At 43.5% G+C, this 71,873-nt stretch overlaps 3 protein-coding genes and 2 long non-coding RNA genes across 7 annotated transcripts; 3 read left to right on the forward strand and 2 right to left on the reverse strand.

The window, feature by feature from the left end:
- Positions 1 to 15,027: 15,027 nt before the first annotated feature.
- Positions 15,028 to 20,218, forward strand: LOC139830684 (uncharacterized). 2 transcript variants are annotated; one of them, XR_011743787.1, is made up of 5 exons: positions 15,028 to 16,593; positions 16,822 to 16,898; positions 17,784 to 17,860; positions 18,025 to 18,136; positions 19,951 to 20,218. It is a non-coding gene; the product is annotated as an uncharacterized lncRNA (long non-coding RNA). The 2 variants fall into 2 exon arrangements; XR_011743788.1 differs by lacking the exon at positions 17,784 to 17,860 and having other exon boundaries at positions 15,032 to 16,593.
- Positions 20,219 to 24,212: 3,994 nt separating this feature from the next.
- On the forward strand, positions 24,213 to 28,375 carry LOC127296058 (uncharacterized). Its single transcript, XR_011743789.1, has 5 exons — positions 24,213 to 24,710; positions 24,939 to 25,015; positions 25,901 to 25,976; positions 26,141 to 26,252; positions 28,066 to 28,375. It is a non-coding gene; the product is annotated as an uncharacterized lncRNA (long non-coding RNA).
- Positions 28,376 to 28,748: 373 nt separating this feature from the next.
- Positions 28,749 to 30,078, reverse strand: LOC127296060 (transcription factor MYB2). The gene has a single exon (XM_051326088.2). It carries the CDS (start codon positions 29,968 to 29,970, stop codon positions 29,125 to 29,127), a length of 846 nt encoding a protein of 281 aa, XP_051182048.1. The 5' UTR covers positions 29,971 to 30,078; the 3' UTR covers positions 28,749 to 29,124.
- Positions 30,079 to 35,488: 5,410 nt separating this feature from the next.
- Positions 35,489 to 39,434, forward strand: LOC127296061 (uncharacterized). Of its 2 annotated transcripts, none has more exons than XM_051326091.2 (15): positions 35,489 to 35,665; positions 35,789 to 35,873; positions 35,979 to 36,001; positions 36,185 to 36,241; positions 36,325 to 36,378; positions 36,485 to 36,562; positions 36,682 to 36,750; positions 36,821 to 36,973; positions 37,073 to 37,241; positions 38,064 to 38,104; positions 38,214 to 38,303; positions 38,388 to 38,492; positions 38,592 to 38,762; positions 38,875 to 38,984; positions 39,071 to 39,434. In XM_051326091.2, the coding sequence occupies exons 1-15, from the start codon at positions 35,630 to 35,632 to the stop codon at positions 39,144 to 39,146; spliced, it is 1,317 nt and encodes a 438-aa protein (XP_051182051.1). In that variant the 5' UTR covers positions 35,489 to 35,629; the 3' UTR covers positions 39,147 to 39,434. The 2 variants fall into 2 exon arrangements, with proteins under 2 accessions (XP_051182051.1, XP_051182049.1); XM_051326089.2 differs by having other exon boundaries at positions 35,490 to 35,665; positions 36,167 to 36,241.
- A 2,363-nt stretch (positions 39,435 to 41,797) lies between these two features.
- On the reverse strand, positions 41,798 to 45,444 carry LOC127296062 (serine/threonine-protein phosphatase PP1). Its single transcript, XM_051326092.1, has 4 exons — positions 45,098 to 45,444; positions 43,341 to 43,900; positions 43,030 to 43,255; positions 41,798 to 42,228 (listed from the first exon to the last, which is right to left on the reverse strand). The coding sequence occupies exons 1-3, from the start codon at positions 45,327 to 45,329 to the stop codon at positions 43,067 to 43,069; spliced, it is 981 nt and encodes a 326-aa protein (XP_051182052.1). The 5' UTR covers positions 45,330 to 45,444; the 3' UTR covers positions 41,798 to 42,228; positions 43,030 to 43,066.
- Positions 45,445 to 71,873: the final 26,429 nt, after the last annotated feature.

The following is a 71,873-nucleotide window of genomic DNA, read 5'->3' on the forward strand; positions in this document are numbered from 1 at the left end:
TGTTGTTGAAATTATTATTTTTAATGAAGTTTACATCAACATGTTCTTCTTGTGCAACCAATGAAGCTAATGGAACATTATTAGGATCAATATTAGTCCTATCATTCACAAGCATAGACATAATAGCATCAATCTTATCACTCAAGGAAGAGGTTTCTTCGACAGAATTTACCTTCTTACCTTGTGGAGCTCTTTCCGTGTGCCATTCAGAGTAGTTGATCATCATATTATCAAGAAGCTTTGTTGCTTCACCAAGAGTGATGGACATAAAGGTACCTCCAGCAGCTGAATCCAATAAATTCCGTGAAGAAAAATTTAGTCCTGCATAGAAGGTTTGGATGATCATCCAAGTAGTCAGTCCATGGGTTGGGCAATTTTTAACCAAAGATTTCATTCTTTCCCAAGCTTGAGCAACATGTTCAGTATCTAATTGTTTAAAATTCATTATGCTACTCCTCAAAGATATAATTTTAGCAGGGGGATAATATCTACCAATAAAAGCATCCTTGCATTTAGTCCATGAATCAATACTATTCTTAGGCAGAGATAGCAACCAATCTTTAGCTCTTTCTCTTAATGAGAAAGGGAACAATTTTAGTTTAATAATATCACCATCTACATCTTTATATTTTTGCATTTCACATAGTTCAACAAAATTATTAAGATGGGCAGCAGCATCATCAGAACTAACACCAGAAAATTGCTCTCGCATAACAAGATTCGATAAAGCGAGGTTTAATTTCAAAGAATTCTGCTGTAGTAGCAGGTGGAGCAATAGGTGTGCATAAGAAATCATTATTATTTGTGGTTGTGAAGTCACACAACTTAGTATTTTCAGCGTTGGCCATTTTAGCAACAGTAAATAAAACAAACTAGATAAAGTAAATGAGAGTAAACTAAATTTTTTTTTGTGTTTTTGATATAGCAAACAAGATAGCAAATAAAGTAAAACTAGCAACTAATTTTTTTTTGTATTTTGATTTAGTGCAGCAAACAAAGTAGTAAATAAAACTAAGCAAGACAAAAACAAAGTAAAGAGATTGAGAAGTGGAGACTCCCCTTGCAGCGTGTCTTGATCTCCCGAGCAACGGCGCCGAGAAATTTAGCTTGATGACGCGTAAAGCACACGCTCGTTGGGAACCCCAAGTGGAAGGTGTGATGCGTACAGCAGCAAGTTTCCCTCAGTAAGAAACCAAGGTTTATCGAACCAGTAGGAGTCAAGAAGCACGTCGAAGGTTGATGGCGGCGGGATGTAGTGCGGCGCAACACCAGGGATTCCGGCGCCAACGTGGAACCTGCACAACACAACCAAAGTACTTTGCCCCAACGAAACAGTGAGGTTGTCAATCTCACCGGCTTGCTGTAACAAAGGATTAACCGTATTGTGTGGAAGATGATTGTTTGCAGAAAACAGTAGAACAAGTATTGCAGTAGATTGTATTTCAGTAAAGACAATTGGACCGGGGTCCACAGTTCACTAGAGGTGTCTCTCCCATAAGACAAACAGCATGTTGGGTGAACAAATTACAGTTGGGCAATTGACAAATAAAGAGAGCATGACCATGCACATACATATCATGATGAGTATAGTGAGATTTAATTGGGCATTACGACAAAGTACATAGACCGCCATCCAACTGCATCTATGCCTAAAAAGTCCACCTTCAGGTTATCATCCGAACCCCTTCCAGTATTAAGTTGCAAAGCAACAGACAATTGCATTAAGTATGGTGCGTAATGTAATCAACAACTACATCCTTAGACATAGCATCAATGTTTTATCCCTAGTGGCAACAGCACAACACAACCTTAGAACTTTTTGTCACTGTCCCAGGTGTCAATGCAGGCATGAACCCACTATCGAGCATAAGTACTCCCTCTTGGAGTTACAAGCATCTACTTGGCCAGAGCATCTACTAGTAACGGAAAGCATGCAAGATCATAAACAACACGTAGATATAACTTTGATAATCAACATAACAAGTATTCTCTATTCATCGGATCCCAACAAACGCAACATATAGAATTACAGATAGATGATCTTGATCATGTTAGGCAGCTCACAAGATCCAACAATGATAGCACAATGGGGAGAAGACAACCATCTAGCTACTGCTATGGACCCATAGTCCAGGGGTAGACTACTCACTCATCACACCGGAGGCGACCATGGCGGCGTAGAGTCCTCCGGGAGATGATTCCCCTCTCCGGCAGGGTGCTGGAGGCGATCTCCTGGATCCCCCGAGATGGGATCGGCGTTGGCGGCGTCTCTGGAAGGTTTTCCGTATCGTGGCTCTCGATGCGGGGGTTTCGTCACGGAGGCTTTAAGTAGGCGGAAGGGTAGGTCAAGAGGCGGCGCGAGGGGCCCAGACCATAGGCCGGCGCGGCCAGGGGTGGGGCCGCGCCGCCCTAGGGTTTGGCTGCCTCGTGGCCCCTCTTCGTTTCGTCTTCGGACTTCTGGAAGCTTCGTGGAAAAATAGGCCCCTGGGCTTTGATTTCGTCCAATTTCGAGAATATTTCCTTACTAGGATTTCTGAAACCAAAAACAGCGTAAAAACAAAGAATCGGCACTTCGGCATCTTGTTAATAGGTTAGTTCCAGAAAATGCACGAATATGACATAAAGTGTGCATAAAACATGTAGATAACATCAATAATGTGGCATGGAACATAAGAAATTATCGATACGTCGGAGACGTATCAATCGACAAGGGAACGTACCACTCCTGATTGGTATGATCCTTGTCTAAATGTCATGATTGTGGATAACAATGATGAGGACCCTGCGACGTATGAAGAAGCGATGATGAGCCCAGATTCCAACAAATGGCAAGAAGCCATGAAATCCGAAATGGGATCCATGTATGATAACAAAGTATGGACTTTGGTAGACTTACCTGATAGCCGAAAGGCTGTCGAGAATAAATGGATCTTCAAGAGAAAAACAGATGCTGATGGTAATATTACTGTCTATAAAGATCGACTTGTCGCAAAGGGTTTCCGACAAATTCAAGGAGTTGACTACGATGAGACTTTCTCACCTGTAGCGAAGCTAAAATCTGTGAGGATTTTGTTAGCAATAGATGCATTTTTCGATTATGAGATTTGGCAGATGGATGTCAAAACGGCGTTCCTTAATGGAGACATTGAGGAAGAGTTGTATATGGTACAACCCAAAGGTTTTGTCGATCCTAAAAATGCTGACAAAGTATGCAAACTTCAGCGTTCAATCTATGGACTGAAGCAAGCATCGAGAAGTTGGAACCGACGCTTTGATAAGGTGATCAAAGACTTCGGGTTTATATAGTGTCATGGAGAGGCCTGTATTTACAAGAAAGTGAGTGGGAGCTCTGTAGCATTCCTGATATTATATGTAGATGACATATTATTGATCGGGAATGATATAGAACTATTAAGCAGTGTTAAAGGTTATTTGAATAATAGTTTTTCAATGAAAGACCTTGGTGAAGCATCGTATATATTAGGCATCAAGATTTATAGAGATAGATCAAGACGCCTAATAGGGCTATCACAGAGTACATACCTGGACAAGATTCTAAAGAAGTTTAGAATGGACGAAAGTAAGAAAGGGTTCTTACCTATGTTACTGTGCAAGGTCTTGAGTATGACTCAAGGACCGGCTACGGCAGAAGAAAGAGAAAGGATGAGTAATATCCCCTATGCCTCGGCAAAGAGGATCTATCATGTATGCCATGCTATGTACTAGACCGGATATAGCACATGCTGTTAGTTTGACTAGCTTGAGATATCAAAGTGATCCAGGAATGGAACACTAGACAATGGTCAAGAATATCTGAAGTACTTGAAAAGAACTAAGGATATGTTTCTTTGTTATGGGGGTGACCAAGAGCTCGTTGTAAGTGGTTACACCGATGCAAGTTGGAACAACGATCTGATGACTCTAAGTCACGATGCGGGTACGTGTTTATATTGAATGGTGCCGCAGTAAGCTGGGCAAGCTCGAAGCGGTGCACGGTGGCGAAGTCTTCAACGTAATCGAGTACATAAGCGGCTTCAGAGGCTTCATCGAAGCGGTATGGATGAAGAGGTTCATTGTAGAGCTCGGTGTGGTTCCTAGTGCATTGGACCCATTAATCATTCTTGTGATAACATGGGTGCTATCGCCAATGCACAAGAGCCAAGGTCACACAAGAGGCTGAAGCATATCAAGCTGCGTTACCACTCGATTCGCGAGTACATCGAAGATGGAGAAGTAAAGATTTGCAAAGTACACACTGATCTGAATGTAGCAGATCCGTTGACTAAAGCTCTCCCTAGGGCAAAGCATGACCAACACCAGAATGCCATGGGTGTTAGGTATATTACAATGTAATCTAGATTATTGACTCTAGTGCAAGTGGGAGACTGAAGGAGATATGCCCTAGAGGCAATAATAAAGTGGTTATTATTTATATCTTTATGTTTATGATAAATGTTTATATATCATGCTATAATTGTATTAACTGAAACATTAGTACATGTGTGATATGTAGACAAACAAAGAAGTCCCTAGTATGCCTCTTAACTAGCTTGTTGATTAATGGATGATTAGTTTCATAATCATGAACATTGGATGTTATTAATAACAAGGTTATATCATTGTATGAATGATGTAATGGACACACCCAATTAAGCGTAGCATAAGATATCGTCATTAAGTTATTTGCTATAAGCTTTCGATACATAGTTACCTAGTCCTTATGACCACGAGATCATGTAAATCACTTATACCGGAAAGGTACTTTGTTACACCAAACGCCACTGCGTAAATGGGTGGTTATAAAGGTGGGATTAAGTATCAGGAAAGTATGAGTTGAGGCATATGGATCAACAGTGGGATTTGTCCATCCCGATGACGGATAGATATACTCTGGGCCCTCTCGGTGGAATGTCGTCTAATGTCTTGCAAGCATATGAATGAGTTCATAAGAGACCACATACCACGGTACGAGTAAAGAGTACTTGTCAGGAGACGAGGTTGAACAAGGTATAGAGTGATACCGAAGATCAAACCTCGGACAAGTAAAATATCGCCTGACAAAGGGAATTGGTATCGTATGTGAATGGTTCATTCGATCACTAAAGTCATCGTTGAATATGTGGGAGCCATTATGGATCTCCAGATCCCGCTATTGGTTATTGGTCGGAGTGAGTACTCAACCATGTCCGCATAGTTCACGAACCGTAGGGTGACACACTTAAAGTTGGATGTTGAAATGGTAGAACTTGAATATGGAATGGAGTTCGAATATTTGTTCGGAGTCCCGGATGAGATCCCGGACATCACGAGGAGTTCCGGAATGGTCCGGAGAATAAGATTCATATATAGGATGTCATTTTATGTGAATTAAAATGATGCGGAAGGTTCTATGGAAGGTTCTAGAAAAGTCTGGAAGAAACCACCAAGGAAGGTGGAGTCCCGGTGGGACTCCACCTCCATGGCCGGCCAACCCTAGTGGGGGAGGAGTCCCAAGTGGACTCCCCCTTAGGGGGCCGGCCACCCCCCATATGGAAGGGGGGAATCCCACCCCAAGTGGGATTCCCACCCTAGGTAGGTTTCCTTTTCATATGGAAGGTTTTGGTTTCGGGTCTTATTCGAAGACTTGGAGTCCAACACTTGGGGTTCCACCTATATAATGAGGGGCCAAGGGAGGGGGTCGGCCACCCCAAGACCACAAGCTGGCCGCCCCATTGAAGTGGCCGGCCACCCCCTCCCAAACCCTAGCCGCCCCCCTCTCCTCCATATCTCCCGCGTAGCTTTAGCGAAGCCCCGCCGGAGTTCTCCACCGCCACCGACACCACGCCGTCATGCTGTCGGATTCAAGAGGAGCTACTACTTCCGCTGCCCGCTGGAACGGGAGGTGGACATCGTCTTCATCAACAACCGAACGTGTGACCGAGTACGGAGGTGCTGCCCGTTCATGCCGCCGGAAGCGATCGTGATCAAGATCTTCTATGCGCTTTTGCAAGCGGCAAGTGAACGTCTACCGCAGCAACAAGAGCCTCATCTTGTAGGCTTTGGAATCTCTTCAAGGGTGAGACTCGATACCCCATCGTTGCTACCGTCTTCTAGATTGCATCTTGGCTTGGATTGCGTGTTCGTGGTAGGAAATTTTTTGTTTTCTATGCAACGTTATCCTACAGACAATACCTACATGTTTTATACATACTTTATGTCATATTTATGCATTTTCTGGCACTAACCTATTAACAAGATGCCGAAGAGTCAGTTGCTGTTTTCTGCTGTTTTTGGTTTCAGAAATCCTACTAAGGAAATATTCTCGGAATTGGATGAAATCAACGCCCAGGGGCTTATTTTTCCACGAAGCTTCCAGAACACACAACAGGGCGGCGCGGCCAAGGCTTGGGCCGCGCGGCCCTAGTGTGTGGGGCCCTCGTGGGGCCCCCTGACCTACCCTTCCGCCTACTTAAGCCTTCGTCGATAATAACTCCAGTACCGAGAGCCACGATACGGAAAACCTTCCAGAGATGCCGCCGCCGCCAATCCCATCTCGGGGGATTCAGGAGATCGCCTCCGGCACCCTGCCGGAGAGGGGAATCATCTCCTGGAGGACTCTACGCCGCCATGGTCGCCTCCGGAGTGATGAGTGAGTAGTCTACCCCTGGACTATGGGTCCATAGCAGTAGCTAGATGGTTGTCTTCTCCCCATTGTGCTTAATTGTCGGGTCTTGTGAGCTGCCGAACATGATCAAGATCATCTATCTGTAATTCTATATGTTGTCTTCACCGCCATGGTCGCCTTCGGAGTGATGTGTGAGTAGTTCACCCCTGGACTATGGGTCCATAGCAGTAGCTAGATGGTCGTCTTCTCCTAATTGTGCTATCATTGTTGGATCTTGTGAGCTGCCTAACATGATCAAGATCATCTATTTGTAATGCTACATGTTGCGTTTGTTGGGATCCGATGAATATTGAATGCTATGTTATGTTGATTATCAATCTATCATCTATGTGTTGTTTATGATCTTGCATGCTCTCCGTTATTAGTAGAGGCTCTGGCCAAGTCGTTACTTGTAACTCCAAGAGGGAGTATTTATGCTCGATAGTGGGTTCATGCCTCCATTAAATCTGGGACAGTGACAGAAAGTTCTAAGGTTGTGGATGTGCTGTTGCCACTAGGGATAAAACATCAATGCTATGTCTAAGGATGTATTTGTTGATTACATTACGCACCATACTTAATGCAATTGTCTGTTGTTTGCAACTTAATACTGGAAGGGGTTCGGATGATAACCTGAAGGTGGACTTTTTAGGCATAGATGCATGCTGGATAGCGGTCTATGTACTTTGTCGTAATGCCCAATTAAATCTCACACTACTCATCATAACATGTATGTGCATTGTCATGCCATCTTTATTTGTCAATTGCCCAACTGTAATTTGTACACCCAACATGCTATTTCTTATGGGAGAGACACCACTAGTGAACTGTGGACCCCGGTCCATTCTTTTACATCGAATACAATCTACTGCAATACTCGTTCTAATGTTCTCTGCAAACATCATCATCCACACTATACATCTAATCCTTTGTTACAGCAAGCCGGTGAGATTGACAACCTCACTGTTAAGTTGGGGCAAAGTATTTTGGTTGTGTTGTGCAGGTTCCACGTTGGCGCCGGAATCCCTGGTGTTGCGCCGCACTACACTCTGCCGCCATCAACCTTCAACGTGCTTCTTGACTCCTACTGGTTCGATAAACTTGGTTTCTTCTGAGGGAAAAACTTGCCGCTGTACGCATCATACCTTCCTCTTGGGGTTCCCAACGGACGTGTGCTTTACCGTCACAAGCAGCAAAGCTTTTTCTGGCGCCGTTGCTGGGGAGATCAAGACACGCTGCAAGGGGAGTCTCCACTTCCAATATCTTTACTTTGTTTTCTGTCTTGCTTTATTTTATTTACTTTTTTGTTTGCTGCACTATATCAAAATACAAAAAAATTAGTTGCTAGCTTTACTTTAATTGTTGTCTTGTTTGCGTTCTCCATATTAAAAAACACATAAAAATTAGTTACTTGCATTTACTTTATCTAGTTTGCTTTATTTACTATTGCTAAAATGGGTACTCCTGAAAATACTAAGTTGTGTGACTTCACAAACACAAATAATAATGATTTCTTATGCACACCTATTGCTCCACCTGCTACTACAGCAGAATTCTTTGAAATTAAACCTGCTTTACTAAATCTTGTTATGAGAGAGCAATTTTCTGGTATTAGGTCTGATGATGCAAAAGTATAAGGATGTAGATGGTGACATTATAAAATTAAAATTGTTTCCTTTCTTATTAAGAGGAAGAGCTAAAGATTGGTTGCTATCTTTGCCTAAGAATAGTATTGATTCATGGACTAAATGTAAGGATGCTTTCATTGGTAGATATTATCCTCCTGCTAAAATTATATCTTTGAGAAGTAGCATAATGAATTTTAAACAATTGGATAATGAGCATGTTTCCCAAGCATGGGAAAGAATGAAATCTTTGGTTAAAAATTGCCCAACCCATGGACTGACTACTTGGATGATCATCCAAACCTTTTATGCAGGACTGAATTTTTCTTCACGGAACCTATTGGATTCAGCTGCTGGAGGTACTTTTATGTCCATCACTCTAGGCGCCGCAACAAAGCTTCTTGATAATATGATGATTAATTACTCTGAATGGCACACGGAAAGAGCTCCACAAGGTAAGAAGGTAAATTCTGTTGAAGAAACCTCCTCCTTGAGTGATAAGATTGATGCTATTATGTCTGTGCTTATGAATGGTAGGACAAATGTTGATCCTAATAATGTTCCGTTAGCTTCATTGGTTGCCCAAGAAGAACATGTTGATGTGAACTACATTAAAAATAATAATTTCAACAACAATGCTTATCGGAACAATTCTAGTAACAACTATAGGCTATATCCTTATAATAATGGTAACGGGTATGGTAATTCTTATGGGAATTCTTACAACAATAATAGGAATACACCCCCTGGTCTTGAAGCCATGCTTAAATAATTTATTAGTACACAAACTGCTTTAAACAAATCTGTTGAAGAAAAGCTTGGTAAAATTGATATACTTGCTTCTAAAGTTGATAGTCTTGATGCTGATGTTGATCTTTTGAAATCGAAAGTTATGCCTAATGAAAATAAAGATATTAAGTCATTTGCTACAGCAAACGCCATCCAAGTTAGAATTAATGAAAATATAAGATTGATGGCCGAATTGCGTGCTAGGTGGGAAAAAGAAGAAAATGCTAAAGAGGATAATATAGCTAAAGTTTGGACTATTACCACCACTAGCAATGCTAATGCTTCGCATGTTGCTACACCTCCTACTATCAATGGTAAAATAATTGGTGTTGGCAATGTTTCTACTTCTAATGCAAAGCTTGCAAAACTGCCTGAACCTGCTAAAACTGCTGAAACTACTTGTGATAAAACTGCTGAAATTTTTTCCAATATTGGGGATAATGATCCCATTGATTTAGATCATAATGGTTTATATTTTGATGATTGTAACATCTCTGAAGTTATAAAGTTCTTACAAAAACTTGCTAAAAGTCCTAATGCTAGTGCTATAAATTTGGCCTTTACGAAACATATTACAAATGCTCTCATAAAAGCTAGAGAAGAGAAATTAAATAGCGAAACTTCTATTCCTAGGAAGTTAGAGGATGGTTGGGAGCCCATCATTAATATGAAGGTCAATGATTTTGATTGTAATGCTTTATGTGATCTTGGTGCAAGTATTTCCGTTATGCCTAGGAAAATCTATAATATGCTTTACTTGCCACCATTGAAAAATTCTTATTTGGATGTTAATCTTGCTGATAATTCTACAAAGAAACCTTTGGGAAGGATTGATAATGTTCGCATTACGGTTAACAATAACCTTGTCTCCGTTGATTTTGTTGTCTTGGATATCGAATGCAATGCATCTTGTCCCATTATATTGGGAAGACCTTTTCTTCGAACTGTTGGTGCTATTATTGATATGAAGGAAGGTAATATTAAATATCAATTTCCTCTCAAGAAAGGTATGGAACACTTCCCTAGAAAGAGAATGAAGTTACCTTTTGATTCTATCATTAGAACAAATTATGATGTTGATGCTTCATCTCTTGATGTTACTTGATACACACTTTCTGCGCCTAGCTGAAAGGCGTTAAAGAAAAGCGCTTATGGGAGACAACCCATGATTTTACTTCTGCACTTTTGTTTTATATTTGAGTCTTGAAAGTTGTTACTACTGTAGCAACCTCTCCTTATCTTAATTTTGTTGCATTGTTGTGCCAAGTAAAGTCTTTGATAGTAAGGTTCATACTAGATTTGGATTACTGTGCAGAAACAGATTTCTTGCTATCACGAATTTGAGTAGTAGTCTCTGTAGGTAACTCAGAAAAATCTGCCAATTTACGTGAGTAATCATCAGATATGTACGCAACTTTCATTGAATTTGAGAATTTTCATTTGAGCAAGTCTAGTTCACCTAAAAAATTCGTCTTTACGGACTGTTCTGTTTTGACAGATTCTGCCTTTTATTTCGCATTGCCTGTTTTGCTATGTTTGATGGATTTCTTTATTCCATTAACTTTCAGTAGGTTTGTGCAATGTCCAGAAGTGTTAAGAATGATTATTTCACCTCTGAACATGTGAACTTTGATTATGCACTAACCCTCTAATGAGTTGTTTTGAGTTCGGTGTGGAGGAAGTTTTCAAGGATCAAGAGAGGAGGATGATACAATATGATCAAGGAGAGTGAAAGCTCTAAGCTTGGGGATGCCCCGGTGGTTCATCCCTGCATATTTCAAGAAGACTCAAGCATCTAAGCTTGGGGATGCCCAAGGCATCCCCTTCTTCATCGACAACATTATCAGGTTCCTCTAGTGAAACTATATTTTCATTCCGTCACATCTTATGTGCTTTACTTGGAGCGTCTGTATGTTTTTATTTTTGTTTTGTTTGAATAAAGTTGGATCCTAGCATTCATTGTGTGGGAGAGAGACACGATCCGCTGTTGCATATGGACAGATATGTCCTTAGCTTTACTCATAATGTTCATGGCGAAGGTTGAAACTGCTTCATTAATTGTTATATGGTTGGAAACGGGAAATGCTACATGTAGTAATTGGTAGAATGTCTTGAATAATTTGATACTTGGCAATTGTTGTGATCATAAGGATCATGTTTAAGCTCTTGCATCATATACTTTGCACCTATTAGTGAAGAAATATATAGAGCTTGCTAAAATTTGGTTTGCATGATTGGTCTCTCTAAGGTCTAGATATCTTCTAGTAAGGGTTTGAACAACAAGGAAGACAGTGTAGAGTCTTATAATGCTTGCAATATGTTTTTATGTGAGTTTTGCTGTACCGGTTCATACTTGTGTTTGTTTCAAATAACCTTGCTAGCCTAAGCCTTGTATTGAGAGGGATTACTTCTCATGCATCCAAATCCTTGAGCCAAGAACTACGCCATTTGTGTCCACCATACCTACCTACTACATGGTATTTCTCTGCCATTCCAAAGTAAATTGCTTGAGTGCTACCTTTAAATTTCTATCCTTTGTCTTTGCAATATATAGCTCATGGGACAAATAGCCTAAATACTATTGTGGTATTGAATATGTACTTATGTATCTTATTTCTTATTAAGTTGCTTGTTGTGCGATAACCATGTTCCTGGGGATGCCATCAACTATCTTTGTTGAATATCATGTGAGTTGCTATGCATGTTCGTCTTGTCTGAAGTAAGGGTGATTTATCATGAGTTGAATGGTTTGAGCATGCATATTGTTAGAGAAGACCATTGGGCCGCTAACTAAAGCCATGATCCATGGTGGAAGTTTCAGTTTCGGACAACAATCCTCAATCTCTTATGAGAATATTATTTGTTGTTGAATGCTTATGCATTAAAGAGGAGTCCATTATTTGTTGTCTATGTTGTCCCGGTATGGATGTCTAAGTTGAGAATAATCAAAAGCGAGAAATCCAATGCGAGCTTTCTCCTTAGACCTTTGTACATGCGGCATAGAGGTGCCCCTTTGTGATACTTGGTTAAAACATATGTATTGCGATGATAATCCGTGTAAATCCAAGCTAATTAGGACAAGGTGCGGGCACTATTGGTATACTATGCATGAGGCTTGCAACTTGTAGGATATCTTATACATAATACATATGCTTTATTACTACCGTTGACAAAATTGTTTCTTGTTTTCAAAATGAAAGCTCTAGCACGAATATAGCAATCAATGCTTCCCTCTGCGAAGGGCCTTTCTTCTACTTTTATGTTGAGTCAGTTTACCTATTTCCTTCCATCTTAGAAGCAAACACTTGTGTTAACTGTGCATTGATTTTTACATACTTGCATATTTGCATTCATCATATTACTTTGCATTGACAACTATCCATGAGATATACATGTTACAAGTTGAAAGCAACCGCTGAAACTTATATCTTCATTTGTGTTGCTTCAATGCCTTTACTATGAATTTACTGCTTTATGAGTTAACTCTTATGCAAGACTTATTGATGCTTGTCTTGAAAGTACTATTCATGAAAAGTATTTGCTATATGATTTAATTGTTTAACCATTGTCTTTACCATTGCTTCGAATCGCTGCATTCATTACATGTGCTTACAATAGTATTGATCAAGATTATGATGGCATGTCACTTCAGAAATTATCTTTATTATCGTTTACCTACTCGGGACGAGTAGGAACTAAGCTTGGGGATGCTGATACGTCTCCAACGTATCGATTGTTTAACTAAGCTTATTTTATGACAATACCTACATGTTTTATACATACTTTATGTCATATTTATGCATTTTCCGGCACTAACCTATTAACAAGATGCCGAAGAGCCAGTTGTTGTTTTCTGCTGTTTTTGGTTTCAGAAATCCTAGTAAGGAAATATTCTCGAAATTGGACGAAATCAACGCCTAGGGGCTTATTTTTCCACGAAGCTTCCAGAACATCGAAAGGAAAACGAAGTGGGGCGACGAGGCGCCCACACAACAGGGCGGCGCGGCCAAGGCTTGGGCCGCGCGGCCCTAGCGTGTGGGGCCCTCGTGGCGCCCCCTGACCTACCCTTCCGCCTACTTAAGCCTTCGTCGATAATAACTCCAGTACCGAGAGCCACGATACGGAAAACCTTCCAGAGACGCCGCCGCCGCCAATCCCATCTCGGGGGATTCAGGAGATCGCCTCCGGCACCCTGTCGGAGAGGGGAATCATCACCCGGATGACTCTTCACCGCCATGGTCGCCTCCGGAGTGATGTGTGAGTAGTTCACCCCTTGACTATGGGTCCATAGCAGTAGCTAGATGGTCGTCTTCTCCTAATTGTGCTATCATTGTTGGATCTTGTGAGCTGCCTAACATGATCAAGATCATCTATTTGTAATGCTACATGTTGCGTTTGTTGGGATCCGATGAATATTGAATGCTATGTTATGTTGATTATCAATCTATCATCTATGTGTTGTTTATGATCTTGCATGCTCTCCGTTATTAGTAGAGCCTCTGGCCAAGTCGTTACTTGTAACTCCAAGAGGGAGTATTTATGCTCGATAGTGGGTTCATGCCTCCATTAAATCTGGGACAGTGACAGAAAGTTCTAAGGTTGTGGATGTGCTGTTGCCACTAGGGATAAAACATCAATGCTATGTCTAACGATGTATTTGTTGATTACATTACGCACCGTACTTAATGCAATTGTCTGTTGTTTGCAACTTAATACTAGAAGGGGTTCGGATGATAGCCTGAAGGTGGACTTTTTAGGCATAGATGCATGCTGGATAACGGTCTATGTACTTTGTCGTAATGCCCAATTAAATCTCACACTACTCATCATAACATGTATGTGCATTGTCATGCCATCTTTATTTGTCAATTGCCCAACTGTAATTTGTTCACCAACATGCTATTTCTTATGGGAGAGACACCACTAGTGAACTGTGGACCCCGGTCCATTTTTTTACATCGAATACAATCTACTGCAATACTCGTTCTACTGTTCTCTGCAAACATCATCATCCACACTATACATCTAATCCTTTGTTACAGCAAGCCGGTGAGATTGACAACCTCACTGTTAAGTTGGGGCAAAGTATTTTGGTTGTGTTGTGCAGGTTCCACGTTGTGCCGGAATCCCTGGTGTTGCGCCGCACTACACTCCGCCACTGTCACACCCCAACTTTTGCAACCTGGTTTAGTTGTGCTTAGTGCAAAAATTAGGGGGAACAAAAACTTTTTCTATAGACTAATTAGATGAATTGCCTTGATCTGTTTGTTGTAGTGAATTGATTTGATCTGTTGGTAGATGTATTGCCTTGTTCTGCTTGTTGAGTTTTGTCTTGAGCTGCCTCAAGGGACAACACCCCTAGTTGTAAAACAAACAACTCACCTAATAAAACACATGTGTGACTTAGGAAAAATTGTTTTCCTTCTTACTTCATCAAACCCTTCTCCTGATGGCAACATGAGTGTGCCATCTTGATATTCCTCTTTGTGTTAATCTAGCTCAAATCCTCCTCAATTTAAAACTTGGGGATCATCTACCCCTTGCTACATCCTTCTCTTATACCCACTCCTCCTGGCCGAGTTCTGAAGCCAAGTCAACAATCTATTTTGGCGGGCTTATAAGATTCCAACTTTGGCAGTTGATCTATAAGCACCCACAACTGTTATTGGTAACCTCAATGCATGGATCTCATCTGTGCATCACCCTCTACAACTCCAACGTCTTACATGTCCCATTCTACCTCTGCAACTCTTATATTCAACTTGATATTGTACCCTATCCAATGTTTTACCTCAAGATCACTTCCTTCACTTTTACCTCTTGTTTTTATTCAAGTTTAATCTTCACAAAACCAAGATTGGGAATGATGGGTACATTTTGAGGCCACCATCTACCCTTGAGAACACTTCTCCCTAAATTAGTTTTCTTTCTCAAAAACCCTATTGTTTTTCCTTCTCTAGTTTTGATCACAAACCTACTTCTAGTTTTATAAAATCTTTTCAGGATATTTCTTCAAAGAAAACAAAGAACTGAAATGGGTTTTGTTTTTCATCCCATTTCTACCAAGTACTGATTTCTAAAACATTATTTTCTATTTTGTTTTCCATTTTACAAAAGGCTTGTTTATGGTACCTATACCATTTCTTGTCTTCCTCTTGCTTATTTTACATTTGAGAAAAACTCTACTTCACTTGAGAAAGTAAGTAGAACATTTTGACCTCCTATGTTCCAACTAGTTTCTCTCAACATTTTCAAATTCCATTCCACTTGAGTTCATTCCCAATTGAGGTGTTTCAAATCCCTTTCAAATAAATTCTTTTTTTCAAATGACAATCCTTGCACATCTTATGCACATCACTGATTTACCACATTGTATCCCCTCATCCTCCAACTCTTGATCAAATGGATGATCATTTGATACTTTCAAATGGACTCCCTTCAACTGAACCCTAGACTCAGGGAGTATTTCAAACCACTCCCAATTGACCTCTTTTTTTTTAGAACAACTTATTTTTCCTCATACCTATCTCACTCCCCCATTCTTTTCCATCAACATCTTGACCTCTTGAATTGATTTTATGCCACCATATTCACCATTGGTATTGTATCTGTACTTCCATCACTACCCCTCTAAACCTTGGATCTATCTCTTTCCATCATTTGTTTGCCACAAACAAAGTGATAACAAATTTTCCTTTTAATGCATATCACTCTCACTCTCCATTTCTATCTCTATGTCTCAACCTCCATCAACATTACCTCCTCAACATCATGCACATGGATGATGTGCATCTCTCTCTCATTGTTCATTTTTGTTTGGCAAGAATGGAGCCGGCCAATTTGTGTTTGCATTCAAAATTCGGCCAGCACTATCTCCCCTTTTCCTTCTTATACAAGCCATGCCTCCCACCTACCCCAATCCATAAATGGGCAGCCTCCCAACCAACTCAATCAATGAGGAGGCTACCTCCCAACCAACTCAATCAATGAGGAGGCAGCCAACCCACCCCCTCTCCCTCTATATAAAGGGGCTTGGCAGCCCACTCCCTCCTCACTTGCTCTCATTTCCCACTCTCCACTCCTCTCCACTCCTCTCCTTTGCCTCATTTCTTTTCACTCCCTACTATTTCCTCCACTCCCTCACACTCTCCTCCTCCACTTCCCCACGAAAATGGTGCTCCCCTTGCTCCCATGTCCGGCCATAGCCATGGCAAGCCACCAAGATGAAGCTCTCCCCCTCCCTCAAGCTCATCCTCACCATGAGAGCCTCCCCCTCCATCTTCTCCCCAACCTTAGATGGTTTAATCTCCTCTTCTTCTCCCTCCATTGCTAAGATTGGATCTTGATGCAGGTGCATGTTGGTCCAAGCATGGAGAAGGTTGAGCTATCCTCAGATCTGAAGTTCTTGAGCAAAGTTCGTCCAAAACCTTGCAGTAATTTCTGTTTCTTGCTGTTTCAGATTCTGGTACGATCTTGTAAAATCCGCCAAATCTCGTGTGCAGATCCAAATCGAGTGGTTCAAAGTTCTGCCGATAGGTATTGAAAATATCTACAACTTGGCGTTGGTATCATCCTCAAATTCGTTACGGATTTTGCATGATAAATAAAGTTCTGCAAACATGCAGAATCATTGTTTGTTAGATTTCTTCCGTTTTACAAAACCTTTTTGAGCAAACTCAATTTTGGGTGAAAGCCCTCTCCAGTACCTTCATTTTGGCGTTGGGTTCACTTCAAATGACCTAATGGAATTGAAATGGTTCACAGATCAAGATCTGGTCAGATCTGACTTTGTCGAATTAAATCAGGAGCTTGGAAACGAATTTTTGAATGAAACCAGTTGGGTAAGAACCACCTTTACAATACCTTTCAGATGCAGCTGACCTCATATTTTTATGAGTTGTGTACGATTTGTGGTGAATTAAACTTATTCTGTGTGTTCTGCAGACATGGCTGTTAGCTTTTAATTCATCAAAAATCCATTTTTGAACCTAATTGAGTGATTCCACTTCTGTAGGATTGCTGAATGTTTTCTTAATCATCTCAAACAAGTTTCAAACCTTTATCTGTTCTGCAACTCCATAGTTAAAGCAAATGGTGAAAACATGCAGTGAACTTGTAAATCCATTTGTGAGAGTTTCAGAAATATTTTGAACCCAAATCCAATTGCGTGTGAATCTCTGTTTAATTACCTTTCAAATGCAAGTGGCCTCATATTTTTAGGATGTTTCTACGATTTATGGCTTACAGATCTTGTTTTCTGTACAGTCAGATTCAAAGAAATTCCTAAAATTGTAGGTTTGATATTTTTGGGTGTTTCCAATTGGGTTAGTCTTGTATTTGTACTGGCTACCTTGGAAAAATATTGTTAGTCTCTGTTCACACATATTTTTTTGCTGTTAGTAATGTTTATGTGTGACATGCATTGTTGAAGCAAAACTTTTCGGTTTATTTAAAACCCTTGACAAACTCTTTTTAGTAGAGTTGGGCAACCTTTGTTTTATGCTTGCAAAACAAAACCTCTGCAACTTAACATTAGCTCTTTTGTTTTGCTTAAGTTTCCAAATGATGTGGAATGTGGTTTGCTTCCTATTTTGGATGTAGTGTTTTGGGAGCAAATTAAATTGGGAAAACTGATTTCTACTCTTCCAAAAATGTTTGAAATTGTATTGTGTATGTGTTTGATGCCAAACTAATGCATTTGTCCTCTTCATGATGTTATCTACCAGGGGATATTTGGTTTATACCATGGTGATAACCGAGAGAGGCAATTGCTAAGTTGTGACAGCACTCATACCTCTACTAGGTAAATAAATGTGGTTTTCTAAATTAAAACTCTTAAAGTTGTTTTTTGGTATCTATAAGTCCTTAGTATGTTATACCTTGGCTGCATGGTTATTGTTGTTTGTTGAATGTTGTTTTGTTGGTGCAATGTGTTTATTGTGTTCCTTTTATATTTTCCGACGATAGATGCGAACAATTTCGGAGAAGAAGAAGAAGTGGTTCGGACAAGGATTTTATTTATATTGACGGGATTCTTATATTGATGGAGTTGAAGAAGTACAGGGACAAATAAGCCAAGGCAAGCCATCTTTTGATCTCTGATCCGGTGTCTAGTTGGATGTCATTTGTTGATGTTCAAAGCACCTTCATTCTATGTGTGTTATTATCTCTATTTATGTCATCTATGTGTGATTGCAAGTGGGGTACTCCCTAGTGGTGATGCTCCACTATTGTCCTTGTGTTATGGGATGCATGGTAACATGGCCGTGCTATTCCACTTGGTGATCTTGTATGCTCAACTTGAGCATGTTCCATCTCAAGATATTAACTTACACCACACCAACCCCCTTTGTAGTATAGAGGTATCAATGTCATGATCTTGGTGTATTCTCAACTTGAGAGGAGTATGCCGTGTACCATCTTGGAGAATATGTTGGATAGTGACACTCCACTATCTAAGTTGTGTAGTTAGCACCACAAATCTGAGAGTATATTCCTCCTTGTGTTGTCATAATACATGCTTACCTTAAGCAAGTATGATCCACTCCACTACCCCTTTATACCTCATCTATGGCGGGATGACTCTCATCTCGGCCGTAGTGCAATACTAGTTCAACTCATGAAACTATAGGTTGGGAACCCCTCAAGGTTTTCCTTGTTGTAAATGTTTATGAAAACCTTGGGTGAGGCAATCTTACCCAAGCGTATGGTTTATGAAAGGAAAGGATCTTGACAAAGATGGTTGGAAAGAGGAAATGTGTGTGTGACTTGGGTTTTTGAGAAAAACGACACATGGTTCTCTGTATTCGCCCGGAACAATTAACCCGCGCAACCACACTACTCCAACGTGGGCACGGGGCTTAGCTTGACGTTTGTTCTTCTTAGCATGAGGCACCGCACAACTATACAAGGGTACGGTTACCCCGAGTCCGGGTTGTCGTAGTTGGAGACAATCGTATAACGGGAGGCCTTCGGGGCTGACCCGTCCGGAAGACACTATGGGTCTCCTGGCTTGGCGGTGGAGCCACGCTCAAAGGGAGGTGAGCTGCCACGGTGCCGGGGAGGTACATACTCCATAGGGTAGGACCTCTTGCTAAGTTGAATAGGCGAAAGGCTTCGACTGATTATCCGAGACTCGCATACTTTCGTATGACGAACCGGGGATGATCCCGGCGGATTTATCAGATCTTGTGGGGAAAGTGCGCACACTCTGCAGAGTTAAAACTATTCGAATAGCCGCGTCCGCGGTCATGGACGGTTGGGATGGCCGTTACCGAGCTGTGTCGAGTTTTGGTTTAGAAAATGATTTCCAAAGGAAATGTGTGTGTTGGATGTACCGGAAGGGTACGGAAAGGCTGGTGCCGACCATATGGAGATGGTCGAGGAAAATGAAACAAAATTGGGTGACCCTTCCTAGTGTTTCATGTAGAGGGACTCTTCTTCAATAAAGATATAGAGATGTCGTAGTTTATCTTTTGAAGTATCTTCTTCAATAAAGATATAGAGATGTCGTAGTTTATCTTTTGAAGTATCTTCTTCAACAAAGATATAGAGATGTCGTAGTTTATCTTTTGAAGTATCTTCTTCAACAAAGATATAGAGATGTCATAGGACTTTCCTAGTATTCCCATCAATTGAGATGGCGGTATGCTACCTCTTCTTTAACAAAGGTATAGAGATGTAATAGGACTCCCTTAGTGTCCCCATCACTCGAGATGCCGGGATGCTATATCCACAAGAGAAACTATTTCTCTTCCACATGCTACATCCACGAGAGAAACTATTTTTCCTCTCTTGCCTTCTCTAGTTAGAATTTTTATCACCTTCTTGATGGTTTGCGAGTACAATTCCAAATGTACTCACGGCTTTGTCCCTGGCTATTTACTTGGCCAGACTTGAAGGAGTTCGACAGATGAAGAAGGAGTTGACGACGTCTATGCGGGCTAGGAACGTCTCCCCAGTCAGTTGCCTGTAGGGTTATGGCAGATGACTTGGGTACTTATTCTTGAAGTGATGATGCTACTCTGATGTTTAGTTAGGCCCTTCGAGGCTATTATGTAAGTATTGGTCATGTGACCATGTTGTAATTTTCTTATTCCGCTTTGTAATGGATGGTGTAATTTGATATCAGTTCGGTTATGTGTTCACGGCGCACTGATCATGGGATCGTGAACTCGTATACATAACGGGGTATTTCGGACAGCTAGTCCGGGTCCCCACAGAGCTGGTATCGAGCCAACCTGACTGTAGGAGACCTTAGTTAGCATGGACGTTAGTTAGGAAACAAGTACTTGGACAAAACTATTTACAAAACAAATTGTTTCTTTAGTCGGAAGTATAGCTTCTACTCCTCTTATTTATTCAAAGCTTCTAAAATTCTTACCTCTCCGCTTTATAAAAAGGTTTGAAAATTCTTACTCTATTGTCTCAGCCAATTCAAACCTACATATTGGACGATGTCCCCAACTCAGACTGGAGACTCGAACTCGAAGATGGCTCAATCCCTCAGGAAGACTCATATATCTCCAACTGCAGCTATTGAAGATTGGATGCCGACGTAGCCGTGTGCTTGTTGGGATGATAACATCATGTCTTTGGTTGTCACCAAAGTCTGTCAAGGAGCTGACCTTCTTCCTCCGTGGACTTGCACTTTTTGCAGTCATCTGGGATCAAGTCCTCAGTTCTTGACTAGTAATTTTTAGGCCAGCTACAAGAAGTTGACGATTTCGGGAGTACCTCAACAACTACCTCTTCGAAGACCTCACGTCCCCGGGATGTTGAGCAAGAAGACTACGCAGTTTTCTCCTCCGCCTCAACATAGAAGACCGAACACCAGGCCTGCTTCGCAACCAACTGCCCCGAAAATTCATGTTGGAGTCCATAAGAGCAAAATGAAGACGGCAACATATGTGACCAGCCCCCAAACCAATAGGATGGATAGGACAAACTCAATCGCTTTGATTGAGCTACCCCCACGCATTAGGCATTCCATGGGTACTTAGGTTACCATGCCTGGTTTGATGATTGCTTGTAGTTCCCTTGTGTGCTGCCTTGAGTGTCTTTTGTTTGTTTGTTGTGTGTATAATTGTCTTGGCTTTTCGGTCTGAAAAACACCCTTAGTGTGATAAACTAGCTTAGAAAGCCTCCCAAAGATGTTTTCACCCTCACCTACCTCGCCGATGTTTTGCTAACTGCTAGTTAGTTGGATAAGTTAACGAAAAGCTCTAACTCTACCCATGAGCGAACCTTTTCAGAACAGGTTAGGAATGGGCGCCTCTATCCCAGCTTTTTGTTAGCAGTTGTTTTTTTCAAACATCAGGAAAACTAACCCAAACCCCCATCTACGCTAACTTCCTTCAATATCAGCTGGAACATCTCGACTACGCCAAGAAAGAAGAAGCCCTACCTTCAAGAATGACTGCACCTCTGCGGGAAGACATACTAATTTGGACTAACCTTGGAGCATAATCGCGCTAACCTCGAGGATATTTTCTTGAAAACTACCCTCTAACACACCATCTAACAAGTTGAGTGAACAATAGCGTCAAAGCCAAGCTACATCACATGGTTCATCTGGTCCTCATCAAGTGAAGGCTCCTGAAGATACCTCAAGACTCAAGACTTTAGGCGTAGTTTACCCGCTAACTTCTTAGTTGCTACTGAAGTCAGCACCGACCCTCAAGCTGAAGATTGTCTTCGACGACCCCTGTTGCTGCTTCATATGGGTACCAACCAGGCGTTTCATCAACTTATTAACTCACGGCGCGTCCCCTATGGTTTAGTTAACACCGTGAGTGCCTCTTGAAGTTGCGGTCTGCACGTCGCCCCTGAAGATTCTTCAACTGAGTACGGAAGATCGATGACTCCTTCAGAAGCCCCCGACAGGACCGCAAGGCAGAAGCTCTAAGATTTTCCAAAAGCCCGGTGAAAAATCTTAAGGGTGGAAGACTTCGTCTTCCACTAAAAGTTGGAGCTAACCCAAAAAAAGTTTTCAACCCTGCTAAAGCACCGTTGGGGTGCACTAACCCTCTCACAGTCTTGAACCTCCGCTAGGGTCGTGAAGAAGCTACAGATCTAACACCTGCTTGGAGTGATCAACCTCTTCCCGAAGCTTGCCTCGGCAAACTCCTATCATGTCTCTCAGAAGATGAAGTTGCAACCCTCTCAACAGCGGCACATCTACAGAAGAATGGAGTCTAACTTTAGTTAAACTTTACAACCCCTCTAGTTCTACGCTTGGTAATCTCGGGACGAGATTATTTTAAGGGTGGAAGATCTGTCACACCCCAACTTTTGCAACCTGGTTTAGTTGTGCTTAGTGCAAAAATTAGGGGGAACAAAAACTTTTTCTATAGACTAATTAGATGAATTGCCTTGATCTGTTTGTTGTAGTGAATTGATTTGATCTGTTGGTAGATGTATTGCCTTGTTCTGCTTGTTGAGTTTTGTCTTGAGCTGCCTCAAGGGACAACACCCCTAGTTGTAAAACAAACAACTCACCTAATAAAACACATGTGTGACTTAGGAAAAATTGTTTTCCTTCTTACTTCATCAAACCCTTCTCCTGATGGCAACATGAGTGTGCCATCTTGATATTCCTCTTTGTGTTAATCTAGCTCAAATCCTCCTCAATTTAAAACTTGGGGATCATCTACCCCTTGCTACATCCTTCTCTTATACCCACTCCTCTTGGCCGAGTTCTGAAGCCAAGTCAACAATCTATTTTGGCGGGCTTATAAGATTCCAACTTTGGCAGTTGATCTATAAGCACCCACAACTGTTATTGGTAACCTCAATGCATGGATCTCATCTGTGCATCACCCTCTACAACTCCAACGTCTTACATGTCCCATTCTACCTCTGCAACTCTTATATTCAACTTGATATTGTACCCTATCCAATGTTTTACCTCAAGATCACTTCCTTCACTTTTACCTCTTGTTTTTATTCAAGTTTAATCTTCACAAAACCAAGATTGGGAATGATGGGTACATTTTGAGGCCACCATCTACCCTTGAGAACACTTCTCCCTAAATTAGTTTTCTTTCTCAAAAACCCTATTGTTTTTCCTTCTCTAGTTTTGATCACAAACCTACTTCTAGTTTTATAAAATCTTTTCAGGATATTTCTTCAAAGAAAACAAAGAACTGAAATGGGTTTTGTTTTTCATCCCATTTCTACCAAGTACTGATTTCTAAAACATTATTTTCTATTTTGTTTTCCATTTTACAAAAGGCTTGTTTATGGTACCTATACCATTTCTTGTCTTCCTCTTGCTTATTTTACATTTGAGAAAAACTCTACTTCACTTGAGAAAGTAAGTAGAACATTTTGACCTCCTATGTTCCAACTAGTTTCTCTCAACATTTTCAAATTCCATTCCACTTGAGTTCATTCCCAATTGAGGTGTTTCAAATCCCTTTCAAATAAATTCTTTTTTTCAAATGACAATCCTTGCACATCTTATGCACATCACTGATTTACCACATTGTATCCCCTCATCCTCCAACTCTTGATCAAATGGATGATCATTTGATACTTTCAAATGGACTCCCTTCAACTGAACCCTAGACTCAGGGAGTATTTCAAACCACTCCCAATTGACCTCTTTTTTTTAGAACAACTTATTTTTCCTCATACCTATCTCACTCCCCCATTCTTTTCCATCAACACCTTGACCTCTTGAATTGATTTTATGCCACCATATTCACCATTGGTATTGTATCTGTACTTCCATCACTACCCCTCTAAACCTTGGATCTATCTCTTTCCATCATTTGTTTGCCACAAACAAAGTGATAACAAATTTTCCTTTTAATGCATATCACTCTCACTCTCCATTTCTATCTCTATGTCTCAACCTCCATCAACATTACCTCCTCAACATCATGCACATGGATGATGTGCATCTCTCTCTCATTGTTCATTTTTGTTTGGCAAGAATGGAGCCGGCCAATTTGTGTTTGCATTCAAAATTCGGCCAGCACTATCTCCCCTTTTCCTTCTTATACAAGCCATGCCTCCCACCTACCCCAATCCATAAATGGGCAGCCTCCCAACCAACTCAATCAATGAGGAGGCTACCTCCCAACCAACTCAATCAATGAGGAGGCAGCCAACCCACCCCCTCTCCCTCTATATAAAGGGGTTTGGCAGCCCACTCCCTCCTCACTTGCTCTCATTTCCCACTCTCCACTCCTCTCCACTCCTCTCCTTTGCCTCATTTCTTTTCACTCCCTACTATTTCCTCCACTCCCTCACACTCTCCTCCTCCACTTCCCCACGAAAATGGTGCTCCCCTTGCTCCCATGGCCGGCCATAGCCATGGCAAGCCACCAAGATGAAGCTCTCCCCCTCCCTCAAGCTCATCCTCACCATGAGAGCCTCCCCCTCCATCTTCTCCCCAACCTTAGATGGTTTAATCTCCTCTTCTTCTCCCTCCATTGCTAAGATTGGATCTTGATGCAGGTGCATGTTGGTCCAAGCATGGAGAAGGTTGAGCTATCCTCAGATCTGAAGTTCTTGAGCAAAGTTCGTCCAAAACCTTGCAGTAATTTCTGTTTCTTGCTGTTTCAGATTCTGGTACGATCTTGTAAAATCCGCCAAATCTCGTGTGCAGATCCAAATCGAGTGGTTCAAAGTTCTGCCGATAGGTATTGAAAATATCTACAACTTGGCGTTGGTCTCATCCTCAAATTCGTTACGGATTTTGCATGATAAATAAAGTTCTGCAAACATGCAGAATCATTGTTTGTTAGATTTCTTCCGTTTTACAAAACCTTTTTGAGCAAACTCAATTTTGGGTGAAAGCCCTCTCCAGTACCTTCATTTTGGCGTTGGGTTCACTTCAAATGACCTAATGGAATTGAAATGGTTCACAGATCAAGATCTGGTCAGATCTGACTTTGTCGAATTAAATCAGGAGCTTGGAAACGAATTTTTGAATGAAACCAGTTGGGTAAGAACCACCTTTACAATACCTTTCAGATGCAGCTGACCTCATATTTTTATGAGTTGTGTACGATTTGTGGTGAATTAAACTTATTCTGTGTGTTCTGCAGACATGGCTGTTAGCTTTTAATTCATCAAAAATCCATTTTTGAACCTAATTGAGTGATTCCACTTCTGTAGGATTGCTGAATGTTTTCTTAATCATCTCAAACAAGTTTCAAACCTTTATCTGTTCTGCAACTCCATAGTTAAAGCAAATGGTGAAAACATGCAGTGAACTTGTAAATCCATTTGTGAGAGTTTCAGAAATATTTTGAACCCAAATCCAATTGCGTGTGAATCTCTGTTTAATTACCTTTCAAATGCAAGTGGCCTCATATTTTTAGGATGTTTCTACGATTTATGGCTTACAGATCTTGTTTTCTGTACAGTCAGATTCAAAGAAATTCCTAAAATTGTAGGTTTGATATTTTTGGGTGTTTCCAATTGGGTTAGTCTTGTATTTGTACTGGCTACCTTGGAAAAATATTGTTAGTCTCTGTTCACACATATTTTTTTGCTGTTAGTAATGTTTATGTGTGACATGCATTGTTGAAGCAAAACTTTTCGGTTTATTTAAAACCCTTGACAAACTCTTTTTAGTAGAGTTGGGCAACCTTTGTTTTATGCTTGCAAAACAAAACCTCTGCAACTTAACATTAGCTCTTTTGTTTTGCTTAAGTTTCCAAATGATGTGGAATGTGGTTTGCTTCCTATTTTGGATGTAGTGTTTTGGGAGCAAATTAAATTGGGAAAACTGATTTCTACTCTTCCAAAAATGTTTGAAATTGTATTGTGTATGTGTTTGATGCCAAACTAATGCATTTGTCCTCTTCATGATGTTATCTACCAGGGGATATTTGGTTTATACCATGGTGATAACCGAGAGAGGCAATTGCTAAGTTGTGACGCACTCATACCTCTACTAGGTAAATAAATGTGGTTTTCTAAATTAAAACTCTTAAAGTTGTTTTTTGGTATCTATAAGTCCTTAGTATGTTATACCTTGGCTGCATGGTTATTGTTGTTTGTTGAATGTTGTTTTGTTGGTGCAATGTGTTTATTGTGTTCCTTTTATATTTTCCGACGATAGATGCGAACAATTCCGGAGAAGAAGAAGAAGTGGTTCGGACAAGGATTTTATTTATATTGACGGGATTCTTATATTGATGGAGTTGAAGAAGTACAGGGACAAATAAGCCAAGGCAAGCCATCTTTTGATCTCTGATCCGGTGTCTAGTTGGATGTCATTTGTTGATGTTCAAAGCACCTTCATTCTATGTGTGTTATTATCTCTATTTATGTCATCTATGTGTGATTGCAAGTGGGGTACTCCCTAGTGGTGATGCTCCACTATTGTCCTTGTGTTATGGGATGCATGGTAACATGGCCGTGCTATTCCACTTGGTGATCTTGTATGCTCAACTTGAGCATGTTCCATCTCAAGATATTAACTTACACCACACCAACCCCCTTTGTAGTATAGAGGTATCAATGTCATGATCTTGGTGTATTCTCAACTTGAGAGGAGTATGCCGTGTACCATCTTGGAGAATATGTTGGATAGTGACACTCCACTATCTAAGTTGTGTAGTTAGCACCACAAATCTGAGAGTATATTCCTCCTTGTGTTGTCATAATACATGCTTACCTTAAGCAAGTATGATCCACTCCACTACCCCTTTATACCTCATCTATGGCGGGATGACTCTCATCTCGGCCGTAGTGCAATACTAGTTCAACTCATGAAACTATAGGTTGGGAACCCCTCAAGGTTTTCCTTGTTGTAAATGTTTATGAAAACCTTGGGTGAGGCAATCTTACCCAAGCGTATGGTTTATGAAAGGAAAGGATCTTGACAAAGATGGTTGGAAAGAGGAAATGTGTGTGTGACTTGGGTTTTTGAGAAAAACGACACATGGTTCTCTGTATTCGCCCGGAACAATTAACCCGCGCAACCACACTACTCCAACGTGGGCACGGGGCTTAGCTTGACGTTTGTTCTTCTTAGCATGAGGCACCGCACAACTATACAAGGGTACGGTTACCCCCGAGTCCGGGTTGTCGTAGTTGGAGACAATCGTATAACGGGAGGCCTTCGGGGCTGACCCGTCCGGAAGACACTATGGGTCTCCTGGCTTGGCGGTGGAGCCACGCTCAAAGGGAGGTGAGCTGCCACGGTGCCGGGAGGTACATACTCCATAGGGTAGGACCTCTTGCTAAGTTGAATAGGCGAAAGGCTTCGGCTGATTATCCGAGACTCGCATACTTTCGTATGACGAACCGGGGATGATCCCGGCGGATTTATCAGATCTTGTGGGGAAAGTGCGCACACTCTGCAGAGTTAAAACTATTCGAATAGCCGCGTCCGCGGTCATGGACGGTTGGGATGGCCGTTACGAGCTGTGTCGAGTTTTGGTTTAGAAAATGATTTCCAAAGGAAATGTGTGTGTTGGATGTACCGGAAGGGTACGGAAAGGCTGGTGCCGACCATATGGAGATGGTCGAGGAAAATGAAACAAAATTGGGTGACCCTTCCTAGTGTTTCATGTAGAGGGACTCTTCTTCAATAAAGATATAGAGATGTCGTAGTTTATCTTTTGAAGTATCTTCTTCAATAAAGATATAGAGATGTCGTAGTTTATCTTTTGAAGTATCTTCTTCAACAAAGATATAGAGATGTCGTAGTTTATCTTTTGAAGTATCTTCTTCAACAAAGATATAGAGATGTCATAGGACTTTCCTAGTATTCCCATCAATTGAGATGGCGGTATGCTACCTCTTCTTTAACAAAGGTATAGAGATGTAATAGGACTCCCTTAGTGTCCCCATCACTCGAGATGCCGGGATGCTATATCCACAAGAGAAACTATTTCTCTTCCACATGCTACATCCACGAGAGAAACTATTTTTCCTCTCTTGCCTTCTCTAGTTAGAATTTTTATCACCTTCTTGATGGTTTGCGAGTACAATTCCAAATGTACTCACGGCTTTGTCCCTGGCTATTTACTTGGCCAGACTTGAAGGAGTTCGACAGATGAAGAAGGAGTTGACGACGTCTATGCGGGCTAGGAACGTCTCCCCAGTCAGTTGCCTGTAGGGTTATGGCAGATGACTTGGGTACTGCTTATTCTGAAGTGATGATGCTACTCTGATGTTTAGTTAGGCCCTTCGAGGCTATTATGTAAGTATTGGTCATGTGACCATGTTGTAATTTTCTTATTCCGCTTTGTAATGGATGGTGTAATTTGATATCAGTTCGGTTATGTGTTCACGGCGCACTGATCATGGGATCGTGAACTGTATACATAACAGGGTATTTCGGACAGCTAGTCCGGGGTCCCCACAGCCACCATCAATCTTCAACGTGCTTCTTGACTCCTACTGGTTCGATAAACTTGGTTTCTCACTGAGGGAAAAACTTGTCGATGTACGCATCATACCTCTTGGGGTTCCCAACGGACGTGTGCTTTACCGTCACAAGCAGCAAAGCTTTTTCTAGCGCCGTTACCGGGGAGATCAAGACACGCTGCAAGGGGAGTCTCCACTTCCAATCTCTTTACTTTGTTTTTGTCTTGCTTTATTTTATTACTACTTTGTTTGCTGCATTATATCAAAATACAAAAAAATTAGTTGCTAGCTTTACTTTATTTACTGTCTTGTTTGCAATCTCCAATTAAAAACACAAAAAAATTAGTTACTTGCATTTACTTTATCTAGTTTGTTTTATTTACTGTTGCTAAAATGGGTACTCCTGAAAATACTAAGTTGTGTGACTTCACAAACACAAATAATAATGATTTCTTATGCACATCGCCACCGCCGCGAGCGCGTGTTCCTTCCCTAGTTTCTAATCCAAATCGCACACACGCCAAACACCTTCTCTTCTCGCGGCGATGCATCGGATCGCGTACACCGACGCGGTACCAGACGTGCCCCAGTGGCTGTCCGCGGAGGAGAAGGATTTCTTGGCCGGGTGCCTGACCAGGAAAGCCAGTGATCGGTGCACGGCGGCGCAGCTGCTGCAGCACCCGTTCTTGGCATCCGCTGCTGTGCTCGACAGGAAGATTGAAGATGTCAAGAACAAGTGGGTGTCGCCCGCTCGATCGAATATTCGCACACTCCACTTGCAGTGTCTCCCAATTCAAAGTCTGGAAACAGCACAGACTCCGCGCCGTCGTCGCAGGCACGAGCGAGGAGCTCCAGCCAGCTCTGGTCGAATATGTCCTCGCTCCCGCTGCCACACTGCTCGCTTCCTGGCCAACCCGCCGCGCCGCCGGCGTTCATCACAAGCTGGTTGGACGGGAACTGCACCTCTAGAGACGCCGATGAACCCGCCCAGCTCGACGAAGAATGGCACATGCCGGTGCCGCTGCATGCTGCCAACGGACTGTTCGAAGCAACACTCTGCCGGTACATGGGCAAGGGCTCCCCGTGTTCCAGGCTGGGCGTGGGCGTGGAGGTTGCCTGGATCCTCTCGAGGAGGCGCGGCATCCAGACGTGCCTCATGACGTCGTGGAACTGCTTGCTGTCGACGTCGCAGTTGAGCTGCTTGGCGTGCTTCTGCACCCTGGTTCGCCAGTAGTTCTTGATCTCGTTGTCCGTCCTCCCCGGCATCTCCCCCGCGATCTTGGACCAGCGGTTGCCCCACCGGAAATGGAGCTCCAGGATGAGCAGCTGCTCCCGCGGCGTGAAGTCGCCGCGCCGGACGTCGGGGCGGAGGTAGTTGAGCCACCGGAGCCGGCAGCTCTTGCCCGTGCGCCTCAGCCCCGCCGCGACGGCCAGCTCGTTCCACCGGCCCTCGCCGTGCGCGCCGACGTAGCCGGCAAGGAGCGCGTCCTCCTCCACCGTCCACGGCCCTCTCCGGAGCTCCACCGCCGATGCCGCCCTGCCGCAGGGCTGCTCCATCCAAATCGCGTCCATTACTTTCCGCACGAAGGAGTTGAAGCGATCTAGAATTGTACAGTCTGATGAAGTGAGCTCGAGCTTGCAGCGTTGGTCCTTGGAGCACGTTGTTGTTTGTTGGTGTGAAATTGTTGATGTGACAAAGAGATGGGGAGGCAAGGTATATATAGTGGAGGAAGACGTGTGAGACTGTGAGCTGGTCAAAGGGGAATATGAGACATACGTGGACTGCCGCAGTAGCGCTAGTGCCGCCGTAAAAAGCAAAGGAATGCAAATGCGAAAAGGGGAATGCTGATTTTAAAAGAGAAAAAAGATGCGCGCGCGCGTGTTGTTGGATAGTATCGGTCTCATAGCTCATATAATTAAATCCAGTTGGGTATGACTGCTTGACTACTTAGGTTTGAACGTTGACCCGTTGAAGAGATTCGTGCATGACCTTTCATCGGCTTCGTCTACGAAACTCGGCCGTCTTTGTCATCCCTCTTTCACTTTCCCCTCTCCCTCTTAGTTTCACTCCCGGCGATAGTCACGAGGTCGGTTGCCAACGTGAGAGCTTATTTAGCAGCCATGGACTGACTAGACCAATCTTTTGGGAGGGATAGGCCCGCATTTTAGTTCAGTCTCGTGCTAATCCAAGTGAACCTTTAAAAAAAAAATCTCCCGCGCATACAAGCTCTCTTTTGTGCGGAGTTTGCATTTTGTATTTTTATTGAGCGCTTCATGCATCCAGGGTGAGAAGGTCAAGTAGCTCACTACTAATAAAGTGCTTACATTATAACGACACTGAATCGATTCCTTTGTTGTGCAATAAACGGGCAACTTTTGACACCACGGTAAAAAAATTCGTTGTGCGCACTTGTGTGTCCTCCAGTTGCACATGTGGACGATTATTATTGATATATCATATGTCGTCGACGACTGAATGTGAAGTGATTATTGGGGTAAGGGTTTGTAAATGTATTTTACACTTAATCATTATTTTGGTTAATGATGACACCAGAGTTAAAGTGGGGTCTGATGTTATCTACAAGTGCATACACCGATTTTAATTCACCGTTGTTGTTGTTGAAAGGTGATTGGAGACCCTCCATTCGCCAAAGTGAAGAAGTGTCGGTGTCTATCTTATATTCCTCTCTTATTATGTTTGAGTCAATAGAAAACACCGCACAATTATGAGGGGCGGACTCGATAAGCTTGATGAGATGTTGCCATAGCCTACACACACCCTACCACATCCTAATCGCACCAAAAGGAGAATACAATTCTTATTCGCTTCGAGAAAATATTTTGGGGTAAGAAATTGGTACTCCACTTGGTGGGCTGGTTGAACCTGTGTGGCAATAGACTTGTCAGGTTTGAACCGGGCCTAGGACCGAGAGCTAACCGACCAGCCGTAGATTCGGAAACAACATTGTTCGGTTCTAGTCCGATCGGTCTCCGGTTTGGGGCATGGTTTGGTTGCCAGACCGGTTCCAACCGGCGCAACAATTGGCGCGTCTGGTCCGACGGGACCGATTTCGTGCCCAAACGACTATTTTCTAGAGGGTACTATAAAAGACATTGCTTCTTGTCGGAAGGGATTGGTTGACCAGCTCCAAAGCATGATATCTTTCTCTCTGTCACTCTACTCTAGTGTTGAACACCCAAAGTTTGAGGATCTCCCATTGCACCCAACCAAACTCAAAATTATTTGGGGAAAAGATAGAGGAGGTCTTGATTCACAATCTCATTGAGACAAAACATCATTCCGCTTTAGTTTATTGACCAAGCTTATTACTCTTGGGTTTGTGGGAAACCTAGGTGGCTAGGGTCGCCCGTAAGCATCTGGGTTGTGGATTTTTACCGTGGAAAGTTTGTGAGGGCTTGGAGACTATCTTAAAATCTACCACTAGTAAGTGAGCTATTCTTTTGTGGGATAGGCTCCGGAGAAGAAAGTGAGCCTTCGGGCGTTTGCGGATCCTTCGTGGGATCCCACACCTCTCCAACGTGACGTATCTTCCTCCCAATGAAGGAAACACGGGAATGCATCTTCGTCTCCGGCATGTCTCGGTTATTCCTATCTAAACTCTTTACCTGCGTATTTACATTTGTGATAACCTTCATTCTTAAAGTATCTTCTATCATCATCTAGGTTGCCAACCTTCATTCTTAAAGTATCTTCTATCATCATCTAGGTTGCCCTACCTAGCTTGCAGCAGGCGCACTTATATTCCGCATAGTCAAGAATTGCAAGAGAATTTAAAGAAAAGTTGTAGGGCCCAATCACCCCTCCCCCCTCCTCTATCCTTTTAGGTTTACTGATCTACCAAAAACCTTAAAATTCTTTTGTAAATTTTTTTTCCTACCTTAGCTCGCTTTTCTGTAGAAACATAGGTAATTGCCATGGTTATGAGCTCTCCAGTCATTAGTAATTATGTCTAGAGTATGGGTTTTGTGTTAATATACCACAGAGTTTTGTTTCTTCATACTCCAACCTCTAAAGGTCTTCATGTGATTTCTTCATTATTAGTATATAAATAGCCATCCTTGAATTATACACCGACCCGGTGACTAACATATCTCATTTCTTGTGAATTTGTCTTATTAAAAGACAAGAATATTGTGCTAGAAAGTTAAGGAACTAATCACTTATCTAAGTGTTGCGTGTTTTATTTTAATTAGATATATAGTTGGATTAAGTTAATGATTGAAAGATGAGAAAATGGATGGGTACTATAAAGAATGTATTTTTTGTATTTTCTTGAGTGAGAGCTGTGTCGTACTATTAAAAGGGCGCACTTGGCAAGTACGACAAAGAATTCCTCAAAATATCCAACAATTTTCTCTCATTTTCCCAATTCAACTTCCCCGAAACCACCGAACAGACTATGTTCGGAACCCCATGATCAGTGAGAATGGGATGATGGTACGAAAACATGTTTTACACATCTTCTATTCCTTCTTGTAGTTCGGCGTGGAATTGCTCATGGGAACCACCAAGTTAGTGTTTTTCTCGCCTAAGAAGTCGAGTATATGATAACTCCTATCCATATCTTATCGGTTTTGTCCAACTCTTTCTCTGAGGGTTTTTTATGTTATGGCCGGATCCAATTGAAATTCCTCCAAAAAACCAAGCACATTTCTTTTTCAAACACAAAAAACTTGCCTTTTGATCCCGAACATCTGACGCTAGTTCCTCGGTACTTCCGAGGTGTTGTAGTTTCTATAGGTGTTCTAGACAGGATGACATCACTCAACAAGTTTTATTCTACCCACCATAGCTTTCCCACAAGAAATTTTGGAGAGGGCCATTAATGTGTTGGTTCGTGAACTAAGTTATGAATCAATAAAATGAACTGAGATAAATAAACATATTGACTATGCTATTGGTGAATGTGAAGTATTTTATATGCTGATTTTCCCAATCTAGGTATAGATTCGAGTAGAGTTCTATATCGAGGACATGGACGGATCTAGCATCCCTCCAGCTTAAGCATCCATAGGCTTACCGCTTGTGGCCCTACTTGTGTTGTGTGGTGACATTCTAAATTTATCTAAAAACTGACATATTAAACATATTTGTATGGGCTTTAATAGGTTTCTAGGTTTGCTCGTCGATTGATTTTTCTCCCACGACAATGTGGGTACGGATATAGATTACTCTGCACGCGGCATATGCACCCAAAATAGCAATCTAACTAAATACTCGAGGCCAAGCCTAAACCAGGAACTTCTTCAAACATACATCACACTAGATGCACTAGGCAACACATTAAGAGCACGTTGAGACACAACTATAGTGCGAGCTTCAGACGGATAAGCATCTTCACCATCAGTGTCATAGTCATCATTTTCTGGAGCATTAGGATCAACATCATCTCCAGTCTCATACTCATTGTCCTCATTGATAATCATGACTTCACGGTTAGGACAATCCCTCTTGAAGTGACCCTTGCCACCAGTGTCTAGGGATGGACTAACGAACTGCACAGATCGTTAATGCTCGACTCGTTAAGCTTGTGATTGTTAAGGCTCATATCATTAAGTTAGTTAACATTAACAAACTAAAATCATTGTTTGGCTCGGTTTGTTTGTGAGGGCTAGCGAGCAACTCATTAAGAATCGTTAAGAAATAACCAACAAAAAAATCGGTAAGAAGTAGACATCAGCTTCTTTCCATTGCGCAGATGAACGGGGACGCGGTGACGTGGAGTGAAGGGCCGAACAAGAATAATGGATCAAGTGGTGCAAATTGGCCGGATTAGGGAGGCCAGGAACGGCTGAAGCCGAGCAAGGTGGGCTCATCCTAGGATGACACCACATCCATGGGGGGGGGGGGGGTCAACAAGATGGGAAGAGGACTATACAAGGAAGAGGATTGGTTATTACATGTTTGCCTCACTTTAGATGGGCCAGACACCTACGAACAAAACAATGTGTATTGGCCCAGCATTTGGTTGTTATCGATATTAATTGAGTAGCTCAGAAACATGGTGAGCTCGATTGTTTAGCTTGTTAATCTTAAAAAGCAAAAAATTCATAGCCCAAGCAAATGGATCTAGCATCCCTCTAGCCCAGGCATCCCTAGGCTTGCCGCCGGCGGCCCTGCTTGTGTTGTGTGACTTTCTAAATTTGTCTAGAAAACTGACTTATTAAATATGTTTGCACAGGCTTTAAAAAGTTTCTAGGTCTGCTCGTGGATTGATTTTTCTCCCGCGAGCAATATGGATACGGATATAGATTACTCTGCACGTATGCACAAACATATTTAATGTACACTCTTTTTTAAGTATACATTGCACTAGGGGTGGACTAACGAGTTGCTCATATTGTTAATTCTTGGCTCATTACCGTTAAGTTAGTTAACATTAACGATAGGAAAACATTGTTTGACTCGGCTCGTTATGTGCTTGCGAGTGCTTGTGAGCAGCTCATTATGAAGAGTTAAGAAATAACCAAAACAAAGAATCGTGAAGAAGTAGACATCATCTTCTTTCGTTGATCTACTGTGCCGACGAGCAGGAACGCAGTTGCGCAGACGAGCGCGTAGGGCCGAGCAAGAACAATTAATAGAGTGGTGCGAATTAACCGGATTAGGGAGGCCAGCAGCGGCCGAGCAAGGTGCACTCAGCAGAACCCTAGAAAGCCACCGCAGCCATGAGGGGGATCGAGAAGATGAGAAGGCGACTATACGATGAAGAAGCTTGGTTATTACATGTTTGTCTCACCTTAGATGGGTCAGGAGCCTACCGACAAAATAATGTCTTGGCCCAACACTTGGTTGTTACCGATGTTAACGAGTAGTAGCTGACAAACATGGTAATCACGATGCTTTAGCTTGTCAAGCTCGATTCGTTAAAAAAAATGAGCCAAGCTTAAAGATTCGAGCAAGCGATGCTTATTGAACTCGCAGAGCTTCGAGCTCTATGTCTCTACAGTACACTACCCGAGTTCCATGACTTTGGGCCGTCCGTTAAGAACGCGCAAGCAAGCCTAAGCGCGGTGGCTGCTTGCGGCATTTGACAAGCCCATCACAGCCCAATTGCTTCGGTTGGCTCGTTGTGCCTCTCTTCTCCGGTTCGCTTCCCCAACCTCGCTTGCCCGCGGCAATTGCAGAATCGGAGGAGTTCCGGGGGTATCGGCGCTTCCGGGTTCCTCCCCAATTCTCGACAGCTCGGTCGATCCATTGCGCGCCGCCATGGAATCTCACCACGCCTCGAGGGGCCGCCGCACCGTACGCCTCCGTTCTTTCTTTTTCTTCTCTCTTTTGGAGACGGGAAGCGGTTCAGATCCGCGTCTACCTTCGCCCGTCCGCTTCTGATGTCTGAGGCTACGATTTCTGTTGCGCTTGTGGCAGCTGGAAGAGATCCGGCAGAAGAGGGCCGCCGAGAGGATGCAGCAGCAGCAGCAGCACAACCCGCCCGCCGCCGGCGACCCTTACGGTTGGTCCATCATTCCCCTCCTCTCTCTTCCGGCGCAATTCGTTACGATTTTTGCTCAGTACGCTTCGCTGCGGTGCTAACTCTGTGCCGGCGATCAACTTGCAGGGAACCAAAAAGCCGGAGCAGAGGTTAGTTTTTTTTTTCTTCCAGTCTCCTCCCTCATATCCAAGAGCTAGGACAAGTTACTATTGCATTTGACAAAAAATAGCCGTTGAAAAATCTTGCTTTGGATGCAAATGTGCAGCAGTTGCTTCTAGACAATAACTATGGTGTTTTTTTAATCTGAATGATAGCTCCTTGCTCGAGTTCAGCAGCTTGAAAATGGCAACATGGAACTAGAGAGGGAAAACCAACTGCTGCTATCCAAGGTAATATCTTTGTCTGGAATTGGATATGTTGCAGTTACTTGAGGATGGGCAGGCCCTAACACATGCAGCATGCTTGCCCCCAGCTTGCTGAGAAGGAAGTCGAGAAGGATTCCCTGGTGAACCAATTGAATGACCTTGTGAGCTCCATACAGTATATTGCTAACTGGGGTACTGGTGGCGCACTTTAGTGCACCTGATTTTACATGCATGTAAACCTCTTGTGGCTTGATTTGCGACTCGCAGGAGAGGAATGTAGTGCCCTCGTTGCAGAAGGCTCTAAATGACATTTCATTGGAGAAGGATGCTGCAGTTATCGCTAAGGTATTCAACACTTGTTTATCCTCGTTGGAGTATTTCTTTAAGATTGTGCACTCTGATCTGCTAATTATGCATGCTTGCTTAACCCCCTCATCGTCTCTTCTTCCTGGTATGCTGAGTAGGAGGATGCTCTAGCGCAACTCAGGAGCATGAAGAAGCGGTTGAAGGAGGCAGAGGAGGAGCAGTACAGGGTATGTCTGAAGTTTATGTCGCCTTAGCATTTAGCAGTGCTGCCAATGTGCTAATTTTGCAATTCAACAGGCAGAAGAAGACTCTGCATCCTTGAGAGCGCAGCTGAATACCATGCAGCAGCAAGTCATGAGCAACTCTTACGGTGGATATGCAGTGGGAGCGTCAAGCGAGCAAACTCTTGCCATGGAAAAGGAGATACAAGATCTACAGGCTCAGTTAAAGGTAGTATGTTTATGCATTATATCTCATCACTGTACTTGCTTACAATCTTGTTTAATCCATCTAAAATAACTTCGACATCTTAAAAAATGGCAAACACAGGAAGAGTCGCTGCTAAGGCAACAGGAGCAGCAAAAACTAGCCGAAGAGTCCCTACTGAGGCAACAAGATCAGCAAAAGCTATCTGAAGAGCAATCCCTTACTGCTGCTCTGGCAGCTGAAATGCGAGAGATGGAAGAAAAAATTGCTGCATTAACCAAAAAATCTTCAGGTGTGGATGACACATATGTTTCATGGCATTATACTGTTTATAAAATCTAAAGTAAGCAAGTAGAACAATTTACTTAGTAGTTAATCCCTCTGTCTGGAAATTCAAGGCATATTTTGATTGGTTAAGTCACAGCTTTATAAAAAAGCAAAAGGTGCACTATTAATATGTAACATATATGACATAAATGATAAAATTAATATCAGTAAATCTGTATTTAAAAGTAAATATGATTGGACATGGTGTTTTGGCTCATAGGTCCAAATGCACCTATTATGAAAAATGCATTCCAAATGTTTTTCAAAATGTCATAAATTCTGAAAAAAAAATCTGGATGTACATTCGGACATGCTATGTTCGCGAACAAAATTTTGTGGGAAAAAGACATTTTTGTGGGATGTCTAAAAAAGAAAAAAATAATAACTCGTGAGAAGCTATTTTGAGGCACCGAAAATTGTCTTTTTTACACAAGTCACATAAAATGCCATTTTTTTGCGAGATTTTGTCCAGACGTGTAGGTTTTTTTCAGATTTTTTTGTCATTTTGAAATATAATTTTTGGGCAATGGGTGCATCTACACCTAGCCTTGTCTTAACCATACAAAATATGCTTTCATTTCTGGCGGCGGAAGTAATACCCAAGTCTATTCTCTAGATGTTGCCATAGGTGTTTTTCTCCCACGTTTATTAATCTGTAGTGTTTTCCATTGCTTCCTACTTTCCATAGTCTGGTCATACATGCTATGATACTAAGGTACTTGTTTATCTTGTTTCTTTCAAACTTATGCATCTATACTTGCTGAACTAAGTTTTCCCTTCCATGCAGAAGAGGCTTCTGAATTTGCTGCACGCAAGGCATTTTCAGTGGTAACGCATCTAAGAAACTTAAATTCTACTTCACCTTCACTATTTTTTCTTTCATAGTATTCTTCTAGCTTGACTCTTAATACAATTTGTACTGATCGCATTTATACAGCAAGATAGGGAGAAACTTGAAAACCAGTTGCACGATATGGCTTTGATGGTTGAGAGGTTAGAGGGGAGCCGCCAAAAGTTGCTTATGGAGGTGCATGATGCTGATTTCCTTTTATTTGAAACAATAAAGAAATTTCCTAAGCTGTTACTAAATTTTTTTTATCGTGTTCAACAGATAGATTCTCAATCAACAGAAATAGAAAATCTGTTCGAGGAGAACTCAACTTTGTCAGCTTCATACCAAGAAGCCATGTCTGTTACAATGCAGTGGGAGAACCAGGTGTGTTGTCGGCATTTCCAATCAGTTTGTGCATAGAGATGCGGAAACCTTTGTGGATGAAATCTGCATCTTACCTATTGACTTAATTGAAACTTCCAGGTTAAAGATTGTCTAAAGCAAAATGAAGAGCTCCGTCTCCACTTGGAGAAGCTAAGAAGTGAGCAAGCTAACCTGTTCAAAGCAAGCAATACTTATGTCCAACTAGATGAGCAAAGTGAGACCAGCATCCCTAACCCACCAGAATTGGTGACAGAGAATTTCTCTCTAAAGGTTAGTATCAAACTGCTGAAGATATATTTGTTGTTTGGGTAATGACCAGCTTGTGGTCAGATCCAGTTAGTATCATGTCAGCAATTTACAGTAGCTTGCACACCACTTGTAGGACCAACTCGTTAAAGAACAGAGCAGATCTGAAGGGTTATCGGCAGAAATAATGAAACTTTCTGCCCAACTTCGAAAGGCAGTCCAAACACAGAATAATCTCGCACGCCTGTGAGTCTGTGCTTCCGTTTATTATCTGTTCCTTAAGCCCACTCCATTGTGCTGGTGAAATTAAACAGTTGTCATCTCTCGTGCAGGTATAGACCTGTATTGAAAGTCATTGAGGGTAATCTGATGAAAATGAAACAAGAAACTTATGCGACTATCCAATGATTTCACTGGGGCACGAGTGCAAAGATTCAACAACGACATCACTAGTTCACTACATATCACTCTGGAATTCTGGATGCAGAAGTTTCTCACATGATCTCAAGATTGCACTGCTTCGCAAACTGAATTGCTGCTCCCTTTTTTTTTTGTCTGCCAACAGGCGTTAGGGAGTTGTTCATTCATAGAGTTCAATCAACATTGTTGTACATGTGCCGCCCTAATGTATTATTCGTTACTCTCATGTATTTTGTAAACTGAGTGAAATGACAAAGGGAATTGCACCTGGCTTCACTCCGGTGGACATTTGTTTAGCTTTATTTTGATCATTTTGGTTTGTAGCAAGTGCTCCCTTGATGCCTGTGCAGACCTCTAGTGATCATCTATCGTGAAGTATTTTACAGTAATTGAACCAGCCTTGTAATTCATCATTTCTTGGCTCATTTGGATTCATTCTTATTTGTCAGTTTGACTTACAAAAGAAATTTGCGTTTTGCCTACCTTTGTACCTTAGATCAAGGGGAAATAATCATCCAGATGAGATTTTCTGTGGTATCGTACCTGGTATATCATCCTTTCCCGTTGCTGTCCAAAGAGAAGTGAAATTGCTAATGGTTTTGGTAACTAGTGAATAATCTTACGACAACTTTCTTGCTAGGCGAAAACTCAAAAAAATTATGAAAACAGATGCAAATTACTCATACGAGATCTACTGTAAACTTATCTCCCCGTGGAAACATTTCCTCGCCAAGATTGCAGTCACCTGCTCTAGTTTAGGTAGACTCCGAACAGGCGCACGCGCTTGGCTTCCGGGCTGTGCACGAGCGGCGATGATTCAAGAATGGTGGGGGTTTCTACCATGACCACGGGTTCGTCCGGCTGCACCCTGTTGCGCCGCGGACGCCGCCTCGGCAGCAAGTGTGCTGGCATTTCATCGAGACCCAAGCACGGGACCTGCTGCTGCGGACTCTCCGGCGTCGCCTGGTTGACGACGGGACCGGGCATGTCAACACGACCCTCGTGGCCGCCGCCGTAACTGATGGCAGCCGGCGGCCAGGGGAAGATGCCGCGGTGCAGTTCGTCGGCAGACACAGAGCGTGGGGTCCAGACATCTGGCTGGCGGCGCCTGCAGTCGATGAAGAGGCGTCCGTCCATGGCGCCGCGGAAGAAAGAGACGGTGTCCCCGGCGGCGAGACCCTTCTCCTTGACGAAGAAGCCCAGGCCCCAACCTTTGGTCAAGCCCAGGCGGTCGCTGATAGTGTAGGAGTCGATGCGCCACAGCTTTCCGGCCACCGCTCTGTCCTCCAAGACGACGAAGTCTGCCTGCTCGCTGTTCACCGGCACATTGGTGAGCTTCGCGATGTGCTGCCGTGGGATCATGAGCAGATCGCCCATGTCGCTCGGTGTTAGCACCCTGTCGAATAGGTGCTCCATCATGGCAACCTCGCCTTCGCCGTCGCCGCCGCCTCCGCGGCCGTCATCTTTTGCCCCATTGAGGAAAGCGGGTGCAAATCCCGAACCCAACATCAGCACAGAAGCCGTCGGAGGCGAGTAGGTTTTCGCTGGGTATTCTCTATTCCTGCGGATCTTTGATCGGCAAATGCTGTAAAAAAGGAGAATATATATAGCATATCTTTAATTACTTGTGCATTTTTGGAAAGATATTGACACCATGATTTCACACGGCTGTGAGCTCAGGATGAACTGTAGGGATCCATAGGCTTAATTTGCCTAATTGATGTCGTATTTATTGTTTCTTTCCAGCCTTTGAATTTTCCTAATGTATTACAGAAAAAAATGAGTGAACTATTTACCGACGTTATGTATCAGTGATTATATTGTAATTTTTTTTTTACTCTCTCCATCCATAAAAGGATGACAAAGATATATCAAAATTTGGATGTACCTATATACTTGGAGTACTACTAAATAATATCCAACACATCTAGATTTAGACAAACTTCACTTTTTTATGGACAGAGGTAATATAATTTCCCATGGTTCAAAAAATGACCATGGCTCGGAGAGCACGACGTATAGTCCCATCCCACTTTGAGGATTTTAGGGTGAAGCTTGACAATGTTCAGGGCAAGGGAAGGGATCAACGCAACAGGGAACAATAGGAAAGACTAGCCTCCTAGGTTCTACACTCCTCTCAATCTCATGAGCACGATAGATGTATGATCGCGAAGAGACCTGCTTCTGCCTCCACTCACGTCGCTTGTATGGAAAAGAACAGTTGCCAGCCTGCCATCACACTTTTTGTTTCTGAATTCTATGTTTTCGTTAATTATGTGTCTTTTACTTCTGATTCTTGTTTTTACTACTGTATGTAAAATTATAAACTCAAATTTTACCAAAACTGCAACGTAAGACCAGTTTAACCGGACAGAGGCAAAAAAAAAAATAACCTGGCAATTATATTGTTCTGCTTGCTGAGCTTCTTTGCAAAGCTCCTGCCAGAACAGAGAAATGAGTGCTTAAACAGGTCCAAGAAGACAAGTATTTGAATGACAATCAAGCTTCCGTCCATCATGCTGGCCTGACAGAACAATATCCAAGCCATCCAGCATTTTGAGAAGTGAGACCCACTCGGGTCAAACATCAGGAGCAAGCCGGATAATTTTCCACTCAATTCTCACAAAGCATCAGCAATCTTTGTGCAAATTGGTACCATTGGCACTCAAGAAACTAAAATAAAACTCATCCAACATTTTCTTACAAGCAACAGGGAAACGGACTTTGCTTTTTTGTCCTCACCTCAGTAAGTGATACAAGTGCTTTTCAAATATTTTTTGTTGTTCCAAACAGAAACTCTCACATTCAGAAATTTTTCCTTGCTGGAGAAGGAAATCACTTCATCGGGTCAATTGGCAACTTCAGCCCTCCATAATCAATATATCTACAGCTACAAGAGAGTTTCACACAATGCGATAACAGAAAAGATAAAAATTTCTGGCACTTGCTATGAAGATTAACTTTCAGACCAACTGTTAGATATGATATTATTTGGTTTCTCCAGTAGGACTAGCCCGATGCTGCCTTCAAGCCTAGCGCCTGCTCATTGATGCCTTGATGTGACTGTGTCCTACATTAGTCATAATAATTGAGTGTCACGGGGTAAACCAAAATATGACAAATGATGCTTGTAGTATCAAATGTAGGATGTCTACGTGATAATCTGGCTGGAATCCGACACTGGTGATAGAACCCACAGCATCGGCCTAATAAGACGACTATCAAGAGCTAGCTATATCTTGTAAATCACATCACATTGTTCATAATTGTCCAAGTCAAATCTATCTTTTGCACAATTAGTGAAGTCTGGAAGGTTCCTAAATATATGACAGATATGCTCGCTGACAGGTCAAGCAGTGAACAGAAAGAAATTTCAGAAGGTCGCAAGGGCAGTGTGCAGGGCGCCCCAAACTGGTGGATTGTTATGAACAGGATTTATGCGTGCAATGCAAATGGTAGTTTTCTTTCGCACCCCAAACTGGTGGATTGTTGTGAACCACAATCAAGGTGAAGACAAAACATTTATAAGTACATGTTTTTGCTGTGCAGTACAGTACAAAACAGTGCAATGGAAGAAATAGACCTAAGTAAAAAAAGGCAAGCACTATTTTTCATATTCCTAGTTTTCAAACATCTTTAATAAACAACTAACCGATACTCAGATACTTTTCTCAGTTCCAGTCCCAGATGATGTACTACTACAATCCTTCTGGTGTCACTGAGGTAATAATGAAACTGTGACACAGGTTACAGAGAACCAATTTGTCCCTGAGTAGAACTATCTAGTCGTAAATTGTGTGAAGGAATATGAACAAACCATTACACCATTAGACATAGAGTAAGGCAAGATAGTGTAACTGGGGCAACTGACCTCAGTAGCCTCTGGAAGAGGAAAGAGCTTCATCATTTCACATTTTGTTTGATGTGATAAATTTGGTTTTTCTCTCAGCTGGTTTCAGAATTTGAAAAGAGCACATCAAAGTTTCATCAACACTCATCATTGCACCAGCATTATCAAATTCACCACAATAGTTGGGAGCCGAGAATATGGTGACCAGTTGTCTGTCAGCAAAGAATTCATACCCATCCTCGACAACCTGACATCAGATGAAATATTTTAAAACCTTAATTACCTAGAAATAGAAAGTAATAAACAAAATAGATGATGTGCTATAGTTCTACCTGGTGAGCACGGCAAATAAGATCAAGATCATGCTTTGCAAGGAACTCTGTAACTTTGTCGTGGCCAAATGTGTATGAGACACCCCTATCATTCATGCCCCACCCGTTGACATCTTTTCCTGGATCAGACCAAAGAAGATCGCATAGAAGACCTGTATCTGGCACATCGGTAGGACGGGGCAAGTTTTTAATCTCATCCAAGTGTTGCAGGTCAGGAGAAAGGCCACCATGCATGCATAATATTTTGTCATCAATTAGAGCGGCCACAGGGAGACAGTTAAAACATTCAGTGAAGACCTTCCATAGCCGCACATTGAATCGGCGCTTGCATTCGTCATAAAATCCATATATTCTGTTTATTGAAGCACACTCATGATTGCCTCTCAGAAGGAAAAAGTTCTCCGGGTACTTAATTTTGTACGCAAGGAGTAGGCATATAGTTTCCAGACTTTGTTTGCCTCGATCGACATAATCGCCTAAGAATAAATAGTTGGCTTCTGGGGGAAAACCTCCATACTCGAACAGCCTTAAAAGGTCACTATACTGACCATGGATGTCACCTGGAGGCAAATGATAAAGGAGAGTAAAATCAGAAGCTAATATGGTAACTACAGTTAGGACTGCGATACTGATATATTGAAACCCTGAAGCACACACTCAGTCAGACCTTACAATGACAAGCATGTTTCGGAATGAAGACAAGAGCAAGCTAGAAAGATGAATCTTAGTGAAATTTATTATAAAGAGGAATGCCGATAACTATAAGAGTACAGTGTAAAAAACAATCAATGGAAGCAAAGCAAGAAAATATAGGTAGTCTAGTCTATTTTAACAACTAGTTTTCTGAATAAACAAAGACTATCTCTCAGTTTCGATGACCTACAGAAATCGTGTTCCTTAAACATGTCCCACATCGATAGTGTTAACACGCCAAAAATTGCTGCTTGATTGTCCTTGTCCATTATGTACTGTACACTTAGGTAAGCACACTTCATGATACAATCTAGTAAGGATGATAGGTTTGTGTTTGGAGAGGTAAAAAGATGAGGCGCTAATACTAAATTGAGATGCGACCTTGCAGGATTAAGTTTCTGATGTGCGATAGAACCGAGAGCATAGTGGCGTAATTAAGCTGGTCACTAAATGAACTTGCAACGATATTATAGGAAACTAGCATGCTGGAGAAACATCGCATGGTTCTGAATTCATGATTGGGGTTTGATCCTAAATTCCCTGCATAGAGAAACACTAAAGTGACTAATTTGCAATGGCTAGATAGAGGCAATAAGTTTCAGTCACCAGATATTTATTTTGATTGCTGATTATATAGAATATAAACTAGTGCAGGGATAGTAGGTGCCACTACTGGTAGGTGGTGTAGGCAAGGTAAGAACAATACTCCCAAATCGCCTTTAAGAATCAACAGTAAATCTCACTTTGCCCTGAAGAAAGTGCTAAATTGAAGAGCTAATGGCACAAGAAAAAAAAATATTGTCAACCCAAATTAACCCTAGAACGTTTCTGACGATTGCACCTTTGCTGCAGAGCCTCTTCCCGTTCAAACAGCTCGTGAAATGGCAATCGCTTATGCGCGTGCATACAATACAGGCACCTCGTGAAATGGCAATCGCTTCTGTGCATATAATAGTACTAGAGACGCAATCGCCAGAATCGCCCAAGACTAGGAGCAAACCAGATCTAGAGTAGGAGGGAGGGTCAAAGGGGGGGCAGGAGAAGAGTGGGGCGCACGCACGCACCGCAGATCTTGATGGGCGCCTCGAGCTCGAGGAGGTTGGGCTGGGTGAGGAATATGTCGCGGGAGGCGGTGCAGAGCTGCCGGATCTCCGACTCGGAGAGCTGCACCTGCTTCCCGGGCCGCGCCGTGCGCACCTCGAGCAGGCGGCGGATGATGTCGTCGAGGAGCGCGGCGTCCATGGCGCTGCCGCTGGCGCCGCCTCCCTGCCCTCCCGCCGCCGGCGCCGCCGCCATCGCCTCCCCCGAGGTGGAGAGGGAGGGATCGGTGGAGTTAGGGTTTCGGCGCTTCGGGAGGGGCAGGTGGCGGAGGTGGAGGAGGGGGGAGAGGGATTGGGTGGTGGGCCGCCCGCCGATTGCTAGATAAACTCGCCACCACCTCTATGTGTTTTGTTTCTTTTTGTTTTTGCTTTGGTATAAAAGCCTCTCCGCTTTTTGAGACTTGTGTTGTTGTGTAGTGTCCCGGGTTGGTGGGTTCAATGTGTGTCCCGGACACGACGAGACGTACGTGCCTGCTTTCCTACGGACTTCGTTCTCCTACGTGGCCATAAGAGCATCTCCACCAGCGGGACCAATAGCGGTCCCGATAGCTTTTTGGAAACTGGGTGTGAAACGGCGCCGACGATTTCTGTACCCTAAGGGCATCTCCAACTGGCTGACCCAAACGGACGCGCTGGGTCGTCCGTTTTGGGCCGTTTGGATGGCCAAGCGGACACCCGGACAGCGGTCCGCGTCCGCGTGTCCGTTTGGGTCGCGCGCTGCGCACAACGCGCGGACGCAGCACATTTGTAATAAAATAAAACAAAAATAAAAATAAAAAAGGAAAAGAACAAAACATAAATTTAAACTAGTTGGTCATTAAACTTAGCCCTATTTTGGGCAAATTTTACACAAAAGAAAGCCATATATGGCTTTAAACTAAAAAAAAGCAAACCCTAGCCAGGGTTTGCGAGCACGCGGTGGCCGCCGGCAGTACTACCCCTAGTAGTACTCGTCGTCGTCGGCGTCGATGACGACGACGCCCCCCGGCGGCGACGCGCTGTTCCGGCTCGAAACGCCGGAGGGCACCGGGGACTCCGCCGGGCGACCATCGCGCCCTTTCCGGGCGGAGTCCGGGTTCGGCGGGCTCGCCGGCCTGCGCAGCCGTGCCCTCCGCGTGGACTCACCGCGGAGCTGCTCCTCCGCCGCGGCTGCAGCCGGAGCGTGGCCGAGCGCTCCTCCTCCGCCGGGCGCGCGGCCGCGCTCCTCCTCCTCCCGAGCGCCGCCCGACGCGTTGCCTCCTCCCGACGGCGCGCCGGCTCGAGGAAGGCCCACGCCTCCGCCTCGGGCGTCCTCCCGGGCCTTCCCGGCCGCCTCCTCCGGCCGCGGAGGTGCGCAGCGTCTCGGCGAGGTGTGGCCATTTGGCCGGCTCGTCGAGGTCGCCCTGCTCGCGGACGCCGCGAGCGCCGCCGCAGCCTCGGGTCGTCCTCCTCCTCCCCGGGCCGCGGCCGCGCCGTGGCCGGGGCGCGGGCTCGTTGATGTAGAGGCCGCCGGGGCGCGGCCTGCCCGCCTAGTAGGTGTGCGCGGCCGCGCGCGAGGCCGCGCCGTCGCGGATGTGAAGCACGTGCGCCGGCGCATCGTGCTCCACCTCGAACCACAAATCCCGGTTGGGACTTGCGTCGCCGTACGCGGGGTCCTCGCTGGAGGTCCGCCGGCGATTGAGCGCGGCGCCTCGGATCTCGGCGTAGCGGGCGCGGCGGAGCCGGGATGGGCGGCACCGGAACCCGATGCGGGCTCGGTGCCGGCCCGTGGGGAGGTGCACGTCCCCCACGGCATTGGGACGCCGGCGTCCCAGAACATCCGCGCCACCGCTACGGTGACGTAGATCCGGTCGCGTCGGGCGTCGCCGGCGGCCCCCATGGCGAAAGGCGCCGACGCGACTGGCCGGCTGCTGCCGGCCTCGTGGTCGTTGGCGGATGGCGAGAACTCGCGCTTCGGGGCCATGGCGGCGCGGAAGCTTCGAGCTCGTGCGTGCGGCCGGAGTGGGAAGTGGGGACTGGATAGGGACAGTCCCCTTCCCCAGTCCACATTTAATAGGACTGGGGCACCGACAGGTGGGCCAGCCACGCGGACGAGGCGGACACGCGAGGACGCCGCGTGCCATCCGCGGCCACGCAAAACCGGCCCAGATTTGGGCCGGGTTTGCGTCGTTCCGGACTCCGCGGCCGTCCGCTTTTGCGGTGCGTCCCCGCGCTGGGCCACGTTTTTGTCCGGCTCGACCCAAACGGACGCGCGGGCGCGGTTTGGGTCGCGCGGTTGGAGATGCCCTAATAGAAGCGCGGCAACCCCGTGTCGGCTCCTTCTGAAAGGACACAGATGTCGCCTAGAGGGGGTGAATAGGCGTTTAAAACTTTTACGAGATAGGCTTAACAAATGCGGAATAAAATTAGTGTTTACTTTGTCAAGCCCAAAGCCTATATACTATGGTTCACCTATGTGCACCAACAACTTATGCTAACCAATACAAGCAACTATGTGATAGCAAGATATATAACTTCAAGCACGATGGCTATCACAAAGTAAAGTGCATAAGTAAAAAAACTCGGGTATAGAGATAACCGAGGTACGCGGGAGACGATGATTTAACCCGAAGTTCACACTCTTGCGAGTGCTAATCTCCGTTGGAGAGGTGCGATGGCTTAGCTCTCCCGAACGCCACAAATGGTCTCACCTTGAGGTGTGGTTGCTCGATGCACACCAACGCCACAAAGGCCTCACCCCAAGATGCGGAAGTCACACAACACACCGAGCGCCACTAAGGCGCCTCACCTTATTCTCCGGTGACCCTCGCCACAAAGGCCTAGGTCACGGTTCCACTAAGGGATTTCCTTCGAGGCGGAAACCGGGCCTTACACAAAGGTTGAGGCACACATCCACAACTTAATTGGACGCTCCCAACAAATAGCCACAAAGGCCTAGAATCCGTCTAGGGTTCCAAGAACCCAAGAGTAACAACATTCTTGCTTTCACTTCCACGAATCACCGTGGAGAACTCAAACCTATACACCAAATGCAATGGCAAGAACACCACAAAGATGCTCAAGTCCTTCTCTCTCAAATTCCAACAAAGCTGCAAAAGCTATTGAGGGAATAAGAGAGGAAGAACAAAGAGGAGAACACAAAATTCTCCAAGATCTAGATCCCAACGATTCACTCACACAGAGATGATATGGTTTGGTCAAAGTGTGGATCTAGATCTCCTCTCTCTTTTCCCTCAAAAGGGGGCAAGAATCATGGAGGGAAGAGATAGGACAAGCATCTCAAGATCAACAATGGAGGAGAGAGTGTGTGTGAGGAGCAACAGCCCAAGGAGGAGGGTGGCCAGTGATGATGTTCAGTTGGTTATGGATCATGCTAGGAAGGAGTTTGCAAAGCCATTCTTTATGGAGGTACTCATGGTGGCATGTTGGCACATCTGGATTATCAGAAATGGGAAGATTTTCCGAAGTGAGAAGCCTACCTTTGCAAGGTGGAAGGTTGGTTTTATACATGACATGTATTTATTGAGATATAGAATTAAAGTCAAGCATAGGGAAGCTTTGTTAGATTGGATTAGGACTCTGTCTTAGAGTCTTGTTTCATGTGTAGGTAGGTTTTTCTTCCTTTATCTCTCTTTTTTTTTTGTACATAAGACTTTTTGCTTTTGAATAAAGTTTTGCTGTGGGGTTGTTGCCTCACAGTGGTTGGTAAAAAAACAGCCCAAGGAGGAAGAAGGGGGGTATTTATACCCCCGAGAAAATCGAGCCATTGGGGTAAATTTGGGGGCGGATAATCCGGTCCAAGTAGGGGTCGGATAATCTACTCCCCCCCCCCCCTGGAAAATCTGGCTTCTGGAAAAATCCGCTCAAAAGTCCGGCCTCGATCCAGGGGACTACTGAGATGCTCGTCAGAAAGTCCTTAGCCAAATTTTAGGGGCCGGATATTTTGCAAATATCCGGCCCGGAAAATCCAGCCTGGTGATATAGACCTGCTACCTTGTAAAATCCAAAACTTAAGATTGGTAGCTCCGAATAGAGTGAAACCAATTTTGTTGGAAAGAGGACGACAAGAGCTTACCCAACAAATGGAAACTAGTGGGGTGATTTTCTATCATTTTTAGAGGTGCAACACCTCAACATGAGAAACCGAGAAAATCACCAAACTCGAAAACGCAACAAGTGATCTATGCGAAATCCGTTTTCGAAGAACTAGAGCTTGTCATGAGAATAAGCACAAGCTCTAAACCATAACATGGATAAGATCCAAATAACAACCAAGAAAGATGATGCAAGGATGCAAAGGTTTGAGCTCTCCGAAGGATACGGTCGAGTTACTCACTCGGGAGCCCTCTTGATAGTACAGCAACTAAACTATAAACCGGTCTCCAACTACACCATGAGACCGGTGAGAAAGAAACCCTATCAAGAACAAACCTTAACCTTGCGCATTCCACTTGAGCTTGATGATGACGGTCTTGACCGCAACAAGATGGAACGCCTTTCTTGATTGTGCTTGCTTGATGAAGTCATGCAAAATGCTCCCCCATACTCCACTATGGGAGAGCTTCTTCTTCGGCGCGTCTTCACATATCCATGATCACCATATGGATGGCAAGCTTCAAGCATATGATCTCTTCGAGTTGGCTCATCTTCACTTCATATCTTCATTCTTCATCATGTTGATGTCTTGAAGTAACTTGAGGGCTCACTTCATCTTCATCTTCAAGACATATACTTGACACTTGATATCCTTCATCATTTTTTTCTTATTGCAACCTTGAAGCCAACATATGGTTCAAGTATTGCCTATGGAAACTCCTACAAATATAACTCAATGCAAATATTAGTCCATAGGGATTGTCATTAATTACCAAAACTACACATGGGGGATCCATGCACTTTCACCTTCGCAGAGGGCGCAAATCGGGGGCGCCGGCGGCTCGCGAGGCTGAAAATTTTGGGCGTGGGAGCCGCCTGTCAGCCACACAACAGCAAAATATACATCTTGTCGCAGGAGGACTGGGAGACGGAGATGGAACGTCGCGCCTTCGTCACGGCCGACCGTGTGAGCCACCGCATCGCCGCCCTCGATGCAGCGAAAGCGGTGGCCTCTGCGGGAGCGTGCCTGAGCTTGGGCGACGGCCTGAACAGTATCTCGAGCTGCCCGTCGTCGTCAGGTTACTATGCGGGGTACGCCGTGGACGCGCCATCGATCTCGCAGATGCGGCTGTCACAGATGGATGGTCGCGCCCGCTACTCCCCCGAGTTCGGGGATAGCGACATGACCGTCGACAACAACGCCTCGTTCTCGCCGGATTCAATGGCTCGGGGCAGCGGCGCCTTCCGCTTCCCGACCTGAACGATTCGCTTGACCTGCACCGCACCCAGGGCCACGTGACAGACGACACCGACCTTCCCTGGTGGGTCCAATGCGTGTCCGGGACACGCCGAGACGTACGTGCATGCTCTCGTAGGACTTCACTCTCCTACATGGTCACGACCGTCTCCCAAAGGTTCCCTAAATGTATTTGGGGTCCGCTGGAAAAAACGTTCCCAGCCGCGTGTCCTAAATCCTTCTTTTGTTCGGCGCAACCCGATACGGTGTCCGGCGTCCTGAGCTCGTCCCCGCTACACAAGAGACGCTCCGGACACGCCGGACACAACGAAAAGAGAGACGAGGAGTGGCGGGACCGATGCATCAGCGGCACATTGAAGTTTAACCTAATTGTCACCTACCTCGCGACGGAAGTTATTGGCGCACAGCGATGGTGCAGTTCCCGCAGAGGTACATCGAAGCGTCTCGTCGCGCCTAGCTCTGCGTGCCAGTGTTAATAAGCGTCACCGCTCCCCCGCCTCCCTCTGGCGTATAAAAAGGGTCGCTCTCTCATCTCCCTCACACACAAACCCTAGCGCCTAACTCCCCAAGCCTAGCTGCCACCATCTCAAGAGTCGATGCCATGTCTGGTAGAGGCGGAGGCCAAGGTCGCAGCCGTGGTCGTGGTCGTGGTCGCGGCAGAGCTGCACGCTCGCTGTCGCCTGCGACGCCGTCGTCTTCATCGTCGGACATGCAGAAGTAGGAGCAGCAAGTGTTGTTCGAGTTCGGCGTCGTCCTCAAGGGCGACCCACTTTGCATCCAGAGGTTGCCGGACAAGTTCGTCGACTTCGTCGCCGGCAACGAGCCGGCCTCGCTGCATCTGCAGGAGGCTGCCTGCGGCTGCTGCCAGTGGATTGTGGACGTGATCTTCGACACGCGCGGCAAGATGTACCTCCACATCGGCAGGGAGAAGTCCGCGCGCTACCACCACCTCGAAGCCGGCTTCGTGCTCATGTTCTCCTACCTTGGCAAGGGGGGTATGAGCGTCAAGGTGTTCGACGAGCCGCGCTGCCGCCGAGACTACCACAGCGATAGCACCGAGGAGGACGACAACTGAGTGTTGTTTCTTCGCAACGAAAATGGCCACGAGCCAATTGAAGCCAATAGTGGCGGTTTCTGTATGTCCTATCTTGGTGAGAACAACAGGGTTATCAATGCCAGCTCGATTTTCTAGTTTGGGTGATTGAGTGTGCCCGAGAGTGTTCTTTCTTTGCAGCGAACATACAGAACCAACACTATTGGCTTTCCTCTTTTTCCAATGTTTTAATTTGTGTCAACCATTGTTCAAACTATATATTAGTTTGTATAAACCATGTTCCAAATTATGTATTATTTTGTGTAAAACCATGTTCCGAATTATGTATTATTTTGTGGAATGTTTCTTCTCTCTATTGAAATAAAAATGAAAAAAACAAAAAATAGTATTTTAATGTTAAAAAAAAGTTTGGGGCGACGTTTGGGGGACGCGGCTAGGGAGCGACGTCCCCCAAACGCGGCACGAACAAAACACGCCCCCAAACGCTCGATCCGGCGCCGTTTGGGGATGCGGCTAGGCATCTCCAGCCGGCTGACACATTTTGGATGCCTAAAATATCTTTGTGCGTCCGTTTGCGTCGATCTACGGACGTGAAAATGTTCATGCGTCTATTCGCGTTGGGGTGGCTCTAGCAGATCGACGTATTTCCGGCGTAGGCCATTTTAGGTTCAGAAAATTCAGAAAACAGATTAAACAATCAAATTGCATGAAATTATATCATCAAATTGGCTCAAATTGAGCTCTCAAATAAGTTCATCACATTTTGCACATCGTACGACACAAAATGGAGTCCAAAAGGGGCACAACATGGCTAGAACAACAAATCAAGTCCAAAAGGAGGCCATGGTGCTAGACATTGGCGCCACAGATCAGGCGTCTAGCGCACGGATTTCGGCGTGCTTCTTCATGAACCAAGCCCTGGTGTCGTCGTCCATGCTGCTCAAGTCGGCCACCATGATCCTTGTGTCATCTCCACGGGTCTTGGCCTCGGCGTCCATCCTCCTGGCCTCGACGTCACGCAATTTGGCCTCGGAATCTGCCTTTTTGGCATCGACGTCCGTCCTTTGGACCTCAATGACCTCTTTGGTGAGGCTGAGGTAAATGGCAGTTGCGACCTCTTTTCCATACGCTTCTTCTCGTCCCTTTTTGCCATGTCGGCTTGATTCTTGGTCATCATCTTCTCTAAGCTCAGCGTGAACGCAGGGGCTGCTGCCTCCCGGGCTAGATCGGCCATGGTAGCCTTATGGCTCCTGGGACGAGGTGGAAGGGCTTGACGCCCATGATCATCATCTTTGTCGTCCACGACAACCGGTGCTGTCACATTCTTGACAGCTTCATTGTAGGCCGCAAAGCTTGTCTGCCACTTTTGCGCGTCCTTCAGCCTGTCCCGGCAATGGACCATGTGGAAGCCGGCCTACCCAAATCGGCAACCCAAACGATCTGTTTCTGTCCGTTTGTATCGCGTCTGAACTTCGTAATGTGATCTTGCCTTTTGTGCAGTTTCTTGTGTGCTATTTGATAGATCATTGGTAACCTCACCACTCAAGGGATGAGATAACCAATGTTTGATTTTGGCTTGCAACCAAACGACAGAGTGTGCTTGTTTTGGGCTGCTACATGGCCTTGAAACCGACCAACCAATCAACCAAAGCTGAAATTTCCACAGGGCCGAAAAAACTCTTCGCGGGCAACCAAATGACACGCCAATTCTGGCCCATGGCTCCTTTGCAACACACAGGTCCCCCATCTCTTTGCCGCAGTGATACTCAAAATAGGCTCAAGCTACCAAACAGACCCAAAGAGCATCTCCAGTCGCGTCCCTGATGACCCACAAGTATAGGGGGTGTATCGTAGTATCTTCGATAAGTAAGAGTGTCGAACCCAACGAGGAGCAGAAGGTGTTGACAAGCAGTTTCGATGAAGGATTCACTGTAATGCTCACAGACAAGTATTCAGGGGGTTTTGATGTAACAGTTGAATAAAGTACGAGTAAGTAAAGTGCGAGAGTAACAATTGCAGCGAGTGGCCCAATCCTTTTTAGCACAAAGGACAAGCCGGTTTGTTTACTTATAATGACCAAACGTTCTCGAGGACACACGGGATTTTAGTCTAGTGCTTTCGCTACACACGGCTAATTAATCTTCATTGTTTTGATAAGTGTTGTGTGGGTGAACCTGTGCTAATGTACCGCCCTTCCTAGGACTAATACATACTTGTGATTATACCCCTTGCAAGCATCCGCAACTACAAGAAAGTAATTAAGATAAATCTAACCACAGCCTTAAACTCTGAGATCCTGCTATCCCTCCTGCATCGATATACCAACGGGGGTTCAGGTTTCTGTCACTCCGGCAACCCCGCAATTGGCAAACGAGTACAAGATGCATTCCCCTAGGCCCATAAAGGTGAAGTGTCGTGTAGTCGACGTTCACACGACACCACTAGAAGAATAACACCACAACTTAAATATCATAACATTGAATATTACTCAACCATACTTCACTACTAACATTTAGACTTCACCCATGTCCTCAAGAACTAAACGAACTACTCACGAGACATCATATGGAACATGATCAGAGGTGATATGATGACAAATAACAATCTGAACATAGACCTTAGTTCAACGGTTTCACTCAATAGCATCAATAACAAGTAGAAATCAATACCGGGAGAGTTTCCCCTATCAAACAATCAAGATCAAACCCAAATTGCTACGGCGGTGACGATGTCCAGCGGTGGAGACGGCGGTGATGATGGTGGAGATGATGATGATGGTGATGGAGATGATGTCCAGCTCGATGACGGTGGCGATGGCGTCGATTTCCCCCTCCCGGAGGAATTTCCCGGCGGATCTCAGCCCGCCGGAGAGCTCTTTTCTCTCTGGTGTTCTCCGCCCCGCAGAGGCGGCTGTAACTCTTCGCGAGGTACCCTCTGTGGCTTAGGTTTTCGGGACGAAGGATTTCGCGAAGAAAAGGAGGCGAGAGGGGCTGTGGGCCCCCCTCCTCACTGGGCGGCGCGGCCAGGCCATGGGCCGCGCCGGCCTATGGTCTGGGCCCACCTCGGGTCCCCTCGGCTCCCCCTTTTGGCTTCCTTCGTCATCTGGAAAAATGGGATTTTTGGTATAATTTCCATCAGCTGTTGATCTTCCGAAATATTGCATTCTGACGGTGCTTTTTCCAGCAGAATCCTGGCTCCGGTGCTCGATCCTCCAATAATCATGAAACATGCAAAATAGATGAAATAACATAAGTATTATGTCTAAATATGAAATATATCAATGAATAACAGCAAATTATGATATAAAATAGTGATGCAAATTGGACGTATCAACTCCCCCCAAGCTTAGACTTCGCTTGTCCCCAAGCGAAACTGAACTCGGTAAACAGGACCACATGTTTATGGAGTGAAGAGTCGATCAATAAAATACGGACAAGAAGCATCATATTCATTCACACAAGATATTCTAGTAAACAACTTCCTCATATAATTCAACTTGAAACAAGTATAAGGTAGTCACAAATAAAGGTGCATAAGAAATCATAGTTGGTGATGGCAAACTTCGTTCTTGGTCAGAGAACAATTAACAATTATACTTATCTTATTGAGCAGCGCTCTCATGTTAAAGTTTATATGGCACAACTTGCATACTCAATCATAATAGTCTCCTCATGATCATTGATAACTTGCAAAGCTATATTCATTCAGATAAAACTTGTACATAAACAAGGAAAAATAAAAGACATGATGTAGCAAATCACAGTATAATAGCTTGATCACAACTACTCAAATGCTTGCTTGAGATGGAGGGAAATAGGTTTACTGACTCAACATAAAGTAAAAGACAGGCCCTTCGCAGAGGGAAGCAGGGATTAAATCATGTGCTAGAGCTTTTTCAGTTTTGAAATCATATAAAGAGAATAAAAGTAATATTTTGAGAGGTGTTTGTTGTTGTCAACGATCAGTAGCGGGTACTCTAACCCCCTTGCCAGACAAACCTTCAAAGAGCGGCTCCCATTTTATTTTTATTTTGTATGGCACTCCTTCCAACCTTTCTTTCACAAACCATGGCTAACCGAATCCTCGGGTGCCTGCCAACAATCTCATACCATGAAAGAGTGCCTTTTTATTTTAGTTTTATTATGATGACACTCCCCCCAACCTTTGCTTACACAAGCCATGGCTAACCGAATCCTTCGGGTGCCGTCCATCAATCACATACCATGGAGGAGTGTCTATTTAGTTTAATTAATTTGGGACTGGGAATCCCATTGCCAGCTCTTTTTGCAAAATTATTGGATAAGCGGATGAAGCCACTAGTCCATTGGTGAAAGTTGCCCAACAAGATTGAAAGATAAAACACCACATACTTCCTCATGAGCTATAAAACATTGACACAAATAAGAGATAGTATATTTTGAATTGTTTAAAGGTAGCACACGAAGTATTTACTTGGAATGGCAGAAAATACCATGTAGTAGGTAGATATGGTGGACACAAATGGCATAGGTTCGGGTTAAGGTTTGGATGCACGAGAAGTATTCCCTCTCAGTACAGGTCTTTGGCTAGCAAGGTTAATTAGCAAGCATAAGAGTTGAAGGAAACAAACAAATATACATGTGATAGAAACAATCATGCATCTTCCTTGTAAGCACAAACAATTTTAACTTCAGAATAATAAGCTATGAGCTAACAAGAAAGAAAGACAATGAAACAACTACATGTATTTCTCTTTTCTACTTAAACCTCAAAGTGCTGTTGCTATTGACCAATGCTAAGTTTGCCAAAACCAACTTGATTTATTCAATGCTCCCAAAGTGATACCAATACTAACAACAAGGTAAATCATATAGTAGAGATTGCAAACTAAAATAAGATGTGCAATATGTAAATGATAAAACTTCTCATTAATATTCCATAACGATAACTCACACCAAGGGATACATAGACAACTAACTAAAGGAGAGATACTTCCAAACTGCAACCCATCTTATATGATAACTTCCCTACTCATGATATGACACTACTTGACAGTAAAAAGTAAAAGGTAGTGATGATGTGATACCGCGGCACTCCCCCAAGCTTGGAACAAACCAAGGGGATGCCAATACCGATGATGAATTACTCCTTCGGCGATGGTGGTGATGAATTCCCGTCATCAGACTTCCAAGGAAGAGGCTCTTCATCAACAAACGACATCTTGGTCTCGGGAATCCTGAAACTAGCAGCATGGCTTATGTGTTTAAACCTGATTTCATACTCACAGTTCTGATTCTGAACGTCATAGAGTTGAGCTTGGAGTTTGTTGGTGGTGTCGTGAAGTGAGAGGATGTCGCCCCATAGCTTTGAAGTTTCCTTCTCGTGTTCAGCAATGAGTTCAGACACAATCTTGTGGAAGATATCCACCTCACGCTCAGCCATCTTCTTGTACTTGAAGACCTCTTGTTCTAGCTTCTCCATCCTGTCTTTCAAGCTTCCTTCTCCTTTAGGACCCTGGACATCCTTGATCTGCAGTTTTCCCTCAACGAGCAGCAACTCTTTGGGGTGCATCCTCAGCTCCTCCATGTACAAGTTGTCAACGTCCTTGCAGGGGCCGTCCTTCGGAGTTTCCGACGAGGACATGATGGCTCTAGATCCGAAGCAAATCCTGGCAGAAACAGCTCGAAACAAAACACGTCGAGAAAACGATATACGGACCTCCAGGGGTCCGGGGGATTATATAGCAAAAATTTCCACGACAAAAGGAAAGTACCAGGTCGAACCAGAGTCGGAAAGGGGCGACGAGGCGGCCAGCACATAGGGCGGCGCGGCCTGGCTGGGGCCCGCGCCGGCCTATGTCGGCACGCCCTCGTGCGTCTCCTCCACTCCGTTTCGATCTCGTAATTTTTCATATTTTCCAAAAACAGTAAAAATATTGTTCGGAAAGTAAATCGCGAACTTTTGATTACCAGTACTGTTACCTATTCAAAGTCGAGTTCTGGCGGACTGTCAATTTGTCCTTTGATGAAGGCCTCCGGTGTTTCCACTCGAATAATATCAACATCTACATTATAAGAATCACCTGAGATATAATGCTTGAGTCTTTGTCCATTCACCACTCGCGTGGCATTGCCTTGGAGAGAGCTAATTTTAATTGCTCCTGAACGATACACCTCCTCAACAACATATAGTCCTTCCCATTTCGAGAGTAATTTCCCTGCAAAGAATCTGAGACGAGACCGATACAATAGGACTTTATCCCCAATATTAAATTCTCTTTTGATAATCCTTCTATCATGCCATTTCTTAACTTTCTCTTTAAAGAGTTTAGCATTTTCATAAGCTTCACTTCTCCATTCATCTAGAGAACTCAATTGCAACAACCTCTTATTACCGGCAAGTTTAGGATCTTTATTTAATTCTCTAACTGCCCAATAAGCTTTGTGCTCTAGTTCTAAAGGTAAATGACAAGCTTTCCCATAAACCATTTTATAAGGTGACATTCCCATGGGATTTTTATAAGCAGTTCTATAAGCCCATAGTGCATCCTTCAATTTACTAGCCCAATTCTTTCTAGTTTTATTAACAGTCTTTTGCAAGATAGATTTAATCTCTCTATTTGATAATTCTACTTGCCCACTGGTTTGAGGAAGATAAGCGGAAGCAATTCTATGATTAATACCATATCTAGCAAGAGTTTTTCTAAAACCACCATGAATAAAATGAGAACCTCCATCAGTCATAATATATCTAGGAACTCCAAATCTAGGGAAAATAATATCTAAATGCATTCTTAAAGAGGTCTCACCATCAGCACTTTTTGTAGGTATGGCTTCCACCCATTTAGTAACATGATCAACAGCAACAAGTATATGAGTGTTACCTTCTGAAGAGGGAAAAGGTCCCATGAAGTCAAATCCCCAACAATCGAACGGTTCAATAATAAGAGTATAATTCATAGGCATTTCATTGCGTCTGGAGATATTACCAACCCTTTGGCATTCATCACAAGATAAAATAAACTTTCTTGCATCTTTGAAGAGAGTTGGCCAATAAAAACCTGATTGCAGAACCTTTTGCGCGGTTCTTTCTCCGGCGTGATGTCCTCCATAAGCACTACCATGACATTTACTCAATATCTCTTGTTGTTCATATTCGGGAACACATCTTCGCAGAATACCATCCACTCCTTCTTTATATAAGTGTGGGTCATCCCAGAAATAATGCCTCAAGTCATAAAATAATTTCCTCCTTTGCTGAGCTGAAAAGGTTGGAGGCAAATACTTGGAAACAATAAAGTTAGCATAATCAGCATACCAAGGACTGTCTCGCGAGCTTACCTTTATCGCAGCCAATTGTTCATTTGGAAAACTATCATTAACAGGAACAGGATCATAAGCAATGTTTTCCAATCTAGACAAATTATCAGCAACAGGATTATCAGCACCTTTCCTATCTACAATATGTAAATCAAATTCTTGCAACAGAAGTACCCATCTAATAAGCCTTGGCTTAGCATCTTTCTTTTGCATAAGGTATCTAATTGCAGCATGATCAGTATGTATATTAACTTTTGAATCAACAATATAAGATCTAAACTTATCACAAGCAAAGACTACAGCTAACAATTCTTTTTCAGTAGTAGCATAATTTCTTTGAGCAGCATCAAGAGTTTTACTAGCATAATGAATAACATTCAATTTTTTATTTACCCGCTGTCCAAGAACAATACTACAATAAAATCACTAGCATCACACATAATTTCAAATGGTAAATTCCAATCAGGGGGTTCAACTATAGGAGCAGTTGTTAAGGCTTTCTTTAGAGTTTCAAAAGCTTCCTTACAATCATCATCAAAAACAAAAGGTACATCTTTTTGAAGAAGATTAGTAAGAGGCTTTGAAATCTTGGAGAAGTCTTTAATAAACCTCCTATAAAACCCAGCATGACCAAGAACACTACGAATACCTTTAACATCCCTAGGATAGGGCATCTTCTCAATTGCTTCAACTTTAGCTCTATCAACTTCAATACCTCTCTCGGAAATTTTATGTCCCAATACAATTCCTTCATTAACCATAAAGTGGCATTTCTCCCAATTAAGAACAAGGTTAGTTTCTTCACATCTCTGCAAAACTTTATCGAGGTTCCGCAAGCAGTTATCAAAAGAATTCCCATAGACAGAAAAATCATCCATGAATACCTCTACAATACTCTCGCAAAAGCCATGAAAAATAGCAGACATGCATCTTTGAAAAGTAGCAGGAGCATTACATAAACCAAAAGGCATACGTCTATAAGCATAAGTTCCATAGGGACAAGTGAAAGTGGTTTTCTCTTGATCCTTAGTTTTAACAGCAATTTGCGAAAACCCAGAATAACCATCAAGAAAACAAAAATGAGTGTTTTTAGATAACCTTTCTAACATTTGATCAATAAAAGGCAAAGGGTAATGATCTTTTTTAGTTACCTTATTAACTTTTCGATAATCAATGCACATTCTATACCCTACAACTACTCTTTGAGGTATGAGCTCATCATTATCATTAGGCACAACAGTGATTCCTCCTTTCTTAGGAATACAATGCACAGGACTAACCCATCTACTATCAGCAATAGGATATATAATACTAGCTTCAAGAAGTCTTAATACCTCATTTCTTACCACATCCTTCATCTTTGGAATTAGACGACGCTGAGGTTCAACAACAGGCTTCGCATCATCTTCCATATTAATGGCGTGTTGGCAAATAGAGGGAGAAATCCCCTTCAAGTCATCAAGAGTGTAGCCAATAGCTCCTCGGTGCTTCTTCAATATTTCCAATAACCTTTCTTCTTCAAACTCTGTAAGCTTAGAACTAATAATAACAGGATATATTTTCTTATCATCAATATGTGCATATTTAAGATTATCAGGCAAGGGTTTTAAATCAAAGACAGGATCTTCCTTTGGTGGCGGTGTTGTACCCAGATCTTCCACCGGTAAATCATGCTTAAGAATAGGTTGGCGAAAAAAAAATTCCTCAAGCTCATCTCTTTCTTTCCTAAAAACTTCACTCTCGCTATTCTCCAAATGTTGCTGCAAAGGATTATTAGGAACAAGAACAATAGATGCACACTGTTCCATTTTAAAATCATTATTAGGCAAATCAGCTTTATAAGGAGTTTTGGTAAATTTAGAGAAGTTAAACTCATAAGATTCACCAGCAAATTTAGTCAAAATTTTCTCTTTCTTGCAATCTATAATAGCTCCACAAGTATTTAGAAAAGGTCTACCAAAAATGATAGGACAATATTCACTAGCAGCAGAACCAAGTACCAAAAAGTCAGCAGGATATTTAATCTTACCACATAGAACTTCCACATCTCGAACAATACCAATTGGAGAAATAGTTTCTCTATTAGCCAGCTGAATGACCACATCAATTTCTTCAAGTTCACAAGAATCAATTTCGTGCATAATTTCCATGTAAAGCTCATAAGGAATAGCACTAACACTTGCACCAATATCACATAAACCATAATAGCAATGATCACCAATTCTAACAGATAGCATAGGAACACTAACTTGTTTGGGTTTATTAGGATGTGAAACAATATTAGAAGCATCTTCACAGAAAATAATATGACCATCCTCCACATTTTGAGTCACAAGATCTTTAACTATTGCAACAGCAGGTTCAACTTTTATTTGTTCTTCAGGTTCTATAGGTTTCTTTTCACTTTTATGAACCGCACTATTTATAACAGAGTACTCCTTCATTTTAGCAGGGAAATGAGTTTTTTCAATATAAGCTTCAGGAATAACATGATCAACAGTTTCAACTACAATGCATTTATTAATAGATGAATCAATTTTATCTTTATACGGTTCATGATACTTATCAAAATTCTTCTTAGGCAATTCATAATGAGAGGCAAAAGCTTTATAAAAATTTGCAGCAACTTAAGAATCAAGACCATAAGTAGCACTCATATTACGAAATTTATCAGTATCCATAAAAGCTTCAATGCATTTATAATCATAATTTATACCTGATTCTCTATCTTTGTCGATCTCCCATCCTTCAGTATTTTCCTGGATCCGATTAAGAAGGTCCCCTTTAAACTCTTCCTTATTGCGTGTGAATGATCCAGAACAAGAAGTATCTAGCAAGGTCTTGTCTTCAAAAGAAAGTCTTGCATAGAAATTATCAATAATAACATTACCAGGAAGCTCATGAATGGGGCATTTGAGCATTAAAGACTTCAATCTCCCCCAAGCTTGGGCAATATTCTCTCCATCATGAGGCCAAAAATTATATATGCGATTCCGATCCTTGTGAATCTCACTTGGAGGATAGAACTTAGAATAAAACCGGGGCACAATATCATTCCATTCAAGAGAATCCCCATTATCCAGTAATTTGTACCAATGCGCCGCTTTACCAGACAGCGATATAGAGAATAGTTTCTTCCTCACTTCATCCATAGCAATACCTGCACACTTGAATAAACCGCATAATTCATGTAAGAACAGTAAATGATCTCCAGGGTGGACAGTTCCATCCCCTGTATAACGGTTACCCACTACGCGTTCAATAATTTTCATAGGTATTTTGTATGGTATCTCTTCCTTACCTGGCGCCTCATCCACTACCTTTGCAGTAGTAGCAGATTTCCCAAATAAACATTCAAAAGGAGATCTCTCCATAATGAATTATGGCAGCAGGCAGAAATAAAATCAGCACAAACAGTAGAAATTTCCCTTACCAATTCCACTTACCAATAGCGCTTCACTCCCCGGCAATGGCGCCAGAAAATAGTCTTGATGACCCACAAGTATAGGGGGTGTATCGTAGTATCTTCGATAAGTAAGAGTGTCGAACCCAACGAGGAGCAGAAGGTGTTGACAAGCAGTTTCGATGAAGGATTCACTGTAATGCTCACAGACAAGTATTCAGGGGGTTTTGATGTAACAGTTGAATAAAGTACGAGTAAGTAAAGTGCGAGAGTAACAATTGCAGCGAGTGGCCCAATCCTTTTTAGCACAAAGGACAAGCCGGTTTGTTTACTTATAATGACCAAACGTTCTCGAGGACACACGGGATTTTAGTCTAGTGCTTTCGCTACACACGGCTAATTAATCTTCATTGTTTTGATAAGTGTTGTGTGGGTGAACCTGTGCTAATGTACCGCCCTTCCTAGGACTAATACATACTTGTGATTATACCCCTTGCAAGCATCCGCAACTACAAGAAAGTAATTAAGATAAATCTAACCACAGCCTTAAACTCTGAGATCCTGCTATCCCTCCTGCATCGATATACCAACGGGGGTTCAGGTTTCTGTCACTCCGGCAACCCCGCAATTGGCAAATGAGTACAAGATGCATTCCCCTAGGCCCATAAAGGTGAAGTGTCGTGTAGTCGACATTCACACGACACCACTAGAAGAATAACACCACAACTTAAATATCATGACATTGAATATTACTCAACCATACTTCACTACTAACATTTAGACTTCACCCATGTCCTCAAGAACTAAATGAACTAATCACGAGACATCATATGGAACATGATCGGAGGTGATATGATGACAAATAACAATCTGAACATAGACCTTAGTTCAACGGTTTCACTCAATAGCATCAATAACAAGTAGAAATCAATACCAGGAGAGTTTCCCCTATCAAACAATCAAGATCAAACCCAAATTGCTACGGCGGTGACGATGTCCAGCGGTGGAGACGGCGGTGATGATGGTGGAGATGATGATGATGGTGATGGAGATGATGTCCAGCTCGATGACGGTGGCGATGGCGTTGATTTCCCCCTCCCGGAGGGAATTTCCCCGGCGGATCTCAGCCCGCCGGAGAGCTCTTTTCTCTCTGGTGTTCTCCGCCCCGCAGAGGCGGCTGTAACTCTTCGCGAGGTACCCTCTGTGGCTTAGGTTTTCGGGACGAAGGATTTCGCGAAGAAAAGGAGGCGAGAGGGGCTGTGGGCCCCCTCCTCACTGGGCGGTGCGGCCAGGCCATGGGCCGCGCCGGCCTATGGTCTGGGCCCACCTCGGGTCCCCTCGGCTCCCCCTTCTGGCTTCCTTCGTCATCTGGAAAAATAGGATTTTTGGTATAATTTCCATCAGCTGTTGATCTTCCGAAATATTGCATTCTGACGGTGCTTTTTCCAGCGAGAATCCACGCTCCGTGCTCGATCCTCCAATAATCATGAAACATGCAAAATAGATGAAATAACATAAGTATTATGTCTAAATATGAAATATATCAATGAATAACAGCAAATTATGATATAAAATAGTGATGCAAATTGGACGTATCAGTCCCCTAAAGCGAGTTCGGATAAAGCGGCCGATCGAGCATTTGGGGACGCCACCGCATGGTTCCACTTTTGGGGCGCATTTGTGTCAAGCCGCGTCCTGTTGGAGATATGCCCAAGAGGCAATAATAAAGTGGTTATTATTATATCTTTGTGTTTATGATGAATGTTTGCATCCCATGCTATAATTATATTAACCGGAAACATTAATACTTGTGTGTTATGTAAACAGAAAAGGGTCCCTAGTAAGCCTCTTGAAAAACTAGCTTGTTGATTAATAGATGATCATGGTTTCCTGATCATGAACATTGGATGTTATTAATAACAAGGTTATGTCATTGGGTGAATGATATAATGGACACACACCTAAATAAGTGTAGCATAAGATCAAGTCATTAAGTTCATCTTGCTATAAGCTTTTGATACATAGTAACATAGTCCTTTGACCATGAGATCATGTAAATCACTTACACCGGAAAGGTACTTTGATTACATCAAACGCCACTGCGTAAATGTGTGGTTATAAATATGGGATTGAGTATTCGGAAAGTATAAGTTGAGGCATATGGATCAAGAGTGGGATTTGTCCATCCCGATGACGAATAAATATACTTTGGGCCCTATCGGTGGAATGTCATCTAATTAGCTTGCAAGCATGTGACAAGGTCACAAGAGATGACATACCATGGTACGAGTAAAGAGTACTTGTTGGTAACAAGGTTGAACTAGGTATGGAGATACCGATGATCAAACCTCGGACAACTAAAGTATCGCGCGACAAAGGGAATCAGTATCGTATGTTAATGGTTCAATCAATCACTAAGTTATCATTGAATGTGTGGGAGCCATTATGGATCTGCAGGTCCTGCTATTGGTTATTGATCGAAGAGGAGTCTCGATCATGTCCGCATAGTTCACGAACCATAGGCTGACACGCTTAAGGTTCGATATCGTATAAGTAGATTCGAAATATGAGATGGAGACCGAATGTTTTTTGGAGTCTCAGATGGGATCCAGGACATCACGAGGAGGTTCGGAAAAAGTTCAGGATTTTCCGGTGAAAGACCGATAAGCTTCTAGAAGGTTCCGGAGGGTTCCCTAGTGGGACCACGACCCTAGGAAGGGCCACATGGGCCGACGGGGTGCTGCCTTGCCCTAATGGGCTAGGCGCACCAAGCCCTAAAGGCCCAGGCCGGCCTCCCCTTCAGGGTTTACCCAAAACCCTAGGGGGAGATTTCTCTCCCCCTCTTTTTGGCCACCAGCCACAAGGCTTGGAGGAGGGGCCAAACAAACCCTGGCCGGCCTCCCTCCTATATAAATAGGGGAGGGGGAGGGGCAGGGGCGTAGTCCTCCATCATTCCCCAACCCTAGCCGCCCCTCTCCCTCCACCGCAATCTGCTCTGGCTTAGGCAAAGCCCTGCAGAAACTACTCCTCCACCACCACCACCATGTCGTCGTGCTGCTGGGATTCCGAGGAGATCTGCTACACCTCTGCTGCCCGCTGGAATGGGGAGATGAAGGACTTCATCGACACCGTACGCACGACCGAGTACGGAAGTGCTGCCGGATTGCAGCACCGGGACGATCGACTACATCAACAACGAGATCTGATCTCGTAAGGCTTTGGATCTTCGAGGGTTAGTCTCTCATATCTCTCACTACTCCGATCTTCATAGATTAGATCTTGGATCTTCCTAGATTGGATCTTATTTTTGTTCTTGTTCACGGAAAAAAATTGGTTGCCATGCAACGAACCCATTAGTGGTATCAGAGCCGTGTCTATGCATAGATATGTTGCACGAGTAGAACACAATAGTTTTGTGGGCGTTGATGCTTTTGTTGTCTTTAGTTATGTGTACTTTGCATCTTGCGGTATGGTGGGATGAAGCGGTCCGGGCTAACTTTACATGACTGTGTCTCATGAGACTTGCTCCACGCTTGACATGCAACTTGTATTGCATAAGTGGCCTTGCGGGTGTTTATCTCTCTCACCATAGTTAAGATTCAATTTACTATTTCAATTGACAACACTAGTATCACCGTTGTGGTTCATGTTCGTAGGTAGATTGGATCTTACTCGAAAACCCTAAACCACATAAAATATGCAAACCAAATTAGAGGCGTCTAACTTGTTTTGCAGGGTTTGGTGATGTGATATGGCCATGATGTGATGAGATGATCATTATTGTATTATGGCAACCGGCAGGAGCCTAATGGTTGTCTTTAAATTTGTTAAGACATGCGTGTTTATTCATCATATAATAGCTTTATTTCAAGTAGTAGTTATAGTAGCTATAAGTGATGGACAACCATGAAGCGACGCCACTGACCTTGACGCTATGCTGGTGATGATGGAGATCATGTCCGTGCTTTGGAGGTGGAGATCAAAAGCACAAGAAGAAGGGCCATATCATATCACATATTATGAATTGCATGTGATGTTAATCCTTTATGCATCTTTTTTTGCTTAGATCGCGACGGTAGCATTATAAGATGATCCCTCTCACTAAATATCAAGATAATAAAGTGTTCATCCTTAGTATGCACCATTGCTAAGACTTGTCGTTTCGAAGCATCACGTGATGATCGGGGGTGATAGGTTCTACATGTGCATACAACGGGTGCAAGCCAGATTTGCACATGCGGATACTAAGGTTAACCTTGACGAGCCTAGCATGTACAGACATGGTCTCAGAACACGGGATACCGAAAGGTAGAGCATGAGTCATATGAATGATATGATGAACACTTTGAGTGTTCGCCTTTGAAACTACATCTTCTCTCGTGAAGATCGGACTTGGTGTAGTGGATTTGGTTCGTGTAATCACTAAGACAATGTGAGGGATGTTGTTTTGAGTGGGAGTTCACCTAGTTAATTTAAGAATTAAAATAAACTCATTTTATCATAAACTTAATCTAAACTCTTTGCAAATATGTTGTAGATCATGGCGGCCCCCACCATCAATTTTAACCAGTTCCTAGAGAAAGAAAAGCTTAAGAACAATGGAAGAAACTTCACGGATTGGATCGGTCATGTGAGGATTGTCCTCACTGCTGGACAACTGCAATATGTGCTCGATGCACCGCTAGGTCCCCCACCTGCAGAAACTGCTCCCGATGACGTAAAAAAATGTTTACCAGACTCGGAAAATTCAATACCCCCAAGTTCAGTGTGCCATCTTGTACGGCCTAGAGGCAGAGCTGCAAAAGCATTTTGAAAACCACGACCCATGTGAGATAGTCCGTGAGCTCAAAGCTATATTTGAAACTCATGCGGCCGTGGAAAGGTATGAAGCCTCAGAATAGTTCTTTGGATGTATGATGGAAGAGGGAAGCTCCGTTAGCGAGCACGTGCTCAAGATGTCTCGGCACGCGAAGAAGCACAATGACTTGGGAATACTGATTCCTAACCAGTTGGGTATTCATTGAGTCCTCCAATCACTGCCACCTAATTATAAGAACTTCGTGATGAACTACAACATGCAGTGCATGAACAAGGAGTTACATGATCTCTTCTCCATGCTGAAAACTGTTGAAGTGGAGATAAAGAAAGAGCACCAAGTGTTGATGGTCAACAGGACCACCAGTTTCAAGAAGCAGGGCAAGCCTAAGGAAAAGGGTAACTTCAAGAAGGGTGGCAAGAAGGCTGATGCGCCTCCTAAGAAACCCAAGGCTGCCCCTAAGCCTGATACTGTGTGATATTACTGCAAGGGTGATGGGCACTGGAAGCACAATTTCCCCAAGTACCTGGCTGATCTGAAGAGTAGTCACATCAATAAGAAAGGTATATTTGATATACATGTTATTGATGTCTATCTGTAACATCCAATTTTTTTAAAACAAAGAAGAAACTGAAATTCCTTTTTCCCAAAATTTGGAACCAACAAAAACTTTAGTTAATTGCTATAAGGAGCATAGTGCTCATGCATGTAGGTGATGATCTTTGCCATGTTTGTTTGTTAAAATGTTTGAAAATAACATTAAACCCTAAACCTTGCTCTTAGGAGTCAAAAAGAAACAAATAAGAAAAAGAGAAAATGCAAATAGCCTCACATATGAGCCTATGGCTATATTTGAAAATTAGGTCTAGGACATGATCTACCTTTGCTAGATGGTTTGAAAACATTAAGAAACCCTACCTAGTACTCAACAAATCCAATCCAAGGTGAAACAAAAGAAAATAAAGAAAAATAAAAATGTCCATAGAGGCATATGAGAGGAAATGGCCAAAAATGCAAATTTGAGCAAAAGGCCACAAAACTTGGTTTGATTGTTTGGATTACATTCTTATACCTGTTTAACACTCAACAACATCAATGGGATCAAGAAAAACCAAATCAAAATGAAAATAAATGCAATTTCCAACTCACATGTGATGATTGTCACTTTTGTGATTTACATCAGGGTGCCTACTTTGAGCCCATATACTAAGAAATTTCTAAACTAAACCCTCTCAACTATTTGCACCTCATCCAAGACCACATCAAGGTGAACATTTTTGATGTTGACCACTTTGACCAGATCATCACCAATTGCTCAAATAAAGATGCAAAGTTGCGTCACCAAATCTGAATCAAGATCATACCCAATTCGATTTTTCACAAATCACTTCACCTTGACCAACCAACACCACCACTACATCACAACTATTATATGAATCACTCCCATAAAATTTGGTGCCAAAATTCCAAAATTATGTTCATGCGGGCATTGTGTCGAACACATGGCCGGCACAAATTCACCAACTACACACATGCTTATATCCAGTGGTTAATTGCCTCAACCCTTCACCATATGTCATCATCAGATCCTCCTAACATCCAGTAGACCTTGCCATGCGTTGGAGACACACTCTGGTGACGTTTGAGGCCAGGACAATGCCATTCCAAGGTGACCATGTCCTCACCCTGCTCTCCTCCTCTCCTCTCAGTTCTGGACGACATCAGCATGTTCGTCACCTTCCCCTGATTCTGCTGATCATGATAGACACAGCCCCGAGCCAAGAAGACGACGACAAGCGCTGGAACGCATCGTGCCCGTGCCGTACATGCCACGCCAGAGCGCGCACGGCGAGCGCTCTGGACACGCCAGTTCACCCTCGCACCTCGTCAGCACAGTCCTCCCCTTGACCTCTCCTTGCACACACGCACGCCACAGTGGACCAACTACCTCCCAGACACCGCCATTGGACCGCGGGAACCCCGTACACGACGACGCCATCAACGATGTCCGCCGGTACCGCGCCAGTACATGACGTCTCCCGAGCTGCTCCGTCCTCCATTGGCTGCGCCACGACGCGCGTTAGCACCGCCTCGACGTCGCCTACAGGACGCCACCATCCCCCTGGCCCCGCGTGACCTCCATCGCCGTCGTCACCATCGACCTGCTCCTCGCCCTCGGCCACCTAGTGCCCCTACAAAAGGAGGACTCCCTCGCCTCCATTCTGCACACCATCGCCCTCCCCACTCACCTCTGAGCCTGCTCGACCTCTTTCCCCTTCACATTGCCGCCAGAGCCACCCCAATTCCTCGCCGGAGCCCCGCCAGAACACCTGCAAGCCCGTCGTCGATTACGTCCACCCCTGGAGCCGCCACGAGCCTCGCTGAGCTCGCCGTCGTCTTCCACTTCGATCGCCCGCCTCGCCAAGCCTCGCCGGAGCTCAGGTGATCCATCGACCCTCCACCGTCGTCGCCAGTAGGGTTAGCTCGCCGGACCTCAATGTCGATGACGAAGACGATCGTGCGCCGTCCGATCGGCTTTTAATCCAATGGCTCGCATCACTACATATCGCTTCGGGTTTAATAAGAGACTGACGCCTGGCCCCACCTTGTCAGGCGGCCTGTTCGCGCTGGACGCAAAGTGGGCCAGCCCAGTTCCTTTTCCTCTCTGTGGCCCATTTCATTTTCTCGCGCAGCCCACCAATTTGAATTAGTTAATTTGATTTGTAACACAAATTCTTTACATATGCTCTGTTCAAAATTGAATAACTTCAAATCCACTGAACCAAATTTGACAAATTTTATATTTTTGGAAAGCTTATGAAAATATCTATCAAACCCCACTGGATTCAACCCTAGATTCTTTATAGAAATTATGTGGAAAAAATGACAAGGCAGTAGGTTTTCAAACTTCCAAGAATTATTAAAAATCAACCATGATGAATTTTGAGGTGATTCAAACTCTCATAATTCACTTTTCAAATACTCTAATTGTTTATGTGAAAATATGATATGGTTGTTTCATATGATCATGGGCTAGAATCAAAAATTGTCTATGTAGTCAATACTAGACCATTTAAATTATTCTCAAATTTAAGATTTTAAACCTATGAGGTGTAGCAGCTCATTTAAATCATCTTCCCAAGTAGTGTGAAGTAATGAGATGACCCTTGTTGCATGGTCTCGTACTTGCTCACTTGAGGATCTTAAATCACATAGTTATTTAAAGTGCATGAGATAATGAATCTCATTTAAACCATTTCCCCCAAATAGTAAATATGAAGTGTTGACCCTGGTCAACATGATCTCATACTTAGTATTTGATAAACTTAAATATTAACAAGGTTCAATGAGAGGAAACTATTTCTCCAAACTAAATAGAAACCCTAATCCACATTTCAATGAGAGAAAATTATTTTCCTAACACTAAGTAAGAAAACCCTAGCATAATTTGGGGAGCAATGTTAAGTGATGATGCAAGATCATCTTGAATGAGCCCTTAAGGGTAAACTAGTCTACTTAAGTATTGATTGGTGTTTGTATCCTCGTATTCGTTTATAGACGCTAGTACCGGAGACTACCAAGAAGAGGAGGTATTCTACCAAGAGGAAGAAGAAGAGAACTTTGATCACTACCCCAATCAAGGCAAGCTAATACTCTTGCAAGTTTCCCTAGTGCAAAGCTCTACAAGAGCAAGGCACCCTTACATATTACTTTATGCTTAATGATCCTATCCCAAGTTTTTACCTTACAAGTTTTGACTTTGGTTTATCAAAGTTTATTTTTGATTTATGATCCACTTGGTTTAGTATGGAGTAGTACAAGAGCATCACACTTAGCCTAGAAAGCTATAAGCTAGTTAGCACCCCTTATGACTAGTTGCTAGTGCTAAAATTAAAAAGAACTACTCTAGATGGGAACTTGTGAAAACCAATGACTTTGAAAACCTTGGAATGATGAGTCATTCTATTGAAAGATTTTGAAGGTGAATATGACTTGTGAATGACATGGTGAATTTTACAAAACTGATGGTTGGGTTCGGATGCGACACCTTTCCAATTTCAAGTACCCCCACAATACCTGAATCTGGGTAAGGCTTAACTGGAAACTTATGTATTTTAGTATGGGTTCCCTCTGAACAAGCGTCATATGGGTTATGCCGAGGCTGCCTCCATTGAAAGTGAAATGACGTGAAATGAGGTGAATGTCCTACCCAAGCCCTGTGCAGTTCTCGGGTTGGCGGTTTGCTATCACCGGGAGGCCAAGCTCATGGGGAGAGGTGCCTATACTAGGGTATGTAAATGAAAGGTTATGATTGGTAGTTCGCGCACTGAGTGCGATAAATCAGGGCCAGTTACCCCTGACGGACTATTGCAATTATTGTGGCACAAGTGTACGACCTCTGCAGAGTTTAAACTATTCGAATAGCCGCGTCCGCTGTCATGGACAGTTGGAAAGGCCATACTGTTCTGTCATCAGAACTTTTCCAAAAGTATGAATGGTGACTTGTGACTTGAATTGAAAGACTCTGACTTTGAATCACAACATAGTTGTGGGAATGACACTAATGTTCCCACTTGAGTTTAGTTAGGCAATCAAAGAGTCTTTGTTTACTAAATGCTTCTGAAATAAAACTGGCTTTATGCAAATGAACCTAGAGCTTAGAACCCCATTAATATAGTGATAGTACTTACCTTAGTATTAGTTTGCGAGTACTTTAAAGTACTTATGGCTGTGTCCCTGGCTATTCAAATGGCCAAACTATGAAGAAGAGCCCCAGTACCAAGATGAAGGATAGCAGGACGTCTACGACAACTAGGACCACTCCTGACGTCAACAG

This window comes from Lolium perenne, chromosome 4, assembly GCF_019359855.2.
Source record: "Lolium perenne isolate Kyuss_39 chromosome 4, Kyuss_2.0, whole genome shotgun sequence".
Taxonomy (NCBI): domain Eukaryota; kingdom Viridiplantae; phylum Streptophyta; class Magnoliopsida; order Poales; family Poaceae; genus Lolium; species Lolium perenne.

Coding starts and splice junctions, on each gene's coding strand:
- LOC127296060 (XM_051326088.2), bottom strand. CDS start 29,970: ATGGACGCGATTTGGATGGAGCAGCCCTGCGGCAGGGCGGCATCGGCG.
- LOC127296062 (XM_051326092.1), bottom strand. CDS start 45,329: ATGGCGGCGGCGCCGGCGGCGGGAGGGCAGGGAGGCGGCGCCAGCGGC. Junction 43,901..45,097: donor GGCGCCCATCAAGATCTGCG/GTGCGTGCGTGC, acceptor ATTTGCCTCCAG/GTGACATCCATGGTCAGTAT. Junction 43,256..43,340: donor TTATTTGCCGTGCTCACCAG/GTAGAACTATAG, acceptor ATCTGATGTCAG/GTTGTCGAGGATGGGTATGA.
- LOC127296061 (XM_051326089.2), top strand. CDS start 35,630: ATGGAATCTCACCACGCCTCGAGGGGCCGCCGCACC. Junction 36,242..36,324: donor ACCAACTGCTGCTATCCAAG/GTAATATCTTTG, acceptor GCTTGCCCCCAG/CTTGCTGAGAAGGAAGTCGA. Junction 38,763..38,874: donor CAGAGAATTTCTCTCTAAAG/GTTAGTATCAAA, acceptor CACCACTTGTAG/GACCAACTCGTTAAAGAACA.